At 41.1% G+C, this 70,665-nt stretch overlaps 5 protein-coding genes across 8 annotated transcripts; 2 read left to right on the forward strand and 3 right to left on the reverse strand.

The window, feature by feature from the left end:
• Positions 1 to 9,403: 9,403 nt before the first annotated feature.
• Positions 9,404 to 16,491, forward strand: LOC116252540 (auxin response factor 18-like). Its single transcript, XM_031626886.2, has 4 exons — positions 9,404 to 10,037; positions 11,005 to 12,289; positions 14,233 to 15,200; positions 16,115 to 16,491. The coding sequence occupies exons 2-4, from the start codon at positions 11,108 to 11,110 to the stop codon at positions 16,176 to 16,178; spliced, it is 2,214 nt and encodes a 737-aa protein (XP_031482746.1). The 5' UTR covers positions 9,404 to 10,037; positions 11,005 to 11,107; the 3' UTR covers positions 16,179 to 16,491.
• A 1,168-nt stretch (positions 16,492 to 17,659) lies between these two features.
• LOC116253409 (uncharacterized) lies at positions 17,660 to 42,996 on the reverse strand. The gene is made up of 13 exons (XM_031628208.2): positions 42,431 to 42,996; positions 41,383 to 41,621; positions 40,281 to 40,437; positions 39,991 to 40,068; positions 37,142 to 37,216; positions 31,723 to 31,842; positions 31,204 to 31,368; positions 26,778 to 27,300; positions 26,536 to 26,692; positions 25,555 to 25,664; positions 20,052 to 20,164; positions 18,925 to 19,285; positions 17,660 to 18,088 (listed from the first exon to the last, which is right to left on the reverse strand). The coding sequence occupies exons 1-13, from the start codon at positions 42,731 to 42,733 to the stop codon at positions 17,775 to 17,777; spliced, it is 2,715 nt and encodes a 904-aa protein (XP_031484068.1). The 5' UTR covers positions 42,734 to 42,996; the 3' UTR covers positions 17,660 to 17,774.
• Positions 42,997 to 43,796: 800 nt separating this feature from the next.
• On the forward strand, positions 43,797 to 48,665 carry LOC116253410 (CASP-like protein 5A1). Its single transcript, XM_031628210.2, has 3 exons — positions 43,797 to 44,667; positions 47,446 to 47,578; positions 48,292 to 48,665. The coding sequence occupies exons 1-3, from the start codon at positions 44,459 to 44,461 to the stop codon at positions 48,481 to 48,483; spliced, it is 534 nt and encodes a 177-aa protein (XP_031484070.1). The 5' UTR covers positions 43,797 to 44,458; the 3' UTR covers positions 48,484 to 48,665.
• Positions 48,666 to 50,484: 1,819 nt separating this feature from the next.
• On the reverse strand, positions 50,485 to 56,080 carry LOC116253512 (uncharacterized). Of its 4 annotated transcripts, none has more exons than XR_004172449.2 (5): positions 55,331 to 55,880; positions 55,015 to 55,134; positions 51,304 to 51,375; positions 51,149 to 51,238; positions 50,485 to 51,012 (listed from the first exon to the last, which is right to left on the reverse strand). XR_004172449.2 is itself a non-coding variant. In XM_031628349.2 (5 exons), exons 1-4 carry the CDS (start codon positions 56,004 to 56,006, stop codon positions 51,161 to 51,163), a joined length of 390 nt encoding a protein of 129 aa, XP_031484209.1. In that variant the 5' UTR covers positions 56,007 to 56,080; the 3' UTR covers positions 50,485 to 51,012; positions 51,149 to 51,160. The 4 variants fall into 4 exon arrangements, 2 of the variants coding, with proteins under 2 accessions (XP_031484209.1, XP_031484208.1); XR_004172448.2 differs by having other exon boundaries at positions 55,397 to 55,879; XM_031628349.2 differs by lacking the exon at positions 55,331 to 55,880 and adding an exon at positions 55,887 to 56,080.
• A 3,700-nt stretch (positions 56,081 to 59,780) lies between these two features.
• On the reverse strand, positions 59,781 to 60,874 carry LOC116252935 (uncharacterized). The gene has a single exon (XM_031627579.2). The coding sequence runs from the start codon at positions 60,681 to 60,683 to the stop codon at positions 60,168 to 60,170; it is 516 nt and encodes a 171-aa protein (XP_031483439.1). The 5' UTR covers positions 60,684 to 60,874; the 3' UTR covers positions 59,781 to 60,167.
• Positions 60,875 to 70,665: the final 9,791 nt, after the last annotated feature.

A 70,665-nucleotide genomic window follows, 5' to 3' on the forward strand; every position in this document is an offset into this window, starting at 1 on the left:
AAGCGTAGAGCATGCTGAGAACATACGTACATCTAGGCGATCGATGGATGCTTTCTGGTCCACCGTTGTTAACATGGACGTTAGTGTCAAAGCGACGCAACTAATCGGGGTTTAAAGACTTGGGGCGTTCAGCTCCATGGCTTACTGTGCATTTGGATACCTTAACGTGCCAACTGCAAACAGCTGCATACAAGTGTTTGTGGGCGAGAGGCCCGTAACGGAGTATCTGACTGGTAAAGTTTCGTGGGTTGCCTGAACACACATACACATACATATATATTGCGTCGGTCACCCTGTCCTCATTAATTAATACTTGAGTATTCAACACTGTAAAATTCTGGATCTTGTTTTCCTCTATACATGTGTGTGCGCTTGCCGACCATTTAAGATCTAACAATGACCAAATTAAAGAAGTTAGCATTTCAGAACAAGCCATGACCATAGTCCTCGCCCTGAATGTCCGGCACATCCATGGAACTTCGATATTCTGACGCCAAGATTGATACAGGTACCCTTTGATAGGGAAACAACCAGAACATAGGCTACTGATCAGGGAGGTGGCAGCTATCTAGGGCTCTTACGGATGGGTTGTAAACCGTCATGTTAATTTGGAAACTAATTCAGTCCTTCCATCGACAATTTGATGGTATTTCCACTGATCACATGGAACCTACGTGCAGTTGGAGAAGATGATATATGCACTACTACTCTGTAACCTTCAGCTTGTAGGAGTATAGTGAACCACTTAAATAAGTTCTTTCTTTGATGAAAACCAACATCAAGTGATCAGTACCCTTGCATATAAAGGGGGCGTTTGATAACCAGACAAAATATTTTACGGTGTATTGGACCTGTGAAATCACACACACCCAGACAAAACCCTAAATCAAAGAGTGTAACTGAAAATTTTCACCTTCTTGCATTTGAAAGAGCAATATTTTAGAGAAAAGGGTCAGTAAAAGCAAATTACCATTCCATTTTTTCTGATGCCATCTTACCCAATTATATATCTGGTCGAATCGAAACTCAATTTAAAAAACTCTAACCGTAACTTGAGTTCAAATCCAGATCCGATTATACCTGAACCCGGATGGTTCACAACCCTTGGTAACACCAGATTATAAAAATCCTTTTAGTTGCAACACAATAAACGATCTAATATGTTAGATGCATGGATTAATCTAAGTCCAAACCCATTTAGATTGAGAAAAAAAAAGAAGCCGTTAATCAAAAGAACATGAAAGTGTTGCAACTCTTATTCTTTGTAGGCTGAGAACAGACATGTCACTCGATACACCGAAAGTAGGTCTGGAGGCTTCCTACTTTCGGCTTGAAAGGATGAGGGAAGGGCGTCGGCTACGGCTTTGTTGTTGAGCAATTGAATGAAAAACTCTTCCCTCTCACCCAACAAATAAGTTCTCTCCTCGACAACTAATAAAATTTGCACCAACTCGTATTCAACTGCCCGTTTTTTACTGTGAACGAATGCTTGCTTTTTTTTTGGGTTAAGGTCGTGCTGTTAGGGTTCATCTGACACCATGCAGACTGTGCCACCTTTTCCAACGTCAAAACAAGTCTTAACATATGGCTCTTCTTGGCAACTCCTCTAATAATCAGCTTTTAGATTATTGAGAAAAAAACAACAATTGGCAGCATGAAAATATACACCAAAATTTGTGGAATGTGAAGAAGAGTTAGAACAGGCGGTTTGATCCTCTTATTTGTTTAGTCAAGAGATCCATGAACCAAGATCCTAATGAAGATAGATGATACAACGACAGCAAGAAATTTCAGGGCATGCAAAAAGAACAATTTTCTTTAAATGCTCTGCACACTTATTTTCGTCCTATGCTTGCAGCCACAAGGTGGACCATTGCACTATTGAGACGGAAGATCAACCCACGACAATTGGCATTAGAGCCTGCTCTTGAACTTGCTCTTGAAGCAGTAGAAAACATCATGTCACAAGGAGGGTCACCTCACAACTTGCTCTTGAACTCAAACTCGAATGTGCGGACTGCTTTAAAATAAATCTTGTTTTCATGAGATTGAAGTTCATAAATTCAATTTTTTTTTTTTTATGAATCGATAATTGTGTTGTATGTGAAGATCACATTACCAGAAGAAATGAAAATGTTAAAAATGGAAAAAAAATAAATTTCTAGTGGAACAAGTTGAGGTGGGTAGATGGAAAAAAAGGATGGTGTGGCGTGACGTGAAGAGGGGACACACCTGGCTGCTCACGCCTTGCCACTACACCGTCCAGCGCATAGCCAACTGTAATGCTGTGAATGAAGAGAAAAGAAAAGCGAGAAAGCTTGCATTATGACAAGCGTAAACCAGGACCTTGGATCTTGCAACAACCTCTGTTTGTGTTTTATAAATGAGACAAGCGGTCAAACCCAAAAGAGGAAATGGAAATTTTAATGAAACGGAATTTAAGGGTAATGTGCAGGAAGGGCTGCACCATTTTTCTTGCTCCCAGTCAAAAAAACACAGGGTAGTCAGTAGTGTGCGGCCGCAGTTTCCGACGCAACTTTTATGCCAGTGCCCCAAGCAACCCGGCGAGAACCTAGGGTACACCCTCCTACCTTCTCTCAATTTTCCTTTTCCTTTGCCTCTCCCTCTCCCTCTCCCTCTCCCCACATTAATTAATCTCTTTCCTCCTCTCCCCCCACTAATTAATCTCTTTTGACAGAAATATTGGAGAAAAATCCAGGCTCATCTAGAAGAAGTCGAAGAAGAAGGGAGTTGGTCATTCTTGAAAATTTTTTAATTTCCTGACAACCGACGGTCAGCTTTTCTAAGATGAAGAAAACATGCTTACCAAGTCCTTTCTTTTTGAGGAAAACCACAAGTTGGTTCTTTATGCACGCATACACTACAGGTTTCAGTGTGTCAAAAAAGGCCCAAGTTTTTCTGCGATTTTTTGCCCTTTACATTTATATTTTCTTATTGGGGGACTGCACTACTTAGTTTTGCAGGACAGAAGTGTGGTGTGGGGTCTTGAGGCTGAAAGAGCGACTGGTGCAAGAGAGGAGCAGAGAGGGAGAAGCCCTGACAGTTTTTTTCTTTTTTGTCTGGTTTTGGTGAATCTGCGTCATTAATTGAGGGGAGAGGGAGAAGGGGAGGGTGGTAAATGGCGCCCCCAGAAAGAAAGAGGGTAGGAACGGCGACGGTTGAGGGTCTACGTCCGTGGCCGACGGTGGTGGCGCTGAGACGGCGGGTTAGGCGGGAGGGATGAGCAGTGCTGACGTCGGGGGCTCGTGAAGGAATTGATTGTCGGTCCCTTTGCCAGGTGGGAGAATGTGTCCTCTGACTTTGGAATTTGGAATCCTCCATCCCATCCATCCATCTGCTGCTCCATCGCATCGCTTTGTTGTTAAAACGGCAGACCGACCGAGCTGCGCTTTACTTCTCTTCTTCCTCCATTAAATTCCCACGCTCCCCAATTTTTTAATTTAGTCTTTAACCATCCCCCTCTCTCTCTTCCCCGCGCTTGCGCCACAAGCATAGGGGGCGCGCGTGCGTCTGCACATAAACAAATGGCCCTGTCTGTCCTAACAGCTGTTTTGGCTCGATATTCTTACTACCATTGTCTCTGTTTCAGCGTCCCTCCATTATAAATAATATTCTGTCCAGTCACTGGCAGTTGTGTCGACTGACTTTCATGCTTCAAGGCACGAGAGAGAGCTTTTGTCAGGTTGCTTTCCTTTATTAAACAAATTAGGATGGGATGGGATGGATGGCAGAAGATCAAAAGAAAGCCGACATCCTTCAAACCCGCTACGCATCCATGATGATGCCCTTGCCTGCGTTCTTCTGCTCTGCTCTCACTCGGACCCGCTGCTGTTGCTGCTAGTGCGCGATCGGGAGGAAAGTGACTGTGGCACAGCACACACATGACACACCTCACGCGCGATCAACAACCCATATGCAATTCTGGCCCCCTCCCAGCGCTGGGAGCCTTCTCTTGCGTTTGGCCTCTCCTCTCTCCATGTATATCTGTTGTGTCCTATCGACTTTCTATGTTTTAGTCGTTTGCCCACATGATTGTCCTTAATTAAGCCGTCCGAGTTTTCCAAAGTCAGAAGCCAACATCTAATAGACAAGGTACAACAACTTGTAGCAGTAATTTTGGCCACCCTGCTAAGTAAACCCCCTAACAGGCCTGCTTATCAAAACCTAACGAACTAGTGTGTCACACTAAAAGTTGCTCATGTTAGATTAGACCAGAGAAGGATTCAAACTTTTAATTTTCTTTAAAAAAAAAAAAAAGAAAAAGAAAAGAAAGAGTGTTGGGATTCGAGACTGCTTCATTTAGAAGGAGGGTGAATTCAGTAAGAGCTGAGGTTAAAAAAGTTTCATGCGCCGAGCTTACCCAGTCGCATACTTCATCACCACCGAGAGATGTTTGGGGTTCCATAAGAATGACAAATGATTTAAGTTTTCGAACCACGGAGGGGAGGAGGTAAACGGATCTATTTTCGGTACTTTTTGGTTGACGTGCGCACGAAGTCATAACAGTAAAGTGGAAAAAAGAAAATAAATCTAAATCTAAATCTAAGGTTGGATTTGGCGTCATCTTCAAAGAAGAAAGGGGCCGTAAAACATGGGTGAGGTTTAACGAAGATGAACGTCATCTCCTCGGTACCACTGTGGAAAATAAGAGAAGAAAAGGTCAGACAGACTCTTGAGCAAATTTGACTTTTTTTTTTTTTTTCCCTCTCCACCGGATTTATGCGTAGCATCGAGGACGCCCTAAAATGACACGGAATTTGGAGGAGTTGTAAAATGAAGAGCTGTACCTGCACCAGCACGCATTACACTTGTCTTCTCAAATAGCAGGGCAGGACTTTGCTTGCCCCCCTTCTGGCTCTGACCTTGCAAAAATGGACGGCACGAGTCGAGATCGAGCTCCTCCCTCCATAAACATATTCTTAAATGTCGACGTCTGCGGGTAAAATGGGGAGCCGGTGATGTCACTCTGCGTCGTCCCCTCATCTCCCCACCACATGGATTACATCCAAACCGCCTCTTGAATCCATAGTTGATGACCTTGCCCGATTTTAAATTCTCAACCTCTGACATTTCATATAACCTTTGATTACACCTTTTCCCGAGCCTCAAGGAGTAAATTCAACATCCCATCATCCTTAGGTTTGCAAACTATAAATAATAGTATGTATGAATGTTTTACCACATCTCATCAATCGAATGGTGAATCTAATAATCCAGCGTCCCCCCAATAAGTTGAAACAAATCAATGCAAAATTTTGTATATATGGGCACCCTTCGTTTTGGTGGGATATTTTAGTGTGCATTCGTCAACAACTTAGTCTTCTATCCGTCCTCCTCCTGGTGACTACTTTCCCCCATTTGGCCTACGAGCACAGAGGCTTGGTCGACCACTCCAACCCAGTTGGCCTTTGCTTTTTTTCTTTGGTTGGCCCACGTAAATTTAGTTAAATAAATAACATCCTCTCCATATACACACTACTTGGTTAATTGCATTTTATGATTGCCTTCTTTTCCATGACGAACTAGCCCTTCTCCGGTGAGGCGTCCATGTGTCAGGCTCCATCCACTCTGCAACATTGTCCAATTAAATGATATTTTCCTTTTTTTTAATTATATATATATATATATATATATATATATATTTTTTTTGTCAAAGCTTGCCAAATGCTTAAGGGTGCATGCCAAATACTGTTTCCATAGTATCTCCCTCTACTCAAGAAGCATCCACAAGTACGAGTTTGGGGATCGATTTTTATATTGCACCCATCTGTTCTTCCATTTCTGATTATATGGACTCTCTTTTTCCAACTGGCTGAGCTGTAAAAATTATTCCCTAGAATCTGGAATGGGATGTCGTACGCTTATTCTGCCCACTACTAAACAATATTCTAAGGACTAGCGTTTTAATCCATTTTAAAAACAGCATGTTACTTACTTTATCGCTGGTGATTAATCTGACCACTTCAATGAGACAACGCATTTTAGGCAACAACATCTTGCTCTGGGTTTCCAGATCTGTCATTCGCTTTTTCACCTTTGTTTTAATGATTAAAGAATTCTTCTTCTTCTTCTTCTTCTTCTTCTTCTTCTTCTTCTTCCTCTCTCTCTCTCTCTCCCTCTCTCATAATCAAGAATCAGATCACCTAGATGTTTTCGAGAAAAAAAAGTTCCCCGTGAAGATGACAGCTAAAAACACCGTAAAACCTATGATAAATGTATATGGTCAATCTTCGAACTTGATAAAAAAAACCTTCTCGCCAACTGTCGTCAAAATTCTCCCCTTTAAACCTAAATGGAAAAGAGAAGTTATAAAAGCGATTAGGACAGCTCGAAGAAAAGAATCCATATATTAACTACCAACTTCGTATTTTTATCAACATTCAAGATAAAGTGCATGTTACGACTGACGACACAGTTGAACATCTGAGACGTAGCCGTCTTATAAAATCTGGTAATACATATTAGAATTCTCATAATTTTTTCTTTAAACATATAGTTGCACATCCATTTTTTAGTTAAATTTGTTGGAAACAATCAGAAAAATGAGGAAGATAGTTAAGAGCTCTAAGGATGGTCATATTGGGAGGAAGATTCATAGAATACATATATTTGCGTATGTAGCGCGTATCCGTTCTTGGGCGTCAAAATAAAAAAGCGATCGTTGCTAAATTGCTAGATGGCATTTAAAAGTATACAAAATATATATGAATATTGAGGGGAGAGAGAGAGAGCTAAGTTTTTCTTATAAGGCCATCATGATGGTGGTAGGACATCCGTCCATCAGCGTGGGCAGCGACACCGAGACAACAGTAACAATATATTAGTATTAGTGTTGCCGAACAGCCGTAAAGTATCATGCTCTACTAACGGCTGAGCGCGTGTTCCTGGACACTTTTTTTCCTTTTAGCTTCTTCTTATGATCAATTTATGCAACTACTACGCTTGTCGACTATACCCATCCCAAGGCACGGTGTTGCTTTTTTTTTGAAAGCATTTTGGCTGGTGTCTCCTTTGGTTTCTTCTTCTTTCCCTTCCTCGCCGTCCCACTCGTCGTATAGACGCCGAAGGAGGAGACAGAATGAGAGTCCGTGACCACGTGTTACAGAGCCCCGGAAATAAGATAAGCGCCATAGGACATAGGGACGATATGGGAGTTGACCATTTCAGCCTCCCTCTTGAGAATAAAAAGTTCTCACTGGTTTGCTTGGAAAAAAACAACAGCTTGAAAGGAGAGACTCGTTGTTTTGCTTGGATGCGAAAAACTAGGCGACCCTATTCTTTCTCCTGCCACCACCAACATGATAAAGACTTGCTTGGGGTTTATGGGTGCAGAACGATTAAGTTTAGATGGGGTTGGAAGCTTGGATCAACGGCTCAGCAGTCGTGGCTTCCACTCCTCTTTGCGTCTGCTTCTTCCTTCCTTATTCCACCCACCCAAATTCTTTCTTCCTGATTAATTATTCCATCCCACTCCAAGCAAATACGTTTTTGTTGTGAGGTCAGAGGAGAACGCGGGCGAGCGTGATGCTCGTGAAACCGAAAGGTGGGAAACCCGCCACCTCGCAGAAGACGCCTTCCCGGCCGAAGGCCGCCCCGTCCTATTAGGCGCAGGCCCTCAATCGCTCTCTAGAGACCTTGACTGAACTCCACCGGCCTCGTCCGCCATCTCTCCTTCGCCTCCGGCATTTCAAGATACCCGGGTTTCAAGATACCCGGGTTATTCTCGGAGGAAGCAGTTTCAACATTGGTAACAATCGGAGAAAGGGGACGGAGCGAGGGAAGTGACCGCCGGGCCGGGCCCCATCCGGCCGCTCTCTTACTCGGCCGGTCTGGTGGATTCCACAGAGGGAATGGGGTGGCAGGGCATTAGGGAGGTGGAGGAATGCCTGATTGCTTATTTAGCGTGGGCCCCGCAGCCTCCGGTCAACGTGCAGTCATCCGCCCCTTGTCCTTTAGCTGTCAAAAAGAATAAACCAATTTAAATGTCCCGGAGAGGAGAGGGGGAATAGTTGAAAACGGGGCGTGGTTAAATAAAACGGAAAACGGGGCATGGTTAAATAAACCGGGGCAGGGCAGGGACTTTGGCGGAGGGATGCGAGGGCAAGGATGTGACGCTTTTGTCCTTACTCAACACCTATAGTCTTTTTCTCTTGTTCTTTCTCCATACCCTCCTCTTTTCTTTTATAAAGGAAAAATGGTCTCTCCCTCTCCCGGGAGACTCCCCGGGCAAGCGAAGCTCCTCACTCTTTCAAAGAGGCAAGCGGTCTACTATATAACCTCATCTCATCTCATCTCATCTCATGTATATACCACGGGCCGCTGTTTGTTTGGATTCTCTCTCTCGAGCAGAGTTGGTGATGGCGGGTGTAGGACAAGTACCCTTTCCCACACCTCCACACTTTCTTCTCTTCTTCCTCTCCTTCCTTCCTGAATTGAATTAATAAAGAAAGGGGACAACTCAAGCGTTGAAAAGAGAGAGCTTTGCATGAGTGGGTCTTTGAATCCCGGCCTTGCCGACAGACAGCTCTACGGCTGTCTCCGCCCCCTTTCTTTTGTATCTTTTCTCGCTGCCTTGGGATGATATCGTCATTTTCAGGCAACAGCGACGGTTCAACGTATTTGCTGCATCTGCTGATCGTACATTACATACCGTCGTCGATCGACAGCCTTTCTGCTCTCTATCCATCTCCCTCTCCTTTTGGTCAAAAGACTCCAAAGCTCTTAATGCGACTCCTCCGATTTAAGTAGGCCACTACCAACGGTCTTCATAATCTGCGCTATGGATGGACAGTCCAGGTCTAACCCATGAGAGAGAGTCCTACAACATTGCTACGTCAGGGGCATCATTTGTTTGTGGGACCAAAGAAAGCTGCCTGCGTTTGAGAAAAGAAGATGATTGGAACAGAGGGGATGGGATGGCTGGAGGAGGAGCCGGAGGGCTTCTCTTCTCCTCAACCTCTCCACCACCCCAAACCAAACCAAACCAAACTGTAAACGGTAACACGGCGGTGAAAGAAAGAGGAATTGTGAAAGGAAAAGACCAAAGAAAACAAACAAACGAACCAAGAACAAGAACAGAAAAAAGGATAAATAAGCACTAGAGTCGCAAACCAACAAGATCGGAAACAGCTTTAACCACGGTTAATGAGCCCGAGCCGAGCAACTTATCGACTGTCGGCTTCTGTCTGCTCATCGACTGCTTGCTCACTACTTTTTTCCACATATTCTTTTTTTCTTCTGTCAAATTATGGATCCCTGTTGTCTCGTGCCCCTCTTTCCTCCGCTTCGTCTTGTGGGCCGTTTTCCTTTTTCTTTTCTTTTTTTTCTTGTTTTTTAATATAATAGTGACACAACGAATAAACCAAATAAAATAAACAATCGGTTTCTTCCATATACTCTTGTCGAATTAAAGTCAAGACGCTTCGCAGATCTCTCCCTCTCTCTCTTTCTCCCTGTGTGTAGAGTTTCCTTAGATTCAGCAAATGTGTGGGGCTGGGATCTGAAGTCATAATGAAGCTCGGAGTTGGTGCTGATGATGAATAGAGACCTGGAAGGATGTGATCTTGTAGTTGCTAAGTGAGAGAGAGAGGCGCAGCCCCTTCTTCCTAATTCGCTCAATTACTTCTGGCGTTCGCCTTCGCAGAAGCCTAGACAGAGGAATTTCTTCCTTTTCCGTTTCCACGGCTCCAGTAATGCGAAGAGAAGCGGAGAGGAACTTTGAAGCTCGTAACACACTGGCTCATGTTTTGGTTTTCCTCATAGACTGGCCTGCCGTTTGTTTTCCTCCCTTCCTCCGCAAGTGATATCTTGTGGAATTCCATTTGGGCCGACTGGAACTCGGCGACAGGCATGAACATGGCCGTTTCATCCTTCTTTCTTTTTCCCTTCGGCGATCTCTGATACAAGTTCTCGGATGAGTTACACGGATTGAAAGTCTTTCTTTCCTTTATAGTGAAATCTTGGAGATCGCGTTCGCTTGTGGTTGTGGAGTGGACAGAACTTGCGTGGACCTTCAGGTACTTGCTTCTTTCGGAAAGCTCTCTTGATCATTCTTTCGTTTTTCCTTTTCATCTTTTCTCTCCTGCGCGCCGGGGCCGCGGGGAGAGAGAGCGGGGTTTGGCCATTTCTGGAGTTTATTAAATCTCGCCCCGTTTTCGCCTATTCAACGTAAAAAATGCAACTCCTTTTCTCGGTGAACTTGATCAAGGCATGAAATAAGTTTTTTGGCAAATTCCTTCCGTGTTGAACACTGTTCCGCGTTGTAGACTTTACTTTTTTCCTCTGCTCAAGGAAACGAAGGAAAGAGAAAGAAACAGACGCCTTCTTCTTTTGTAGCTTCACTTCCCTCCCGTTTATTTCGCCTGATCTTCGGTCTTAGGTTTTCCTGCTCCACCACATGCATATCGAGAGAAAAAACTTCTGTCAATTTTCTTCTCATATATAACGGAAAAGCGGAGGAGTGGTTGTGGCTTTTCAGCGCAAGCTGATGATTTCTTTTCCTGGCATGCTTACAGCGGTCCACTCGGCATGTCCATCTTGTCCTGGTTCAAACACACTTGACCTTGCCAGTCTTTAGTTCACAGTGGTCCTTCAACCCTACAGTACACTACAGATGGTGTACAGAATAACCTGACTTGTACTAATTCCATTCCAAAATGGTTGTCTAAATGCTCAAAGGCCTTTCCCTCTTCCTTTCTTTCTTTTTTCTGCCCCTATATCGGATATCTCTTCCTTTTATTAGGGAAAGAAAAGGTTGGTAGTTCATTTTGTATATCTCATCTTAAATTTTCAAGCTGTTTCCCTTTTTTCACGATCTTTTTTGCCTGCGTTCCTCACAAATGACCTCCCTTCCGCCTGTCCTTTTTCTTCTCCTCCTTATCGCCCGAAAGGAGACGGAAGTCGGAGGAAGGGGCCCTGAAAAAAAAAATGCAGGGTAATCTTTTTAACTGATGTAAGAAAAGTTCTTTCCTTATTCATTTTCAGGCTTTGAATCCGCAGTATTTAGTCTAAGAAAGAAAAAGCGAATGTACAAGGGGCCCTGCTTCCGGCGCAATTTATTAATGCTTTTTCCACGGGAGTCCCATTGATGATGATTTCTGCTGCCGGGAATTGCTTGTCTACATCCAGCAAAGAAGGGAGCGGCTCTCCAGGTGGAGAAGAGAGATGCCTGGACTCGCAGCTGTGGCATGCTTGTGCGGGGGGGATGGTTCAGATGCCCCAAGTCAACTCGAGGGTCTTCTACTTCCCGCAGGGCCAGGCGGAGCACGCGCAGGGGGACGTCGACTTCGGTGCCAACTGCTGCCGCCTCCCTCCCCTCGTTCTCTGCCGAGTGGTGGCAGTCAAGTTCAAGGCCGACCCCGACACCGACGAGGTCTACGCGAGGATACGCCTGTTCCCCCTCAGGAAGGACGACCCCTCCGCCGACCCCGACGACGGTGGAGGAGAAGGCGGTGGCTGTTTTGGTGATAATGGCGGCGAGGCCTCGGAGAAACCCGCCTCGTTTGCCAAGACGCTCACACAATCGGACGCCAACAACGGGGGTGGTTTCTCCGTCCCGCGCTACTGTGCCGAGACCATCTTCCCCCGCTTGGACTACTCGGCCGACCCGCCCGTCCAAACGGTGCTCGCCAAGGACGTTCACGGGGAGGTCTGGAAGTTCCGGCACATCTATAGGGGAACACCTCGCCGGCACCTGCTGACCACCGGTTGGAGCACGTTCGTCAACCAGAAGAGGCTCGTCGCCGGCGACTCCATTGTCTTCCTCCGCACCGCAAATGGTGAGCTGTGCGTCGGCATCCGACGTGCCTCAAGGGGGGAGAGCTCCTCGCAGTCCGGCTGGAATCCGGTGGCCGGCAGCTGTGGGTACGGAGGGATGGGAATGGGAATGGGGATAGGGGCAGGAATAGGTGGCAGAGGAGGAAGTGGAGGAGGAGGCGGGGAGGGTGGAGGATTTTTGGTGGAGGAGAGGAAAAAGGGGAAGGGGAGGGGGAGGGTAAGCCCGGAGTCGGTGCTGGAGTCAGCGAGCCTGGCCGCTAAGGGGCTTGGGTTCGAGGTGGTGTACTACCCGAGGGCGAGCACGCCGGAATTCTGCGTGAGGGAGTCGGCCGTGAGGTCGGCCGTGAGGGTACAATGGACGGCGGGAATGAGGTTTAAGATGGCCTTCGAGACGGAGGATTCTTCCCGGATCAGCTGGTTCATGGGCACCATCTCTGGCGTCCAGGTGGCCGATCCCATCCGCTGGCCCAACTCTCCTTGGCGGCTGCTTCAGGTACACATGTCAAACCGAAACCTCTCCCACCTAAAACCGAACCTGTTTAATCCCGGTTCATGTCCCCTCTCCCTCCCAAGCCTTTTCCCCCCTAATCGTTCTTGCGAACTTTCGGTGGTATCGTTGCATGGATTTGCGAATTATCGAACCGTTCCTTCTTCCTCCTTATTTTCTTTTTCCTGGTTTTAGTTGAGTCTTCCTGTGTCCTGTGTTTTGTCGTATTCCATTTTGTGTTGATTCTGGAAGAAATGCAGAGAAATGGTGGTCAGAAACCACTCAGTACATCCAAGATTTGCTTTGCTGCAATGAAAAATACCAGGAGCAGAAGAGTCTACAGTGTTCATGTGTCTTTTGGACGTCTTCCAATGGCAGGCAACTTGCTTGATAGAGCAAGCGATTCCCGAAATTCTTCCGGATGGTCCTGTTTTGTTTGGTTTGGTCCTGTCACCTGTGGGTAAGAAGTGTGATCACTGGAACCAAAAACTGCCATGGATTGGAAGAAGAGGAGGCTTTGGTTTTCGCTTTTCAGATTTTAGGGGAGGTTTGACACGCTGAAAAAGTTTCAGAAACATCTTTCGATGGATGGCGAGTGAAACTTTTCATAAAAGGAAAGAGCTCCGACTTTTTCGTAACATGTAGTTGGTTCCCGTTTAATCTTTGGAAGCTCACATCATCCGTGAGATCACGGTGTGTGAGAGAGAGAGAGAGAGAGGCATGGAGTGTGATTGGGGCAGTTTATGCCGAGTGGTTTTTCTGGTGATTTTGGTGGAGTAGAAATTGGCAAATTTGGGACGTTGCTACATCATTCCCTTGCACGATAAAATGATTAAGATGGGGAGGGGCATTTGGGGCGAGGCATCTGCTTCTGTTTCAGTCGCTGTGGGCGTTCACTCTCTCCCCTGTTCTGGAAACTGTCATCTCTGAACGGTTCATGTTTTACGGGAAATCACGTGCAACGGGGAGTTGCCTGACAGTGCGGCGCTTTCTCTTTTGCTTTTCCCCCTTTCTCCCCACCCCTGCTTTTGGACAAAGGGCTTGAAAAAAACAGGAAGAAGGTAATATGGCGCGTCCCTGTTCCTTGGCAACTTTCCTCACTGCCATGGTGGACGGTGAGGTTGGGTGAGGCTCACAAGGTTGGAAACTAAGAGCGATTAAAATATGCATATCCTCCTAGAATCATGAGGTATATGTTATATGATGAAGAATATAGCTAGAGAGGATTATCTGCTGAATTAGGCTCCCAAATACCAATAGCTTGTCCTCTCTTTTCCTCCTCCGTCATGCTTGTAAAGCCCGATGGCTGTGTGCCTCCTTTTTTGTGGCGTACGCCTTAGTTGCCTCCGTCGTCCTTGCGTTGCGCTTGTATCTTTTCTATTCGATTCTACCCCCTAACCGATGAGGTGTGGAAGGACGATAGCAACTGCAATTTCATTCCACTGCTTGCAACAAAGTATTGCTGTCCATCCATGATCCAACCGAGGCGCTCTTTACCCAGCTCCCCTCCCCCTTTCCCCCGGTCTTAGCTTCTTTACATACGAACGTGACGTTTTACTGGATCACGCTTTCTTGTGTGGGTTGGGGTTTTGGTTAAACTGTCGGGAAGCATATGCTCCTAAATAGAAAACATGCCTCTTGTCGGAAGGAATGTGATCTTTGGGATATCCTGTGTGTTCTTTTCCTTCTTCTAATGTGTTGCTGATCAATGGGCGGGGTGAGGTGCAAAGTCTGTGAATCTATATTTATCCTTTTTCTCTGTTTGAGTTACAAGTTTGTGAAGCTAAATTTTATCATTTTTCTTATTTGGCGGAAGAATTCTGGCGCGTGGGTTGGGTACATTCACTGTGCATGTTGGTTGCCTGATGAATTTTCTGCTCTGTTTGAAGCGGGAGGTCCACCGTGGGTAACATTTCTTTCTTTTTCAATCAAATTTGTCTTGTTGACAGGTCACGTGGGATGAGCCAGATCTGCTGCAGAATGTGAAAAGAGTAAGTCCATGGTTGGTCGAAGTGGTGTCCAACATGCCGAGCATCCAGTTGATGCCTTTCCCTCCGCAGAAAAAGAAGCTGCGGCTGCCGCAGCACATGGACTTCCCCTTGGAAAGCCATCACCCCCACATAGCTGCATTCTCTGGTAGCACTTTCCGGTCCTCAAGCCCGCTGCAGTGTATCATGGATAACTCTCCTGCAGGCATACAGGGAGCCAGGCATGGTCAAATTGGTTTTTCTCTATCAGACCTCCATCTGAACAAACTGCAGTCAGGGTTGTTTCCGAATACCCGCCAGCATCATGGGCTCGGTGCACTGTCCACTGCCACGGTTTCCACCGAGCTCTTCATGGCGAATTCTGGCATGAAGGACAACGTTTCCTGCTCACTAGCAATCGGCGTTTCATCCCAGAGTGCGGACAAAACCGTGGAAAGAAAGCCAGCAGAGTTTCTTCTATTCGGGAAACCAATACTCAGGGTCACGGACCCGACAAAATTGGGAGTGAGTTCCGCATATAGTACTGGGGTAGATTCATCTCTGCTTAAGGATGACTGTTCAGCTGATGTCAAATCAGAGAAAGTAGAAAATTATCCCGTGGAATTCTTCGATTCCGATCATCCGAAGCCGCTGAACCTTTCACCCTGCCAGGGGCTCTCACTGTTGAAGGAGTGTAAGAATAATGAGATTAATCTGGAAAATGGGGAATACAAGAAAGCGTTCGAGGACTACGCCGGTGGCCATTGCAAGGTGTTCATGGAGTCGGAGAATGTAGGCAGAACTCTCGATCTATCGGTTATTTGTTCCTACGAAGACTTGCACAGAAGGCTTGCCGACATGTTTGGGATTGAAAGACGAGAGGTACTGAGTAACGTGCTCTACCGAGACGCAAGCGGGGTTGTTAAGCACACTGGAGAAGAACCATTCAGGTAAAAAATTTTAAATTGGTCTGATATCCATTGATTTCACATTTCATTTTCAGTGTCAGATCAGGATGAAAGCATAATCTCATGACTTCGTCTTGGTCTAGTATTCGGGAGCCTACTACACTGGCTGCTTCAGTGGCTTTCAAAAGCTAGTTTCTTTTGTTTTCTCAAAGACTGAAGGATAGACTGGTCCTGAATTTCCTGATAGCCTTTGCCCATACAGCATATTAAAACCGTGTCAACGAATTGTACTGGATAGACACCTTGATCAATCGCTCCGGAGCCGGTGGAAGCGTTCAATTGCATGGTCATTTGATACCGATCAACTGGCAAACCTTTTCCGGTGTCCATTGTCGGCTTCCAACCAGATGTTGGAATCTTCTCTCCAGTTACATCGGGGTGCATGAGCCTATTCGTAGCCCTTCGTTCTTACCCGACTCTCTCCAATTCCTTCCATTGTTGATGGATGAGACTACGGAAGTGTGCCGGGCATGGATCCCTCTTCACAAATGCCGGACAGTTGTTTCCCGCCTTTATGTTTCAGAGTAGTTTATACTAGTGATGAGGAGGGAAATTGGACCTTCCGCCTTCCTCTGGTAAAACCGTTTCCAAGCGCTTAAAAAAATCTCAGCAGTAACTACTAAGTGCCTACTCTATAGCCTGAAACAGTTGAACGCCGTGCCGCCATGCTCGACACACAGACAACTCCTTGTTTTGCAATAGGAATCTCTCGTAGTATGACTTTTGCGTCGGTTTTAGAATTTCATTGAATATCTGTCATTGTACTGATGGTTCCCGTGAGTGACAGGACATATTGGGATGTGTAGGCCGTTCTTTGTGGTTTGTTGTCCGAGCAGAGTTATTCGTAATCGATTTTCTTCGTAACTGAAATGGTTTTGCTTGTGCCTTTTTGACAGTGAATTTACAAAAACAGCACGAAGACTGACTATTTTATCAGACTCCAGCAACTTGGGAAAGTGAAGGGCAGTTAAGTAATGCGTCGGTTCCCGTCCTTTCGTTGCGTCTCCGAGATGGTCTGCCTTTTGTAGCTCTTCTGTCATTCACGGTGTTCTGTACCCTTCCTTTATAATTTCTTACTAAGTGGCAGATGAAACTCAATCAAGCTTCTTTAGTTTCTTGATTTAGTTTCATCTGCTGGCCTTCATGCTCGTCGCTTTCTATTTTTCCAGTTCAAGCCTAAAAGAATTTATGAAATCAAATAAAGAAAAGAACACCTTTGCAATGTCCCTTGTAGACAGGCATTTTTAGCAGTGAAATTTTTCTTTTCCTTTTATTTTTCCTTCAACTGGTTGTGGGCAAGGGGGATGGGATGCGAAATGGACGACACTGAAGACCGGATGGTGAAAAGTTTTCCTTGTTGGCAACGCACTCTTCCCCCTTGTCAAATTAGCAGCACTGGGATCTGAGGTCATATCTTGTTTCGAGTTCCAAACATGCCAACACATGGCGTGTTCTATGGTGGACGTACATCTGTGAAGCGTGTCACATGGTGGGGGTTGTACAAGCAACAAGGAGGTTCAGTGCAGTCTTGACGTGTTATTTGATCCTCGACAACCACCGTGGGATATTTCTCGCAGTATTTCTGCCACGACCATATAAAACTTTTCCGTGGTTCATCTTTGTGACGTTATATCGTAAAAGGATTTAGACAATGAGATATGAAATGTTGAAGCAAGTACACGCTGAGAAGGATTAACCTGTCAAGTTTTTCTGTTGGTACGTTGCTAATGGCAAAACGCCCACAAATTATTAATACGCAGAAAGTCAAATTTACATGATATTATGTCTTTACGTTACAATATTTAGACCGTGTTGGTATCTCATTTTGGTATTTTTTGTTTTATCTCAAATGTCAGACCTTTTCTTTATCTCAAGCTTCTATTTCAAAGTTAAGGGGAGGCATTAACGCTTAGCTGATTCTTTTGAAATACCCTTAACGCATATGGAAACCCTTTTCTACCATCCACCGATGCGATGGTGAAAAACAGGAATCATGTGCTTTAGATACGAGTAGTCCCCCCTGCTTGCAATAAACCCGTTTAGTCCATGGTTGTTTCAATAACCTCATGCGGATGGGGTTCACCATATTTACGATAACTCAGCTTGGGATGTGGACTTTAGTATCTCAAAATGGGGAAGTTAGAAATGCATGTGTACTTGTTCGTCGACCGATCATGAACGGTTGTCTTGGACCGGTCGAGCACCCGAGGCAAAAGGTTGATGCGCCGAAGGAAATAAACTGCCCTTCGTAATTCGGGAGAGAGACTCTTCCACACTGCTCTCTCTCTCTCTCTCTCTCTCTCTGATCTTTTGCTCCTTAATAGAACACGGTGGTCTACCCTAGCTCTGCACTAGCTATTGCTCTAAACTTTGTTTCGTTCTGTTGGTGTCTGGAAGCGACCGACCGATCCTGTTACGTCAGCCAACCAAACTCAAATCAGTGGGCAAAGGAGAAACAGAAATCGGCAACAATATGTAACCGCTGTGGAGAAACAAAAGGAAAATAAACAGAAAAGCATTCGGTAATACAAGCTTGGGTTGTCTTCTTCCAACGCTCTACAAATCGACCTCAAGGGTATTTAGGAAAGACAACGTGAAGGGTGAGGTAGATTTTCCAAATATGGAGCACCAAGAGGGAAGCTTCTCAATAGCTCGTGCTACTTTAGGTGTAACCCTGTTCACGTCCGTCCTTAGCTTTAAGAGAGGAGAATGGGGCTCCCCAGCCTCCTGAGAAGAATATGTACCGTTTCGGAACCAGAAGAGGGTTAAGCTGAACACTGTTGGCGAATCCTTCCCGCCCGAGTACTGTATGATGTGCCATCCATCCACATCGCTTTTGTCACTTCGTGGGACCAACTCTCGGGAGGCTCCTGCAACATCAAATGCGCTATATAGATGCATGCATCACTGATTACATTGAAGAAATGAAGAATCGAGCGGGAAGCAAATCATAAGCAATATGAAATAGAAAAAAAAAACATAATAAAATGTTTTAACATTTAGCAAGGCAAGAATGTGAACAGGAAGATGCTTCGGATAGTAACTCAAATAAATGATGCTACCGATGCCAAGAAATTAATCCATTCCCTGTTACGGTCAGTCGGTCACCGATACATATATTACCACAAAGACTTCGCATCCATTTCTAATAAAAAAAAAAAATCTTTACTGTGATTAAGAGAAAGACACCTTAATCAATTCTTTTTTAGACGTATAATCTTCACGATGGTGGTAATGCAAGTAATTGAACTCTTTATGGTAGTGATCATTAGGTCACTGATATCATATTGCCACAAGAATTATGAGTTCATTTCCCAACAAAGATCAGTAGCTTATTATGAATAATACCAGAAAATAGTGTAAACTAATGTAGTATCCAAAAGCAAGTGTAAGAGTGCACATTTGGCCTTCTCGACTGATATGCATCATATTGGCCCTCAAGGGTATCTAAAAGACAAACAAGGGACAGATATTTTTGAGGCACTAACCACATAAACAGGCACAGCAAAAAAAAAATTCAAATACATGCATTATTGGTTGAAGTATCAATTCACCTCCAGCTTGCTAATATGACTTTGAGAGGTGATTTAAACAACAGGTGAAATCAAATTTACGATGCAAACTATGATCATAGTTAGGACTGTCACAGTCAGCTCCTTGCATGCAAATAGATGACAAAAAACAGACTCAGAAAGGTATGACAAACCTTCAAGCTTAAAGTTTTGAATTTCCTTTGTATTGATTGCAAGAAACCAGCGGGTTGATATTCTAGCGTCAATTGATACTACTGTGACCCTGTCATTCCCCTTGGTATCACTTTCAACACGCATTGTAGGGATCTCAGACTCGCTCCATCCAGCTTCAGAGTTGTCAAAACTCGTGCAACCATAATGGATAGTAAACGTCACTAGATCAACAATCCTTCCTTCTCCACAGATAAAACCTTCACCATGCAAATTCTTGACTTCTTTTGTCAATTTTCCAGGTGTCAGGGAAGACAAGGACACATACGATACTGGATTTTGCAACCCACCATGTTTATTTGTTACTTCCACAACATGTAAAACCTACGGCAATGGACAAAGAAGCATTTGAGAAAAAGATTAAGGAAAAGTTGCATAACCACATATAGAGACATGAGCGCAAGCTAAAATTACATGGGGAAGTACTCATATAGCTTTTCCTTAGGAGTCGGTTTCTTGGTTTAAATATCACGAGAATTTCAAGTAGGTGTCCAATTTCATACGAACAGGGAATTCACAAAATCACGAAATAGATAGAAATAACTGGAAAGAAAAAGGCTGACGATTGTGTAATAGTATGAAGCAATTCTACAGAAAAGCGCCAGCAATACGACTTGAAACTAATCAAATTACCTGGGAAACTAGTGTGAGCAAAAGCAGCAACAAAAACACAGCGATTACTTTTCAAACATTAGCTAGCATAGACAGTGAAAATGGAAGATGAGATCATAAGCACATAATGAACCTTAGGTCCAACAAAAGGCTGGCTTGGAAACTTCTACTGTCCAATCCTTCACATAATTTTATTACCGCAGTCTCCCAAAATTAAATCTCCACAAGGCTAGAAACTTGGGAAAAACAGACAACTTAAATGGAAAGTTGGCACATTCTTTTCAAAAATGCTGTTGGAGACGCTAAACAGTTAAACCTCATTAAACAACAATGCACTTAATAAAACCAGCAGTAAGTTCCAACGGAAAGAACCTTTTCTACCAAAGCTCCCATTGGCAAGAAATGTCATGCACAAAGGAAAGAAACAGGAGGAATCGCTTGAACAGCATATAACTGCCATTAAAATGGCAAGACTTACATTCATAGCTCTTGCAATATCATCATTAAATGGCGGTAAAAGATTGGTTGTTACTGATGCAAGTGCAAGGACAAACAACGCTAAATTCACCATAATGATAGACTTCTTCCCACCTGTATAGTTAACCAACAAAATCAACTCTTTATTTGAAAGTGAAGATGAAACAAACAATACAAACTAGAAAAACAAGACTAGACCAATAACAGAAGTAAGACAGGTGAAATGCATTACAACAGAATAGTCAACTAAGAAACAAGCTAGGTTTTGGTATTTGTCCAACAATCCTTTCTCAAACCTAAGGCCTTGTTTGATGGACAGGAAAAATCCTGTGCATCGGGTGAAAATGGTAGGGGCGGGTGAAGTTTAACTTGGTGAGTGTAAGACGCTTCAAACGTCGTGGAATTTCACCCGAAAAAATCGTACGAACGGGTGAACTTTAACGTGGAAAAAGTATGACCTGTGCAAGTCGGACTTTTTCGCGCAGATTTTTTTGAGAGCCGTTAGGGCTCTCTCGTTCTCTCATTTTTTCCCCTCTTTTCCCTCGTCGACGCCCTTCTTCCCCTATCCTCTCTCACTGCCTCACCTCGCTCGCTCTCTCGTTCCTCTCCTCTCTCGCTGCATCACCTCTCTCGCTCTCTCGTTCCTCTCCTCTCTCGCTGTTCTTTCTTCTCCCGCTCTCTCATTCCTCTCCTCTCTCGCTCTCTCGTTCCTCCCCTCTTTTCCCAACGTCGCCAGCTTGCAGCCCCAGGTGAGCCCTATGCGCCTCTTTGTCGCTCTCTCACACGCTTGTTTGGTGAAAACCCATCTCTTTTTATTGTTTTTCATACGCAGGCCTTCATCTGCAACAGGAGATTTGGGTTTATCCCCCTTGGCTGCTCCTTTACTCAGGTATGCCTCTCACAACAGGAAATTAGCTCTGCTCTTGCTTTTACTTTTTGTTTCCTTTCCCGTATGATGGTTTTTTATGGTTTTCCCCTATCTGGCTTCAAGTTACTGTGTTTTTTTCGACTTGCTTGTCTCTGTAGGCTCTCAATTTTTTACCTTGTGCAAAATCGCCACTTGTTTGGTGAAACTACTTGTTTTGGTTCTCTAAAAGAGTTTTTGGTTCACTGTTCTCAGAGCAGACGTCCTTTCCTATTATGGCATGGCATGCTGTCTGGCACATTCCTGTTGCCTCGAAAGTGATTATCAGAGCTTCTTAAACCAGCAAATGAGCTGGTTTCTGAGCTGCATAACTATTCTTTTCTGAATTATCTATATGACAGTATAATTTTGACCATAAAGAAACTTTCATTGGCCAGACATATTTCCACACAACAAATGTTTAATGTGCTTTGACAAGCAAAGATGACAAGAATTACACACGATTGCAGCTTCTAGTTTTGAAAGTTTAACTGAGTTTAATTCTTATGTTTGTAAGATTCTGTAATCAATTTTATAAAGGTTTTGTGCTGGATTTTGGTCAGTGATTGGTATTCATACAAATCCAACTACTTAATGATGCTTTTTAATTCATGATTAGTATGCTCGTAGAACTGATATCTTTGGTCTTTATCAGCCAAGGCTTTCAATGAATTTGGGGAAGTTTTGTTGGAATGCCGTTAATCTCAAGTGTTTCTGATATCTTCTTCCTTTTTGCCTTCTTCCTTTTGCTTTATTTGATATCTTGTTTACGGTTGATGATGCATGTTCCATGGTTCGAATTAGTGTTTAAAAACATTTTTTTCTTTTTGTGAACGTATTAGCATGTCTGTTGTTTCGATTTTTCCAAAATTCAGTGCTCATTTGCTTTTTGTCTTTCTAATATGGTTTCTTTTCCCTGCTATCGTCTATCAACTTTCTTCATGCAAGATTTTTCATACTGAAAACTGTAGTTGTGAAGAAATATTGTAAAAAACATTACATGGAAGACAGCGGTACATCAAGGGAAAATCTTACGTGGACTGAACCACAAATGGACTACTTAGTCCAGCTTCTTGTGGAGCAATCACGCATGCCTGGTATGAAATCTTGTGGAGGTTTGAAGTCTAAAGCGTATACAGCAATTGAAAAAAGCATGATAGACAGATTCGGTCCAGAATTCAGTAAAGACAAAATAAAAAACAAATTGAAGTATTCCAAACCCAACTTGACAGTCATGAAAAAATTTTTGAATACAAGTGGGTTTGGCTATGACCCAATTAACAAATGTATTGATGTCGACCCCCAAGTATGGAGTGACTACATTGAGATATGTTGTTACGTTATGTCTAACATGGCTTTACTTGTGCCACTGCAATTTGTTGTTTTGGAAGATCATCTTCCAATTTGTACCCACGTGCCCACGTGAAATTGGAGGAGAACAAAAAAAAAACAACTACTAACGGTTACGAAAAAAGTCTCTCATGCATTTTACCTTGTGCACCAAACACAGTTAATTTTACCCTGCAAAAAACTACCATGTCATCAAACAGGGCCTCAGATTAGAGGGAAAATTTTCATCCTGTATTTTTTCCTAGTTTTTTTTCCCATGGTAAATTTACCACGTTAAATTCTTCTCCGTCATCAAACGAGGCCTAATGTAAGAAAACTGCATATAAAATTGACATCCGTCCAACATATAAAATTTTATATACAGTTTTCATTAGGTATGAACCTAATGTAAGAAAACTGCACATGAAATTCATAAACTGTTTGTGAGTTACGCCCCTTGTATCATTGTCTTGTCCATATATGTACTATTTCTACGTAAAGGAGCAGTCTACACCAGGTCATGCATCAAGCCAATGCAAAGTGTGAACTCTTGTTGTTGTTGGATGCTTCCTACAGGTGTTCCAAATCCAGAAGGATGAGTTCCAACATTTCGATTCCTAGTATTGTGAGTCTCTGCCTCTTCCTCTTACGTTTCTCCCTTATGTGTGTGTTCAGATGGCGCATACCAGAGGAGGGAACACAAGAGAAAGAGGCAGAGGCCCTCACAATACCAAGAATCAAAATGTTGGGATTCATCCTTCTAGAGGAACACCAATAGGAACCATCTAACAACAACAAGAGTTCATTATGAACACTTTGTATATGATCACTGGCTTAATGCACGACCTGATGCAGACTGCTCTTTCAAGTGGAAATAGTACAGATACAGATAAGACAAGGAACCATGGTACAAGGGGCGTAACTCACAAACAGTTTATGAATTTGCATTCACCAAAGTTTTATGAAGAAAGGCAAAATTGATGATACAGAGGAATGGATAAAAGAGACCGAAAAAAAAATTACTACTTTGGATGTGCCTGCGGACAAAAAGGATCAGTTTGGAACCTTTATGCTGAAAAGAGATCTTGAATTATGGTAGCAGACACAACACGTGGTAAGGTTTGCTGATCACGAAGCAACTTAAGAGGAATTCAAAGAGGCGTTCACACATGATTTCATACTAGCATTCAATCGAAAAAAACATATGCAAGAATTTTGGAACTTCAATAGAGAAATATGAGCCTGCACGAGTACGTGGTCAAATTCAGGCACTTGGAGAAGTATTGTCTACATGTTTATACTACAGACCAAACCCAAGAGATTTGAATGATGCAATTGATAAGGACACGCTCTGAAGAAGGCCAGGAACCAGGACAACCAACCATTTTAACAATCTCCTTCATAAGTCCTTGAAAATCTCACAATCTTCAATACGGGACTAAACTTTTGGGGTGCTATAGCATTCAAATCCAATATACTTTTAACCATTCGAATTTGGATCAAATACGAACAAAGAAAAGTCATATTTGAATTTGAATCCGAATCCAAAATCCAATTTCACAATTCGAATCTGATCTAAATCCATTTTTTATATTCATCTCTGAATCTGAATCCAAATTTTGAACCGAATTGAGCCAATTTTCAACCAATCATTGCAAGGAAACGATATTACAAGGCTGATTCCAATCAATCTTGCATATGGCAGATTCATGCTGTATCAAAACAAACTGTAGTGTTGCATTTTCTTGGCTTTCATTGGCATAAGAGGAAGCATTCTTAATTGGTCTAAAAGTGCATAAGATAAAATAATAGTATTACACTGAAGCATGGATAGCTACAAGGCTTCAAGCTCAAAAATCAAGGAATTTGCCTAGGGTTAATGGGGTCCATTAGCCAATTCAAACTAGGGAATAGCCAATAGGAAGTTCTATTTGTGGACAATCATAGCTACAATTTTAGCCATGTAACTTTATCATAAGAATGGTGTATCTTGAAAATCTCCAATATTAGTTGGAAGCATACAATTGACAGTTGATATATTTGCTTTAGTGCTCAGCATGCAAAAGGGCTTCAATGATATAACAAAAGGGTAGAGTCATTATTTCATTTCCTTGCACATTTCATTCAGATTCCTCTTATAAGAATAAACCACACTATGAAAATGAATGAAAATTACTTTCCTCATAAACATTTTCTAAAATTCTTATCATAATAAGCATAATTATTTATGCAATTATTCATCTCGCCTAAACCATGTTATCAATGTTGCTTCATATCCAAGCCAATAAGATGCATGGCCGATATCGGGTTTTTATTTTTTTCATTTTGAAATCAATTTAAAATATTTTATCTTTCAAGTTCGTGAAATCGAAAAATAGGGAATTACAGGCCAATATATAACAATATCGATCAGCCAATATGCCATATCAGCTAAGTCACACAGGTACGTGTGATTTTCCCAAGTACCCATGTTGGTACACGGGTATGTGGGTATGGCTGCATTTAAACTTAATTTTTTCTTTAATTTTGATTTTTTTTCCTTCTTTTTTATTTCCCTTCCACCAAAATTTTATATTTCCTCTTATTTTTCCTTAATTTTGACAATTTTTGTGGACTACTAGATATATATATATATATATATATATATATATATATATATATATATATATATATATATATATATATATATGCATGTATGTATGTATGTAATTAATGTATATTGTCTACATATACACATTGTCGTACTCCGGTACCCAAGTTTTCTAAATTCGCCGCCCACTTTGCCATAACCATACCCATGTGACTTAGCATCTCAGCAAGCCAACTCATATAGCACCATTTTACGACAAAGGGTGTCACCCATTCTCTAAAGCTTGTCCATGAAGTCTATCTTCTTTCCAAAACCAAACACAAAAAAAAAGAAAAAAGTTTTCATGATGGTAAACATCAATCTAGCAATTGGATAAAGTAGCTTTCACAAAGCAAGGCAATCACATCTATCCAGGAAATGAAAATATGTGACTTACGCTGGCTTTTAGCTACACAATCCTTAAAAAGGGCAAAAATTCAGCATCTGTAAATATTATAAATATGCAAGAGCAGCGATGCCCAAAAGGATGATGTAGATGTAATGTACAAGGATAAAATGATCGATTGATACAAATTACAAAGACAGAAGCAAAAAATAAAGGCCGCCAAGTCCTTAATACTTCTAGAAAGGTACAAACAACAGGGAAAAATTAGGAAGTAGTCACAGTGATAAAGTAAGAACCTGAAGGGTGTATGTAAGGTAGCAGATACACAAACCCGAGGCAAACAACTGCTGCAACACATGAACCAACAACAGCATTCCCCAGCCACTCAGGTGTACCACCTGGATTCCTAGTTTGCATTTCAAACAAAATCAAGAACATGAATTGCATGACATGATGACAAGGGATAATCAGTTATTTCACAAACAAAAAACCACATTTTAGCAGTATTTTCGAAAAAAAAAAGGTGATACTAACCTCTATACAATGTCCCATAGGAAATTCGTCCAAAACACTGGTGGATCATTGTTTGTTATAAAAGCCAGACAAGTCAAACACCCATACAGAAGTTCACTTAATTTCTTTCTACTTTTTTGCTTTATATTAGTTGTATGTTTTTGTAAGTACATAAATCTTCAATTTGACTGCCAAGGTTAACTCATTGTGATATTTTTCACAACTCCATGATGTTTTGCCTTTCTACTGATAACTGTGACACTGGGTTAACCCCATCAGCTGGTCATGTTGGGTATTTGCATTTTAGTAGTAGAAAGAATATAAAGCAGATTAATGATACACACCCACTTTTGAAGTGCATACGTATGCAGATGCATGTGGATACAAGATAATGACTGAATGTCATCTTTGCTTAGATGCCAAATGTTTGGCATATCTGTTACAGAATATCAGAAGTGTTTAACAGAAAAACTAACTTCTAATTGTCATGGTCTAATTCCTAACCATGAATGCAAAAATCATCTAAAATGTGATTCTCTGACACATTTAGATGTCATGGTAACCATAAAATGCCCAAAGGTATATATATCCCATGGTTTTGTCATCACCAAAACAAATAAAATCAGAGTTTTTTCAGTGACAATTTTTCAAGCAAGGTAACTTGTAAAACATGTCTCCATAATTGATTTGCTGCTCTACAAGTATAGAGAAAAGAAGGGTACTAGCCAAAAGTAAAATAAACAAATACAAGGAAGAATATTTACCTGTCAAAACGAACCATAATGGCAATCAACGTTCCCAACAATCTAATTACAGAACCAGCAGAAATCAAGACTGGTAGAACCATGCCCAAGACCAAAGTGACAACCTTTAGCTGCTTCGGTAATCTCATAGGTGATAATGTTGCTTCTATTAGACCATCTAGACATGCAAATGACAAAGAAAAACTCAAAAAACATTTGCAAGAACATTGTGACTAATATAGACACTTAGGCAGAAGACTCACATGCAAAAGCGGGTGAAACTAGCCAAATAAGTGCCAAGTATGAAGATCCAACTTTAAAGTAATTGCCCAATATCAGAATTACGAACCACTGACATAAGCCTGCCTTGAATAGCCATCTTTGGGCCTCCCACTTGACTAGTTCGATTTCACCAGGAGAAGGGTGAGAAAATCTCGCAAAGTAAACATTGTACCAGTACTTTTGCAGCACTTGATAGCCAAGATGTTGTCCACTTAGTGCCCCAATTAGGGCAGGAGCACCAAACAAGCCAACAACTAACCATGGATGTGCAATATATGGCACTGGAGAAGAACACATAAGTGGCAGCAGAAATGCCACAAGAATGGACAAGCTAAGGGAAAAAAACCACATGAAAAGAGTGCCTAGACAAGACAGGCACAATGATTTTGCAGCAGATGAACCACCCATAATTAGTGAAGCTATCCATAAGAGAAGGGTTTGCATTATCACAGAATTATAAAGCATAGTTGCAAAGTTTTGTCTATACACAACCATGTAAGATCCCTGAAATATAACATGATCAGCAGGAGGCAAAATGTCACTAGAAGCAATTGAAATGGATTTACAATCTAAAATCCATTATTTAGGAACAAAACAAAACCCTCAAGCAGAAAAAGAAGGCATCGGCTACATATTATATTTGGCAAGAATGTGGCAGACCAACTAAAAAAAAGCAACCATTTAACTTAAACCAATATGTTGCAAAGTTGACGTAGATCAGAATAAGATTCCAAGGGCATTTAGAATGTTTAGTTTAAATCCCACAACAAAAATGCCCGCAGACTCTGGCATCATGCATTCCTAAACTGGCCGCTATGTGAGGCCTTATATAAGATATACATATAACTATGTCACACGGGTACTCCTCCTAAGGAGGAGTACCCGCATGGTACCAGTACGGGTACGGGTACGGCTATCGGTGTGCCACTAATTCGGTCAACGCGGTACCGGGTACGGTCAACTTACCGGGGTTCAAATTGGTCCACTTTCGGACTCGGTCAACCTTGGCCGAGTCCAAAGATGTCCAATTTTGAAATTAACGATTTTAAGTTTTTAACTTTTAAAACTAATCTAACGTTAAATTGATCGAATGAAGCCCTAAACCCTCGACATCTTCTTCCTCCTACCCATTTCACGAACGCTGCATTTGGGGCGACCGGCGACTTGGGTGGACAAACGGCGGCGACCAGCGACGACCGGTGGACGAACGGCAGCGACTATGGACGGTATTAGCTTCGGTTTTGCCGATTTCTTCTATTTCCTGTCCTCCTCCGTACCTCCTCTTCGTTCCTTCCCTCTCGATGGTTATGACTTGTCTCCTCCTCATCGTTGATTATATGTTGTGCGCCTCTTCATTTCTTAGATCTCGTAGTTACGTTTTTCACAATTTTTTCATCGTTGATCGTGTGTTGTGCGCCTCATCAGTTTTTCATCATTTGTTCTCATATGCATCAGTTTTTCACATCATTTGTTCTTCTGTGTGTGTTATTTACAACATGTTCAATAGAAATTTTGTTTTTTTTTGTGCGTTATTTACAGCGTGTTCGATTTTGGGGAAGTCTTTGCCAAAGTTATTATGTAAAATCGTGACTGTTTGGGGAAGTTTAGTGACTGATTCTGTAAAAATCTTGACAGTTTGGGGAAGTTTAGTGACTGATGGTCATCGTGTTCTTTTTTGCGTGCGTCTTTGCAGCTCTTGTTAGGTGCTTTTCATATAAGTTGTAATGGCTGATAAGGAAAAAGAAACGATGCCTACGAGTGGAAGTGGAAATATGGCAAGCAGCAGTAGTAGTGTTAATACCACAGCATTAGAGTTGGATAATCCATCTCAGCCTCTTTGGCGGTATGTTGAAAAACTTGGAAAAGCACCAGGTGGCGGTGCGAATATAATATTTTCTTGCAATTTCTGTAATAAGACGTTCACTGGCTCTTATACACGTTGCAAGGCACATTTATTGCATATTCCATGTTTTAGAATTCGACCATGTGAAAAAGTTAGCAAAGAATCGATGAAGCAGATCAAAAAAGAACACGATGCAGCTGAGATGAACAAATCTTCAGCCAAGTCAAGTGAACTATATGTTCCTCTTTATGCTATTGAAGAAGGTGAAGATGCTTCAAAGAAAAGAAAAATGAACATGGCAAGCAGGGCTACCAAAAAATTAGAACAAGTATTCAAAACTATGGGAAGGGCATAGATGGATAGAAGAATCGGAAGGTTTTTTTTTGCAAGTTCACTTCCTTTTAATATAGCCAGAAGTCCTTATTGGAAAGATGTTGTTACAGGTTTAGCTAATTGCAGTTTGAGTGGTTATGTACCCCCGAGTTCAGAAAAGTTGAGAACAGTAATTCTTGTTGAAGAGAAGGCAAACATCGAAAAATTATTAGAGAAGAAGAAATTTTCATAGAGACAATATGGAGTATCCATTGTTTCTGATGGGTGGACTGATATACAAAGACGGCCACTGATCAATTTTATTGCTTATTCGCTTGATGGACCAATCTTCTTGAAATGTGTTGATGCATCTGGGGAGTATAAAGATGCTGAGTATTTAAAAGGGTTATTTATAGAAGTCATCAAAGAAGTGGGTGAAGATAATGTTGTGCAAATTATTACTAATAATGCTCCAGTTTGCCAACGAGTAGGGATGAATTTGGCAAGTGATCCCAAGTATAGTCACATATTCTGGACTCCTTGTGTGGCACACAGTATAAATCTAGCACTTAAAAGTATTTGCAACCCATCAAAAGATGATACAAATGCTGGTATATTATGTTCTTGGATTGGGGAGCTTGAGCATGATGTCAGAAACATCAGAAATTTTGTTGTAAACCACAACAATGCTCTTGCTATATTTAATAGGCATTCTGATTTGAAATTGTTGAAGGTAGCATGGGAGTTTTATCGGAGTGATGACATTATGAAGGCTCAACAAATTAAAAAATGTATTTTAGAAGATGAATGGTGGGATAAGATTTCATATTTTCTGCAGTTTACAGAGCCTATTTGGCAGATGTTGACAGAAGTTGACAAAGGGCCCATGCTTCATAGAGTTTATGATATGTAGGATAACATGATTGAAAAAATTCAAAACATCATTTTTAGACAGGAGAAGAAGAATGTTGCACTTGATGATTCTGAGTTTTTCGATCATGTGCATAAAATTTTAGTAAGAAGATGGAATAGAAGCAATAACCTTTGCATTGTATGGCACACTCCTTAAATCCCAAATATTATGGACAAACATGGTTGGCAGGAGGCAGTGGTCGTGTTCCTCCTAATCGAGATCCAGAAATATCAAAAAATAGGGAGATATGTTTGGGAAGACTATATTCTAATTCTCATCAGTTGAAGATAATAAATAGTGAGTTTGCAAGCTTCTCTGGTGGAAGAAGTGATTCAGTACAAGCTGCAATGGCAACAGATGAAGAAGATCCTGTTAATTGGTGGTTATGTTTTGGAGCAGCAACACCAAATCTCCAGCAACTTGCGTTGAAGTTATTATCTCAACCTGCAACCTCTTCATGTTGTGAAAGAAATTGGAGCACTTATTCTCAAATTCACAATATCAAGAAAAATAAGCTAACCAGTAAGCGAGCAGAAGATTTAGTTTATGTCCACTCCAACATACGCTTACTTTCACGTACTTCAGATGCTTACAGGTATTTCTTTCTTTTTGTATCTTTGGTATGTATACATAATTACATTTTTATATTATGTTGATTGTTTAAAGTTAATATTAACTTAAAAGTTAAATCATATTTTGATTTTGTTGCAACTTGCAGTTCAGGATCATCCAAGTATTAGGATGTTAATCCAGAGGACATTGACGTGGACCTTGAAGGGGAACATGATTTGCATGCTCTTAATATGGACCTTACAGAACCTGTTGCTCCTTCTAATCTTGATGATGTGACTGAGGAGAATGAGATTCAAGAAAGCTGATGTATTTTGTATGTTAATTATGCGACTGAAGAAAATGAGAATCAAGAAAGTTGATGTATTAGAGAATCAAGACTGATAAATTTTGGATCATGATTTATAAATATGTTATTCTGTTTGTGATTTTTTGATATATATATGTGTGAATGTGTTATTCTGTTAGAAATTTTTTGATATATATATATGTGTGTGTGTGTGTGTGTGTGTGTGCATGTGTGTGTACGGCCGTACCCCCGCACCCAAGTTTTTTTAAAATGGTCCGTACCCGTACCTATGTGACATGATATACATGTGTGAAGAAACTCACGTATATCTAAGCTCCCTTAGCAAGCAATCTATATGCATTAGACAAAAGAACAAGATGAAAAGTTACCCAAACGTATGCCTCAAAGAGGCTACTCAAGTGATAAGCATGATAACCACATCAAAAGAATTGTGAACCTAATAGTCAGTGTTTATATTACCAAAATATCAAAGAAAATGGATTGGTTTTTGCTCATTTCTCCTACAGCTTTCCCGCCTCTTAATTCTGGAAGATAAAGAGAAGTTGCTCCCTTTAATAGAAAGGCAAGCATATTTTCCCCAAGATGCTGAAGAGATCCTGCCTTCAAAAGCTTCATCTTATCATTCTGCATTAGAAAGAGAGAGAAATAGATGCAAAGGATCAAGGCAATGGATCAAATAATCATAACAGTAAAAGAATTTGGACCAGGTGGTTCATCCGTGTCCAACAGAAGTTTGAGCATATCCATGAAATGACATAGATATGCATCTATATCAGTATCATGCCAAAATCGGACATGAAATTACAGATAAATAAAGCCTTAGATGAGACACTGACTGCAGAAGTGTCCAAAGAATAGCACAGGCGCAACTGCTTGAGCTCAGATATAAAATATAGCACAACCCCTCCCTGATTGGTGTTTTCACTGAATGAGCAAGAAAGTTACTAAATCTCAAATTAGAAAATCAGGTAATCAAACCTTTGTATGATAAACAGCGCTATAATCTCCATATGCAAAATCAAGACCAGAGAGGCCAGCAACTTCCTCATAAACTTGAAAATCTGTTGCAGATTTTAACATCCCAGAACGAAATATGTCCTACAAGATAGGTCACATTAAGTAACTTACTCTCCACAAAAAAGGGAATACATATGAAAATAACCAATAACACATGAACTATCAAAATAAAATCACAAAAGTAGAAACCACACTGGAATTAAATTAATTTTCACAGTATTGCTAACAAAAATTCTTTTATATTTCAATGATGAAAACAAGCTTCAAGACAAACCCATCCAACTTAAAACTCAATCTTTTAGGATTCACAGTTGAATTTTGTTTTGTTATCTGGCAAAAAAATGGAGCAAATATTGAATCCAAAGAGACTTTCTAAAATATGTTTTCAACTGATCCAAAACTGATGTCTGCAAGAACCGAAGCTTCTTCGACTCAGTGCAGACTATAGAGCTTCATGTTGAAATTAGAAAGCTTAGGTTTAAGTTTGGTAGTTTTCTGATTATTTAAAAGTTAGAGTCTTCTTAGTCATTTACAGCTTTATGTGTAACTCTCATGTAACGACTCCAGCCGACCCCTATTCTCTCTTTAAATAAGAGATTAGGGTTAGCAATAATATTACGATAGCTCTCTCTCTCTCTCTCTCTCTCTTTCATTCCATCTCTTTTCTCCATCGTCTGCAACATGGTATCAGAGCAGTGAACGGTTGGGGACCTACACAATCTAATTGGGACTTCCTTTCTATACTCTCTCAAGTCTGTTTTTCTAGGGCAGATTTCTGGGAGCAAGTCTACTCACGACTTGGACAAATCCTTTAGCCCAATCTAGGGTTTCTCCTAGATTGATAATGGTTTTTTGAAGTTGTGTGGAGGCAGCCAATGTCGTGCAAGCACTGTGGATGCAGCCAATGTTGTGCAGAAAAAAATCTGAGGGCAGCCAATGACGTGCAGGCAAGTATGATAATTTTTCTTTGTCAATGAAGTCGTGCAATGAAGTGCAGCACGTGTGACGTCTGATTTCACGCTGGAAGTTCTGAAGTTACCTGCATATAGGTATTTTTTTTTGTGTTGTCATTAAAACTATGCACAGCTTTTGGTATTCCTGCTTACGTCTGACTGTGAAAAAAATATATATGCACGCTTAGACGATGTTGGAATAATAATTGCTGTGAAATTGGTGAAGTATAGCAGTGGTTCTGCGTGTGTTGTGTCAGTAGTGATGTGTGGCAGTGGTGTTGCGTGGGATACAATGAAGCAGCGTTGAAGTATGCTGACTTTGTCTGAAAATTAGTTGACCGTTGTTAAAACTGTGCATGTTTGCTGCCTGCTATCTACGTCTGAAAATAGTTGGCTAGTTTTTTTTTTGTGTTCAACCTACTCCACGATCTTTTTTTTTTTTGTTGTGGTCTTCCTATTCTATTACACTATTTCCTGCTATGGCTGAGATTAACAAACCAGAGAGTGGCAATGATCATAAAGGAATTGGAAATCCCTTCTCCTATGGATCTCCTGTCAAGTTAGATGGACACAACTATGAATTGTGGTCTAGGTCTTTTATGTTGTCAGTAAAAGGACATAGAAAGAGGCACATAATTGAAGAGGATGAACCTACTGACAAGTTAGGGAAGTACATGACCTGGGAAGAGGACGACAACATGGTTATGGCTTGGATTATGAATAGCGTTCAACCACAGATTGCTTCTCCTATTACTTGCTATACTACTATTAAGGAGATGTAGGAATTCCTTAGGCAGACATATTCACAAGACAAAAATGTAAGTAAAATTCTTCAAGTTGAAGAGGAGTTGCACAATCTTCGACAGGAAAATCAAGATCTATCACTGTATTTTGCATCTGTTAAAGCGACCTATGAGAGATTGAAATTCCTGTGCCCTCCATGCAAATCGTGTTATAAGTCACACTTTGAACCTACCATGGTTGCAAAGTTTCTCGCTGGCCTGTCTCCTGAGTATGCAGCTACCAAGAATCAGATGCTCACGGGGAGTGAAGTTCTTGATCTCTCTGATGCTTACAATAGACTTAGTCGTCATGCTATTAGCTTGTCCCAACCAGCTGGTGTGACTCCAGCTTCTGCTCTTGCTGTAGGGGGTGGTCGTGGTCAGGGCACCTCCTACAGTGCCAAAAGAAGAGGTATAGGTCGTGGAACTGGCAGTCGTGGTAGGTTCCAATGCACCTATTGTGGGAAGATGGGACATTTGGAGGATCGTTGTTGGGATAAACATGGTCGTCCATCTACTATATCACAGGTAGGGGTATAGTCACCAAACAGGGCAAGAGTCTTGCTCATCCTCCTATGGGCTCTGCACAGGTAGCCACTCCTACTTTGGACGACTCTTCGTCTAGCACAGTACTAGAGACAGTTACAGTTAGTATTGACAGATCTGAGTCTGAGCAGTTTTTGGCACACAAAGCCTCACAGGCTTCAGCTTCCACAGCTTTGGTTGATCGAGCCTTCTCAGCGGGTACATCCACGTCTGGTTCAGGTATCTCTTGGATTATTGACTCAGGAGCATCAAGACATTTCTGCAGTAGACTTGATTCCTTCATTACTTTACATAGATTCTCTCAGCCACGTCATGTCAAAATTGCAGATAGTAGAATGTCACCCATATTGGGTTATGGAGATGTGAAGCTTTCTCAATCCATGACCATTCCACATGTTCTATATGCTCCTGAATTTTCATCTCATTTGCTCTCTATCAAACAATTGACTATTGATTTACACTTCGCATTATTTTTGACCCTGGTTCATGCTCATTTCAAGACTTACAATCTGGGAAGACGATTGGTGGCGGCTAGGAAAAAAGGGTCATCGAAGCTTGTTTTCCATTGCACCAAAAATTTTTGGTTGTACCTATTTTGTTCATATCCTTGGGCCTAAACGTGATAAACTTGCTGCTCAAGCCATTAAGTGTGTGTTCATTGGCTACCCTCGAAACCAAAAAGGGTACAAGTGCTTTGATCCGGTAACTCACAAAGAGTATATCAGTGCGGATGTTACTTTCTTTGAGTCTCGGTCTTACTTTAATCCTACCTCTGCATCATCTGAAATGCCATGTCCTATCCCTTTACCTATCCATCCTATCCCGTTGCAATCCTTTCCATCTCCTACTCTGACTATGAATAGGTTTCAAGATCCTCCATTGGTCTACACTCGGCGACAGGATCCCTCTCATGGTCGACCATCAGACTCTTCTCAAGATGTGAGCTCCACTGAAGTAAGTATGCCTGATGTTGTTCCTTCAGATGACTTGCCTATAGCTCTGCGCAAAGGCAAGAGACAGTGTACCATGCATCATATCTCTCACTTTGTTTCCACTGCCCATCTTGATGATAACTTACAACAGTTTCTTAAGGCTATGGCAGTTCATACTGTCCCAACTTGTCATCAACAGGCCTTCCTAGATTGTAAATGGCGAACAGCTATGCAAGATGAGATGGATGCTCTCGTACAACGTGATACCTGGGAGTTGGTCGATCCACCTGAAGATTGTGACATTGTTGGCTCCAAATGGGTATTTACAGTCAAATATCATTCAGATGGGTCATTAGAGCGATACAAGGCTCGATTAGTGGCTAAAGGTTACACTCAGACATACAGGGTTGACTTCTTTGAGACGTTCTATCCAGTGGCAAGGTTGGGCACTATTCGTCTTATTATTTCAGTTGCGGTACACTCTGATTGGCCTACTTCTGTATGGTGATCTTGAGGAGACCATATATATGCAGCAACCTTCAGGGTTCGAGAAACAGGGGGACTGTAGTAAAGTGTGTCGGTTGAAGAAGGCTATCTATGGACTTAAACAAAGTCCCAGGGCATGGTTCCACAAATTATCAGAGGTAGTTTCACAATGTGGATTTGAATGATCTCCTTTGGATCATTCTCTATTCATCAAGAAGACCTCCACAGGTATAGTTGTCATGATAGTATATGTTGATGACATTTTTCTGACAGGTGATTGTGGTCAAGAAATATCTGCTACAAAGGTTCCTTCAAAAGCATTTTGTCACGAAGGATCTTGGTCACTTGAGATATTTTCTTGGGATTGAAGTTGTGGAGAACAAAGAAGATGTAGCATTGTCTCAAAGGAAGTATGTCCTTGATCTTCTGCAGGACACAGGGATGCTAGGGACCAAGCCGGCTAATCTCCCGATGAATTCTCGTATTCATCTTCATGATGATCAATCAGAACTAGTAGATTCCCGATCTTACAGGTCTCTTATTGGAAAACTGCTTTATGTTACTGTAACAAGACCAGACATTAGCTTTGCTGTTGGAAAATTAAGTCAATTTATGGAAAAACCTAGAAAAGTTCACTGGGATGCGGCGTTGATGGTGTTGAAATATCTAAAATCATCCCCAGGCAGAGGTCTCTTCTTTAAGAAAGGTGAATCTCTAGATGTTGTTGCTTACAGTGATGCTGCTATGCAGGGTCTGTTGATGATAGAAGGTCTACAACTGGCTTCTGTGTCTTTGTTGGGGGTAATCTCATATCATGGAGAAGCAAGAAACAAAATGTGGTCTCTAGATCAAGTGCAGAATCTGAATATAGAGCAATGGCTCAAACAGCGACTGAGATGACGTGGGTTAAATCTATACTAACAAATATGAGTATTCATGTTCCTCTTCCTATGAGAATGTACTGTGATAACAAGGCTGCTACTTATATTGCAAACAATCCAATATTTCATGAAAGAACTAAGCACATTGAGGTGGATTGTCATTATATTCGTGATCTTATAAAAGAAGGTGTGGTGTCTACAGTTCATGTACCTTCTGAAGACCAAGCAGCAGATATGTTTACGAAAGCTCTTCCTATTGGTGATTTCTCTAGATGTTGTAACAAGCTGAGCATGGTTGATATATATGCTCCAGCTTGAGGGGGAGTGTTGAAAGTAGAAAGTTTTGCTTTAAGTGTGGTAGTTATTTGAATATTTAAAAGTTAGGGTTCTCTTTTGTTCTTTTAATAATTTAGTTGTCCTTCTTTTGTAAATGATACAGCCGTGCCCTAATCTCTCTTTTAGTAGAGATTAGAGCATGATAAGGGATGAATCTTTCACCGCCTCTCTCTCTCTCTCTCTTTCTCTCTCTCTCGTTCTCCCCTTCCTCATTACGCAACAATTATCTTAACCATAAAAAATGACCTACTAATACATTTACAATAAAAAAAAAAGGTCAACAGAAGTCACCTCCTATGAGTAAAATCCAGAAGTCAAAACCGTAACCAAGTTACCGCAGAAAAGCATAAATAAAGCATATTAATTAAGGTTGCAAGAACAAATGAGAAACACTGCACCAAATACAAAAAGGCACCTGCCATTATAATGCAAAAAACTTGAATGAGAAGAATACAGAGATAAACCTGTGCAATTATCTGGCCAGATGGATATTTGGCAACAGCTGCAAAATTGTCAATTCCCCAAGGATCTGGCCCACTCTGTCTCACACAATGAAGATTTGTTTGTTATAAAGTCAAATTTAATAACAACTTGAATTTTAGAGCATTTCCCCACAAGATATGGCAAAATATGTAACATAATCATGAATATGAAGGTTGTAAGGAATGCCACTTTTAGTTTGAAATACTTTTTGAATCAAATAAAACGAAATGTTCCATACAAATACAAACACAATGAAGGCAAGGGAATCAAGATCCATAATCATGGATTACAATATATAACTCGCAAGATAGTTTGTGGCAGAATGTGTAGTAAGAACAAATGTTGCCCATTGTTTATACTGCTAGAACAATCCCCTTTTTCTTCTACATCTCCTAAGAATCTTATGTTTCTAACAGGAATTCTTGTTGGATCAAATTGAAACCTCGAAATAAAGGTGTTTGAAAAGGAAAGAATAAGGATAATAAGATTATTGTACATATATTTCCAGAGATGAATAAGTGCATTAATTTCTATGTAGTTTATATCTACAATCTTCTCACCCATATTCTAAAAGTTAGAACATTATATTAATATAAATTATAATAAATATTTTATAACAAGGAAAAGCATCAATAAGATATACCAAGACAGCGATTCTATGACAGAACTCAACTTATCCACCATTTTTGTGACTTTAGTAGGCCTATTGTTTCCAGTGATTGCAATGGCCTCTTAGTTTCTCCCTGTTAAGAAAAAAATCTTATCTAGATATGGTAAGACCCAACCTCATCAATTTTGTTCCACCCTCTTTGTTTCTCCATGATTGCTGGGTACAATCTTAAAATAAACAGAAGATAGAGCTTTCTGCTAAAGAGACCAAAGTTTTGTGGTTTACCAAAGATAAGCTAGGAACTTTCATGTTATAGTACAATTTTATATACTTTAACAATTTGTAGATACCATATTTTTCCAATATAACATCCAAAAATTTACAACATTATGATTTTCATATGCTTAACATTGTTATGTTTTTATTTACTAAAATATTTCAGTTATCATACTTCCAAAAGTTTCTTCTGAAAACTTTTAAAAAAACCATGGATTAGCAAAGATTCCTTTTAAATAATGTTTACAATATAAATTTTCTATTGTTATTTTTTCTAACATAAAAGTGATAATCAATAACTTTGATCACAATGAACTATAAAACATAAATTTTTTTTATTTTTTTCTTTTCATATAAGTCAAACAATAAGCAAGAGATGTCACGACCATTGCTAGTTCTGGTTTTTCCAAGTGACGTCAGTTATAATGGCATCAAGTGCTAGAATGACCAAGCTTAGGTATCTTATTGGTTAAGTTTTTATAAGAAGATGGAGCATGTTCCAAATGAAGGTTAGGAATGCATTTCTAAATGAAAATTTAAATGAAGAAGTTTATACTGATCACTCTGTAAGTATGAAAACCCCTAAGCACAAAGTTATTCAACTTCATAAAGCTCATTATGGTTTGAAATGAACTAACAAAGCTTGGCATAATAATGTGGTTCTAGATCTTGTTTTATTGATATTGCTTCATTTGTAGAAAATTAAATGCAAGAATTGTTATCTTGTTATTATATGCTGATAATATTTTTATCATTGAAGACGATATTCAAGGATAGAGAACATTACGTCCATCCTAAGAGAGAAATTTGAGAACCCAAACCTTGTTTTTTCTAGCAGAGCTTTTAAAAGATGAAGCATAGCCATGGTAAAATCTTTTGTCTAAAACTAAGCTTACCATATAAGTAACTCACAATCAGGTACAATTGATCATAAGCATTGTGAGACTCCTTTAAGTTGTAGAAATCAAAATGAAGATTCAAATGAAGTTCCTTTAAATGACCCTATCCCCAAGGAGCAACTGGTTAGATCATTGAGGCATTTAAGCGGAGGCAGAGCAAGGTGACGAAGACAAGGGTCATGGCCCCCTCAAATTAAGAAAAACCAAAATTAGTAGTTCAAATTTTGAAACATTTGCATTTGCCCTTATGAAATTTTGAAAAAACATAATTCACCCCTGTAAGAATTTTAAAAAATATAAGTCAACCCCCAAAGCAAAATTTGTAGCTCTGTCACTGCATTTAAGTATCACTAGACAAGACATTGCACATGCAATACATCTTCCTAGTCAGTTTCCACATGCTCCTAGTGTAATCCACATGACTGTTGCTCTTTGTTTTATAAGATATACAAAATGAGCAATTAGTAAGGGGGCTAGGGTCTGCCAAACTAGGAGTCTGAGCTCAGTCTGAAAGTGAACCAGATTATTACCATTGGTATCAAAACCAATTTCAACGTTCAGACATGGGGTCCTACAAGCAAACACAAAGGGGGGTTGGATTGTAACACCCTAACATAAGAAAATTTAGTCCCATATTAAAGAGTGTTGAAAATCTTCAAAAGATTATAAGGCGCTGATTAAATTATTAGTTATCATGGTTCTTAGCCTTTTTCAATAGGGATCGGAGATGGTAGGAGGTGTGTTGGGATTCACTAACCTAAGAAGTAAGAACCTAATTTCGAAGCGAAAGTAAGCTGGGTTGTTACAAACTACAAAGGGATCCTAACCTAGTTCTTCTTCCTAATATTAACTTCAGCCTTCAGGATCCAACATTAGGAAAATGTGCTCTGCATGAGTATTGAATTCTCTATCAATTGAAAATAGAGATTAAATATGAAAAGTAGACGTTTGAGCTCCAAAATTTCATATAGGCTGCTTTCGAAGATATGCATGCAGGTCTAGAAATTCAGGTGAGTAAAAAAATAATGGCAGAAGAAAAGAAAACCTGGAAAATACTTGACTTCCCGCCTACACCCATAGCCTCCAAATCAACAATAAAACGCACGGTATCCTTCCATTTATGCTGCATACACAGTTTTCCAGACGAAAAAAAACTGGAATCAATCTTTCATTTGAATAGGAAATGAGATCTTACCAAAACCATGAACAATGAAGATGCAAATAGAGACTGAACCCTTGACTACATGAACCTGGCTAAAGTATTGATACATGCATAACAAATTAAACCAGTTACAAGAAAAATGACAAGGTAAAAGCAGTTTGCATCCTGAAAACCTGTGTTATAAAGCTGTGAGCACCAGTAAGACCCTCCTCCTCACCCGTGTTGAACAAAAAAATGATGGAATGCTTAAATCCATGAGCCCACTGAGAAACCCCTCTGGCAAGCTCTAGCATGACAGCAACGCAAGAACTACAATCACCAGCACCTTCACTGAAACAGTAAAAGAAGTAACTGTAAACACAGAATGCTTTAAAGAGTTTGTTGGACAGTTGTAAAAGATACAACATTTTGTTTTAGTTCAATCACAGAAAACCATCAATTGACTGAAATAGAATGTCTATTTGACACAATTAATGCAAATGAATGAATCTTCCTACCGACAGAAGTGGCTACTATATAGTTTGATACTTTAATTCAAAACAATGTAAAAATATAACATAGAACAAGATCCTTAATGTCAACCATTTTCTGTCAGCATCTTAATGGCAGAAACAGACTTCTATTTTGAGAGAGAGAGAGAGAGAGAGATAGCAATTAAAAGGTTGATGCGTTATTTTAAATGTCACTAGCAAGGGAATTGGAATTTTCTTTCCCCCTATAAAATTGTGTGTTTAAACAGAAACATTGCTAGTGTAAAACATCCAAGAACAAATGTTTTTTACATCAATTTTATTTCAACATATATTATATGTGCATGTGGGTTTGTTGCACTTAGAGGATATGAAAGGAAAATTCAAATATGCCTATTCCATTACCAGTGAAAGTAGTGGAAACCTATGATTATGTCACATGGGTGTGGGATACGGTGAACACACATTTGGCTCTGAATGGACAGGTGCCCAACTGACCAAAAAGATCCAATATGCACTTTTGAGTTCAAGGTGAGCAGTGCCAACCTAGAACCTCAATTACAGTACTTAAGTGCCATAACGCCACTGCAAAATGGAGCTCTCTCCATAATAGCCTCTCTCAAACAAGGGAAAAGGTATTTTTGAGAAATTATGGAGAAAGTGCTTAAAACTTGATCATTGTGTTTGAAAGAGTCCTAGTAGGAGCAGATCACTCTCCATGTAAATAACCGAATTTAAGTAGCTGCATACACGAGCATGTTAACCAAAGTATGAGAGAAAGAAGATTCAGCACGAGTAATCATACGTTGAGAAAACGGTGTCAACATGGGAAGAAACCAAAATTGCATTTTCGTCTGCTTCCGGGAGATATTTTGGTGATATTCTCAACACTACATGTTGCAGAGTTGAATATACCAATGTTCTCCCCTTGAAGAGTCCTCCAATAAGTCGGCTAAAACCAGGCTTGGCCAAGAAGTGGTCGACTTGAACATCAACCTCCCAGTGGGCAGATTCCTTTATCCTTTTCGCAGATGCCAATACATACTAAAATCAAAATTTAAAAAAGAAAAAGCAATTAAGTGAACAAGTAGCTAAGGAAGGGATAATAAAAAAGAATAAAATAACAAAACATGCACCAGCAAGAAAATCAGGCCAAGAAGTCATGAAGTAAATCGGTTATAGTGTCATACACATAACTATGGCCTCCGGAATCGTGTCCTATCGCATAGATTATGAAAGTGGAGCTACATCCATCACTCTTGCTTAATAAAAGAATGTTCCAATAGTGTCTGGGTCCCATGTTTGAGCCAAGTACATATCAAATTTAGGGCTTGACCTTTGCCATACGAAGCTATGTAGTAGTTCTCTGTCATGCAGGGAGAAACATCTATTCTTCGATAACTTATGTTTCACCCATGACCTCGACATATATCCGCTGATGCATCAAGGGCAGTTGGTTTGGCTCATTCTTATACGAGCTTCATCCCGTTCAAATGGATAAACAACTCAATTTCGAGTTTATCACGATGACTTTGATGGCACCCTTCAATTCTTCTGACGGCCACGGAAGAAGTCGGAACAGAAAGCATTCTCACGGCCGTGGCTTGGCGTCAACTGTTACGCAATGCCAGCATTGGTGAACACAAACACACACACACCAATGAAACTCGAAGGACTTTCTTTGTTTCCTTTTTCTTAGGAATGGGGGTGGGCGGGTGGGTGGTGCAGCTACTGCCTACTGGCTATGGACTAACTGTATAGATCTCTCACTAAGTAAATGCGCAACCAAAGGAGGAAGCGAAAAGAAAGCAATTCGAGAAGGGAAGTCAGGAGAGGGAAAGGACAGCAGAAACCTGCACAGCACGATCGAGCGCATCCGACCCGAGGGGATGCGGACCCAAATCCGTTAAGGCCCGAGCGTGCTCGAGGGCCGACAACTCGGAGAAGCCGCGCTTGCCCGCCTGGTCAGCGTCGAGGGGGGGAGGGAGACTGTCGTACTGAACACGGTGGACGAGCCATGAGGCATGGACCAGGACGAGGAGCAAGCCCAGCCACAGGGACGGTGAACCCCTGGACCTCACTCCACCCGCGCGCAACGGCGGGGAGGCTGCATCCCCGGCCGCAGCCGACGAAGAAACGGGAACTGCGCGCCTCATCCCGCGCGTCGGTTAGATTTGAGCTTACGCTGCAAAGGGAGCTTGCGCACGCCCCGATCAGCGTGAATCGAAGAGGAAGGAGTGCAAGCGCTCCCTTTATTTCCCCAGTCGGATGGCGTGCGAAGCACCTTGCTGGAATTACCCTGGAGGAGGGTGGATGATTTCCATTGACTGGCCAACGCAAAACGTAAGTGTCACAAAGCGACTGTTCTCGCAGCCCGCGCGGCAATTTGAAGGGGCTAGTAGTAACAAACACAGGCACAAGGAAACGGGAGGTGGATTTTAATTTGCTGGCCTGCTTTTTTGCCACAATTTTTTGCAGATTTTGTTTTTTCTAACACAAGCCCTTGCTCTTGCTAGTAATTGGGTTTTGTAAGTGAAAGAAAAGCGGAGGTAACATATAGATCCACCACGGAAAGGTTTTCTATAGTTACGTTTAATCCATAACACATGGTCCATTCGCTTGTTAGGGGCCTCAACGTATGAGCTACCATAATCATAATCAAGTGAAATAAGAAGATGGAAAATTAAAATGGGAGAAAAAGTTGGCGCCTCTGTTAGAAAATTTAGAAGTGCACGGGCCCGTTTTTTAAGCCATATCCTCAAAGAAAAAGAATGTTGAACATAAAAATACCGCGGGGAAGGATGTGCTGCTCGTTTTCAATCACAAGAATCGCGTGGGGAGAGCAGCACTTTCCGTCTCACTCTCACTCAACTCAGGGGGAGGAGAGTGGAGAGGAAGCGACAAAGATGGATGCAATAGATTAGATTAAAATGAAGCAGTAGAGGAGGGACCCCCTCTGCCTCTGGGTCTCTGCCCGTGAGTTGCTAAAACCCCACACCACCATCGGCATGAACGAAGGTAATGGTGCGTTGCGCTCCGAACAGAATAAATTTAATTTATGCAACGTTTTTTATTTATTGTATATAAAAAGGAGAGAGGTCGGAGGAAGGGAACGTGGGATCCACATAAGCGGGCGCACAAACTTGTCACGAAAACAAAGAAGGAAAAATACAGAAAAATAAAAAGGAAAAGGAAAAAAACTGGCCTTGCCTTTTCTCATGGGGCGACGCATCGGCGGCCACGCTCCTCGTCTGCTTGACTCTCCCCGCGAGAAAGAGAGCGTGCCATCACGTTCTTTCCAGATCTCAATAATGTCAGACCGGGCGAACTTGATGGGAAGGAAAGGAGGGACGGGTTTGAAACCCTGCCCTGTCCTGCAAACTACTAAACCCACAACAATACGCTAATTTACCGGCGGCTACCTTTTTCAATTCCTACTCAAAACTCGCTAATCTGAATTCTCCCTCGGCTGCCGACTTCCCTCCCCCTTCGGTGGTAGTCTTGGCCGTTGGCTGGCGGGCTGACCGTCTCCCTCGCCTCTCCCCCTTGCCAACTCTCCATCTGTTCACTTTTTCCTTTTCGCCTCTTTTCCCTTTCTCCAAGATTCCCTCTCCCGTCTGTGGACGTAGTCGCAGTGCCCTAGCTCCCTCCCTTTCTCTGGTTCGCCTGCCCTTCATCTTCACCGAGGGCTCCTCATCCCGTTCTTTTCGTTTCTCCTCCTGCAATTGTCTCGCTTCATCTCGTCCCTGCCTCTGCCTTTCTCCTGGACGATGCGACATTGGGACGAGGGTTTCTAGGGACGCAGATTCATGAAACTGAGGGCATCCTGACCATCTTCTTAGCCCTGCCGTCTTCTAACCTCTTATCGCTCGTGGGGCGCTATGAGCGCGAGCCACCCGGCGGTGCATCCCGTGGAGGCTCCGCCTGCAACCGACGCCAACGATGTCCCCAGGGTCAGAATGAAGGACACCCAGGGGATGCCCGGCACCGTCGGCGGTCTGGCGCTGCGCCTCCTTCAATTCGCTTTCGCCGTCAGTGCTCTCTGCGTAATGGTCTCCACCAGCGATTTCTCCTCCGTCACAGCATTCCGGTATGCTGCTTTCTTTCCCAGTTCAACACTTTTCTTTTATTTTCCCTTCTTCTCTACTTTTGGTTTCTCTGCTCCTGCGATCCGATGCGTTCTGCTAGTGCCGCGACCATCTCGTTCGCGTTCCTGGAAATTGGTCACAGGAGCTTTATGGCGATTTTTTTCGGCACCATCTCTCTTGGAAATTGCGACCAGAGCAAACGGATGAAGAGGTTGAAACAAGAGGTCTAGTGAAACCGTTGTTCTGTTTTCTACCTGATGAAACAAATCGGCTACAAAAGTGCAGCAATATTTAATACTTGTAATCATCATGTTTGGTACGACGGCCTTCCTAATAACCATTCCTGATGCTTCTCGAGTAACGATTAGAATCTTTGGAGTTTTGATGCAGTGAGATCGTTGAAGGGAACGAGAAAATGGCGCGAAAATAAAACTAGAATAAGGGGAAACAGTCGGAAATGTCAGCACAAGGTTTGCTTTACACCTAGAACCAAATTTTCACTAGGAAACTCGCATATGTAACTCACCCTTGCTGGAACTTGATTCATAAAACGTCCTATCTGAACCAAGTCGTCATCTGAAAGCATTTCCTCCTGTTCACACTTTTGCCGAGATTGGATTAAGAAATAGACTGTTACATCTACCCGAGATTCCTCGTAAGCCCTATGTCGCCTTCTTTAACAGACAAAACTACTTCCAACCCCATGGTTGTAAGCAACTCATCTAAAGCTCAAAAAAAAAAAAAAAAGACACGTCTATTTTCTGATTGGGTTGTCTGTGCACCTAGGTTTTGAATAAGTGACCTTCATTGCAGTGCTTTGATAAGTCTTTCATGTTCAAAAAAAGAGACCATTAGGCATTTTAATTTACTTCATAATTCACAGTGTGTTTGTGTGCTCACTCATGTGTGCGCCTTCATTGAATGCTTTGATGAGTCTTTGATGTTCAGAGAACGAGGCCATAGCGAGCTTCAATTTAGCTGTCACTATTCGGAATTTTTTTGTGCATGCACGAGCTGTCTGGTCTCCGGACTGAGGGCCGTGCCACTATCTTATGCCTCTCTCAAATGTTGAAAATGTCTTACCTGGTATATAAACTTTATCCTCTAATTTTCCTGATAAAATATTATTTTTTTAACTAGTATTATTCATCAAATACGTCGGTCTCAGCTATATCCCACCAAATGAAAACATCAAATATTAATTTTTTAACTAGTATTATTCATAAAATATTTAGTGAAAAATTGGGACCAAAAAGCTTGTTAAAACGTGGAAAGATAGGAAAGCAAAGAAGAACTATTTATTAAGAAAATAAATGAATGAAATTATCTAATGTGAGGATACATAGTAACATTATTGGAATATATTTTTTCCCTAATTTGTGTATTTTTTTTCTATAGTGTCATTATCTTGTAAAACTGCCTTTTAAGTTGTCTTCCCAAATAACTGGTGTTAAAATCAGTAGGCTTTGAAAACCATGCTTTGGTCCATGTATGCCATTACATGAGCATTGAAACGTGCCAACCTTTTGTTGATATCAGGAAACGGTTGGTTTTTGTCTTGTTGTATGGACTATCATTGCCAACCTTTATCAGTTAACCTTCTTTAGCATCCTGATGAAATTTGAGCTTTTTTAAATTTATTAGTTGGTAAAAATTCACATTAATTTCACCTAGAGCTTGTCAGTTTAAGGGCATTGCCTTTGAAACAACACCATGTGTTACGAGACATGCTGCTTCAGGGGAGTACAAATAGATTTTTTGCAAGAAACTGGGTGGGTTTCATATAGGGAACAATGCTCATTTTGTGGATGTGCTTTGATGGAAGGTGTCAGCTATGTATTGTTTCAAATATTTTTTGTGGACACGTGAATTCTGTGCTGCATCTTGTCAAGAGGCTAGAGAGCTTTAGCCAATGTTTATTACACTGATGGTTGCATCTTTGCATACGCATGTGCTGATTCTGTTTGCTTGCTTGATTTTGGTGTTTATTGAGACGGGAAAGAATCTTGAAAGTCTCTCCTTGTGATTCTTGCCCATGCTAATTCTACCTCCATAGAGGTCTTGACTTTTCATTCTTCGTAAAGTATCAACATATTCATGCCTCTTCTCTAGTCTTGATGTCCTTATAATTTTAGGATGTGTTTGAATGGGGGAAAAAGGAGTCTTAGGACGGTGCCATTGACTCTGACGCTTTCAAAAATGCCCCCCACTTTTCCCTTTCTCTTATTGCGACCCCAGTGGTGTGGCAGAAAGTGGGTGTTGCTAAATTCCCTCATCCCATAATCAGATATGCCTATAGTTTCTTTCATAATTCAAGTATATTCTGCATGATCTAAAGATGTGAAACTTTGCTCTACTCACGTGGTAGTTTTGTAACTTCTAGCTATTGCAAAATGTTGAATATGGATTCCTTTTCTTAACATTCAATCCTGCTTCCTTTTTTTATTGTGTAAAGATCTTTCGTTTTGGCTTTTTTTTTGAGTTTTGGTGAGACCTTTATGGATCCAGCCTGTGACTGTATAAAATTAGACTAGATGAAGCTAAGTTTGTGCAAGTTCTTCTCAGTATGCACACATTGAATCGTTGCAGGGATCCAAGTCTGTGAATCTCCAAAACTTGACACACTAGATTGCATGACTTATTATTCTGCTACTGCTTAGTGCTTACAATGTTACACAAACGTGTTTGTGATCAGTCTGATGAAAATTATAGGATGGGCCTTACAGAATGCACCTACTATAAGGTTTTAATTCTTTCTTCCCATGTTTCATGTTTTCCAGCTATCTAGTAGCAGCTACTGCCTTGCAAGGTTTGTGGAGCCTGGTTTTGGCTGTGATGGATACATATGCTCTGCTTGTTAAGCGTTGCCTGCGGAATTCACGTGTGATCACCCTGTTTTCCATTGGCGATGGGGTAAGAAAGTTCTAAATGTTTAATTCCTGCTGTGAGAAGAGCTGTAATGATTAAACAAACCATTAGATAAACACAATGATGTAAATCTATTACAAGGTCCTCGAGGATACTAATTTTTTGTGGTTTTCCTTAATGGAAGGAAAATGGAAAAGTTTAGAAAAAATTTGTGAAATTATAATGCTGTAAAAATGTTTTTGGCTATCAAACTACTACATACATATCCAGGAACCATGCCGCATAAAGCATCGAATACACAATGAAAAATGTATGCCACGAATGACAAGCATATTTAAATGGAAATAATCGAAATGAATGTTAAGATTTAACAACTTAAAACTAGTCTGTAATTCGTGCACAAACAAAAGTTTTAGCGTGTAAGTTTTACTCTTCAAACGACTCAAGAGTCATTGAAAAGCTTTGAAGATACTTTTTACCTTCGAGGGTGGAAACAAGCTTCCAGGGCAAAGAACTAGGAACTTCCCCAAATTGCTTTCTTCCTGTTGAAGTTTGCAATGTTACCCTTCATAACACAATTAAGATTGTAAAAGAGTCGGCCCTAAGGATTACTTTTCGGTTTCCTTGGAGGTTTATCCCATGGCACTCATAATTTCACTTTCTTTATATTCGAAATTGATTACTCTAGTTTGCTTCTCTTTTGATGAGACGTATGTTGCCCAAGTTTATTGTTGTCCATGTTTTTCGCTCTGTGGCAGGTCACTTCTACACTCACATTTGCATCTGCTTGTGCCTCTGCTGGTATTACAGTCCTTATTGGGAATGACCTTGGATTGTGCGGTCAAAACCACTGCTCAAGATTTGAGACAGCAACAGCGTTAGCCTTCATTAGCTGGTTTACGGTATCTCCATCTTTCCTTCTGAATTTTTGGTCGCTGGCTTCTAGATAGAACCGACCGATGCTCCTAAACTGGATCTAAGCTCTCTCTTGCATCTCCGAAGGACTCTGTGTCTATTGTTCTAGTGTACAGGTTTTTGATGAGCCTTTTTTCCCCTTGTCTAATTCATTCTTGAAGAAGTTGTATCTTTTGGATAGCTTACATAAGAAGGTGTCCGTGGATTGAAATGTCTACTGTTTCCTTCTCTTACCGGCAAATTGAGATTACTGATCAACTCGACAACTGTGGGGCCTCCCTTAACAAGTGGGTGGCACATACCATCGGGGTGAAAATGAGAGGCAGGCCAAGTTCTTTGTTTTTCATCTGACGCACAGGGCTCAGCCTGCATCACCACATTGGATGGCCCAAGTCGTTACAGTTGCACCAAACCAACGGCTCCTCTCAACTCCCTGAAAAGCCAACGCCTCGTGCTTGAAAACGACCCCAACTATGCAGAATTCAAACTGCAAGGATGCTTGGGTTTCATCATCGTTGGATATGCTGACCGACGTTATTTAAATCGGTTTTCTAATTGTCTCATTTTTTAAAATGATTTATAAAAGAATCTATTCGGATCATATTAAGATTGAAATTGTGTTTTCTGAAATTTAAAATTTGGAAACACAAAATAAGAAAATATGAAATGTCAGGGGAAAAGCTGATGAGATCATCAAAACATGACGTCTGCAAACCGATCTGGATTCTGCACTAGGAGTCTAGGGCGAAGGAGATTCGGTGGACCGAGAAATAATAGATGGGCAACTCGTCAGGCTAAGTAGGCTGCTAATGGATCAGATAAGGGCAGCAAACGCCTAAAAGGTTGGAGTAGAATTGCACCGGTTGCACTTAAAATGGACAAACTCTAGATGCAGGCCACTTGTAATCCTTGAGAGGAAAAAAACAGTTTTCGAGTGAAAACGGGTCATAATGAAATTCCTGACAAAAATAAATTGTTAAGAAAGCTGAAAATAGAAGAAATTTGGCTCCACGAAACACAAAAGAGGAAACATGGGGAACTGGGACCCTGAATCAGCGGGTATGCACTTTAACACCCATTTTGGAAAACAATAGAAACGCCACCGACCAGTTGAACTCTAAACTTAAAGAAGCCAATCCAACTTGAAATTGGGATCTGGGACTGTGATGTTTTCTGTTCTTGAGGTCTGCTACATTTAGTCCGTCGGATGAAATTGACCTGCAACTAATATAAGTTTTTGGTGAGCAAAGATCGTGCATCTTTGTCAAGCAATTTTTTGTTGGAATTCACATGTATCCCTCTCTCTCTCTCTCTCTCTCTCTCTCTCTATATATATATATATATATATATATATATATATATATATATATATTCGTGACACTAACTATCCATTTCTCACACACCTTACTTATAAACCATATATATATATATATATATATTCGTGACACTAACTATCCATTTCTCACACACCTTACTTATAAACCATTTAATCCAACACGGTGCCTGATTGACAAAAAAAAAATAAGATAGATGGTTGAGAGAAAATGAGGAGAAAAAGATGACAGGTCTATACTTTTTCTTTAATTCTAAATTAATTTTAAATATTTCAAATTATTTCTACATTAAAACAAAAGCAACACGCTCCGATATGTATCGATTATCAAACTAATACCTTACAGGATGGGGGTAAACAATGATAACTAATTGCTCTTCCAGTTCTTTTATTTTTGTTTTTATACTTTTTTTTTTGTTTGTGTTCATCCTCATTATGGCTATTAGCATATTCAGCCCCCAACTTAAGGATTTAACTAAAAAAAAAAAGATAAGACCGTTTCATGGCTTTTTACCTCGGCATTTCAAATTAATTGGTGACGTCCATAAGCATTTCACAAAGAACACATGAAAAAACAGCCAAATATAAGGAAACGAATCGGGGAAGAGGGACTAAAAAGTTCACAAAAGGAAACAACGAGGGTGACGGAAAAGCAACATGAAAAAAGTGCCGTCTTAAATAGACAAAAACCACGGCTTCATGGTAACATGATGAAATGGTAATAATAAATATAGGGGGGAAATAATTGTTACTACAGAAACAGGACATGGACCGGCCCTGGTCCAGACCATCAAAGGTTTCTTCGTGAATTAGAAGCTGTTCTTTACGTTTCTTCTAACCTAGCTCAACAGCACTGAACCTTAGATGAAAGATGAGGCACCATGTTACAACCTGACATGAATTGAACTTTCCATGTCGGGGTAATCATCGCATCAATCGGATAAGGCACAAAAATTAGGACTGCCAACAGCAGACATGTATGGACAAGAAAAAGTTTCGAGATGACATGCATCAACGAAAAAGATTTCAAGCTGCCATATCTAGACAACCAAAGACACCTCATCCCATGCTGACAGATAGTATGTAACATCTATCATCCCACCGCCAACATAGAAAACGAACCCCCTGCACATTGCACCTACAGGTATGGAATAGAGCCACTTGCAAGTTGCTCCTGGATTGCTCCATGTTGTCCTTTATCGTTACAGAATCCCAAGCTGCACGACCATCTCTACAGAGCAGCAAAAAACAAAGTACACCATGCAAATAGAAATGAATCACTCATATCAAAAAAGTAGAATTTCTCAATCAGGTAAACTGATTTTCTAAATGACAGAAAGAAGAGAGGGACGGATGTCCATTCTTACATCTAAGGTCTCTCATATATGGCATTTCATCTTCACAGATTGAAGCTCATGCAACAAAGACTCCGTCCTTTTATGCAGGCTCTGCTTTTCCTGTTTCACCAATTGAAAAGCTTCAAATATTTGAAAAGGAAAATAAAGGCGGCCTGATAATACACCTTTTGCAGAACGGCTAGGTCACTTTTTGATTTCTCAGTTTCCTCTATCTTCTTCTCAAGTTCTTCTCTCACCTGCACGAGGGAAGCCAGTGACTTCATAAAACTACACGGAGCAGACTCTACCACGATAAGGTCTAAAGCATTTCATCTCACGAAAAAAGGGCAAAACGTGTTCTGAGCAACTAACAGCATGACTGCATAGGATCATGACTAGGCAGCTGGAGAAACTCTTGCAGCAGAAGAAAAACAGGTGCTAAACTAATTTAAGATTTGAAACTCATGAGCCTTGGCAAACCCAAGCCCCAGATTATTGCCTTTTTACTTTTTAGGGCTGATGAAGACAAAAATTATGATCTCTGAAGCTCTTGCTTTGTAGAGCTTCACCACAATACCAGTACCTGCCTACCGGGTGCTCATATCATGTCCAAGAAACTCATATACCAGGATATTCCAGTATTAACACAATGGTTATACCAGCTTTCTCAGATGGTCAGCTCGAATAATGTCCAGGCAACTCATAGACCAGGGTATCTCTTTATAAATCCACTACTTACTTATATACTAGCCTTCTCAAATGGTTGTTTGAGGTTCAGAAATCAATAAAATGTTGACCCTGTTACATTACGAAGAGGAAACACCAGTTCAGGGGACAGGACCCAGGACAGACTGACCCCATCATAGGCAGATCACAGGTTAGTTAAACCTCTGGGTAATCTGCTAGATCAGCTTTCTAGTTAGGGACATGCACCCTGGATACCACCAAACCCTTGAGTATGAGTTCCAACTCACGGACTTCATCTACATGAAAACGAAAATCAGCTAACCCGACATACCATAACATTATGAGCTAAATCTTGCCCGATAGAACCAATTGGAAGGTTTTAACATAAGAAAGCTCTGAACTCTAGCATAAGAGAGCTCTGAATCCTTTTTCCTTTTGTGGAAGGAAACTTTGTCAAGGTTACAAAGCATTAGCGCTTTGCCTGCATCTGAAGCAAGCACCGCATGAAAAGGTAAAATTTTAGCAGATACATTTAGATGCTGGGAGGCAAATATTTGCAGCCAGGACAGCTCCCTTGACTTGATAAGCCAGAAATAGAGCCTTCAACACAGTCTTATCTAACAGACTGAGCAAAAAATGAAGGACATTGGTTGGAGAGGTTAGAAACTAAAATTGCCTCGTATATTGAGCTTCTGCAACTAGCACAAAGCGGTCTTATTCATTTATAAACTGCAAACTAATTCCAACAACCTTTGCCCAGAACACAAAAGATCATCTTCCACCAGCACATGTTCCTCCTTGGGAACCACTCATGAGACATAATGGAACAAAGATGACTTCAAACTTTTCTATGACAAAAAACTATATGCAAGAGGATGGATTCACGGATCTCTCTCACTGTCACCCCATCTTCCTAATGGACATGAGCATCACATTTAAGCTCATTAGTCATTACCTAGGTTATTAGTGAGTACGTGAAGGAAAACATGCCTGATCTCACTTCCTTTATCCAAAATGCTTTCTTTGAAAGCCTGCTACATTCACAATTGTCTGTTCTGGGGAAGAAGGTCCATCCACTTGACTATCTTCATTAAGACACCTGTCATCATTTATAAAGTTGATTTTGTTAAAGCTGCAGATACTTGGAGTTATTGCCCTATGTAATGGAACTTGGGGATAATACCCATTGCTAGGTAGCTTGCACATTCAAGAATGAAGACCTCACAACTTCCTAACACAACACCTTGTTAGGAAAATGTTTCTACCCTTTCTAACAACTGTGCCAGCTGGGGTACCTTCGTTCATGCCAAACATAAACCTACTGGTTCCAGTTTTTAGCAGTCCAAATTACAGATGCTGCTCCAGGTCTCTGCAAAAGCTAAGGAGTTCGCTTACTTAACTTTCTTCATCATTTGTTGAGTGTCTTGGCTTGCTCCACTTTTAGACAAAAAAACTAGTAAATATGACTTTCACAGCGTCTTCTGTTTTCACTTTTCGCAAAAGGACACCATGGGTGGGCCATGTTAGAACTATAAGCTCTCTAAATGATAACTCAGATATTAGGAACAGGCCTTCTTCACACTCTCCTAAGTCGTAACATTCATTTTATGTGGTATATGTGTGGTACCATCCATCAGAGGGTGGCAACACCTTGCCCCCATCATCTGACATTTTATTTGTCATTGGGACTTGCTATATGATTTCTTCTATCATACAGTGGACGTCCTTCTGTAGGGGTGCATGTGGGCCTTGGATGGACCTCCAAATGTAAAAACTTCTTGTGTGTGGAAGCCTGGAAGGCCATTTTTGTCGGGTCTACACCCTTCAGCTCCTTCAATGAGCAGGTTCTCACTTCTCTGATGAGGTCAAAGCCTGCCATGTATTTGTCAAACTGAAGATACCAATCCATACACTATTGTGTCTTGCATCTTCTTCCTTCATCCACTACACAAGTGTGAAACAAACTGAAAGCCCTGTTTAAACTTGAAACAATAACATATGATTCTCCTGCCTGATTGCTATACAGATCCAAGGAAAGAAGGTAACATCTTGCAAGACCTAGGAGAACGTTTCTTATTCTGGGTATCGTTGTATCATCCGTCCCATGTTCCTGGCACACATCTATGATATACTTGTTCCTTTCTCCAGCCTAGCAACTTTTTGTTACACTTGTCTTTTGGTTCCAATTTCTTGCTTCCCACGTTCTCTTCTCTTGCAACTTCACTTGTCATCTTTAATCATATATATCATGAGTGAATGACGACTTTGGCTATTCAGCATCACCCAATTATCTAACCAGGGTCGAGAGAAAAAACAAAGTGAAAAAGGTGTAAATTAATATTAGATTACAAAAATGTTCATCACTTTTTTCTCCTTGTTTGTCTCTTAACTGTCAATAACTTGAATGACCCCAATTAAATGGCTGGGTGATTCTAAAAAGCTAGTCACCATTCAATTTTCCTATAGATATATACAGGGGGCCTTGAATTGCCACAGCCAAGCATTTCTACGGCCCTCAATATCGTGAGGATTCAGTCCACACACACACATATATATAGGGAAAAAAAATAAAAGTGACAATCCAAGAGAATGAAAGATGTAGCAATGAAAGATGTAGCAAGAGGCAGGAATTTGATGTTTATGGTACAAGACCAAAGAGCGTGTCATCCGCTCGGAAAATAAATCAGGAATGGGCTAGCCAATGTAGAAAATTTGTTCAAAAACAGTTCATGACTTAAAGATGGCCACTTCATAAAAATATTACGTCCATAAATTACACAACTCTAGCTTTGAAACAGTAGTTCTTTATCTATGGTGTCAAATTACAAGTTATGCGCGCGGTCAATCGATAGTTTGGAGTTGTAGAAGTTGTGACTAAAGCTCAATGTTGATATCGTTCACGTAGCGAGTCAGTGTTAGAACACTTTCCTAAGTGAAACTCCTTTAGTAATCTTCTTTTGAGAGACTAAATTTCACGAAACTTGATTACCAACTCTTGATACAGACGGAGAACGTAGCGAAGTTAGCATCTTATAGAAACCGTAGAACGTCTGTATCTCTTGGTTCAACGTGTCAACGTTGATAACTAATCACACTTACATTGACAGTATAAGAGAGAAGAAACACGAAAGGACGCAAAGGCAAAGACAAGTATGCAGAAAAGGAAAGCAAAATTGTAAAAATTGTAATAACCGTTGATCGGGTCATACTCGAACCAATTCCTGCAGGTACTTGCCAGATCTCTGCACTTCTTCGTCATATTTCATCCTCCACTCGGCCGATTCGTCCAAAGCTTCATTTTGGGCGCGCTCGAATTGCGATCTGCGAGTCTTAACGGCCGAAACAAAAGTAAGCCGACAGTGGAAAACACAGAATAGTGAAAGATTCCCTTGAAAGAAAAGAAAGGGATACCACCGAAACACCAACAAACAAGAGGCAGAGTAAAACTCTTATTATCTTAATGCGATTCCGCTCATTTTACTGGGGCAAGAAATAATCCAGAAAAGCGGTAACATTGGCCATTACCCTAATCAAGCATCCAGGATTCTGTTTATTCATGAGACAGAGTGGGGGGGGAGAGAGAGAGATGACCTCATGATTTCTGCATCTCGCAAGGAGATGTAAGAACTGACACTCCAGAGCTTCAAGTAGACTGTACAACCAATGACCATCATGATAACTAGGCCTACGAAGGTGAACCCCCTCGTCGGAGCGTTACCCCTCATAACCCTATTCTGACGGGAAAGTCGCCTCTCTCCCCTTTCGTCTTCTTATTCTTCTTCCACTAGGAAGAAGAGCAGAGGCAGATCAAAGGGGAAGTCGAAAAGGGGAGAGCCAGGGTCTATGGTTTCATGCATTCACTATCACGATGGCTCCACTTCTCTCCCGCCCGTCCGAGTCGCACGGAGACGAAGTCGGGGCGGAGCTCTCAGTCGCAGCCCGAGCTAGGCACGGTTGCTTATCAAAGCCGACGTTTGACCTGGCTTTTGCTTCCTCGATCAACTAAGCAAGTCTACCAGAAGGCCAAACCAGTCGTCAGAGAGTCGCATGGAGTTCAAATTCATGAACCCCCCTTACTTACTTGGGAAGGAACCCCCGGCTTGCTTTTCATCGAAGTCATCGCCAGAGTCACAAGTGCAACAGTAGTACAGGGAGAGGAAAGGGAGGATGGAGAGAGAGCGTGGGTTCTAGTCGGCGGCATGCACACGCCAAGGCTCCTTGGCTGACAGCAGATCAGGTTAGCAAATGAAGGGAATAGATTTGCTAATGAAAGCAGAAAAGTTACAACTAAGGGGAATGTAGCTGTTCATGATGGCCTCTTCCCATCTTTGCCTTTTCCTCTTCCTCAAGTTGATAAGCAGGCTGGGCCCCAATGGAAGCTTGAATTACGGGTAGCCTGAAACTAGGAACAACGTAATCGTACTAAATACGTTGTGGGTTTGGACATATATTGCGTACCTTGCATTTTATTAAAATTTTTAGATTTAAATGAATAACTAAAAACTAAGGTTGTGTTTGCATGGCATCATGAAGAATGGCGTTTTCGGAAAACCAGATTTCGTAAAGACCAAGTTGTTTTAACATGTTTGAAAAATCTGACTTGTATGTTTAGGTGACAAGATGTTTAGTTTTTTAAACCTGGTTTTTGTTTCGATAAAAAAAAAATGAATTTGTGTTGTAAATACGGTGATATAGCAAAATATTTGAGAGGGCAGAACCCAATTTTGTATGAAAAACTTAATGGAAACTAGTTTTATCAAGCCCCAATTTTGGTTACGTGATAAACACAATTTTGCCGTTACCCAAATATCCTAAAATGGCCAACTAGTGTTTCGCCTCCAAAATGCCATTTTAGTTTTGACATCCAAATAGCCCATAGCTTTCCAAAAAATTAATAAAATGATGTTTTCCTTGTGAACTGGACACGACCTAAATTATTTAAATTAAATAATATGAGTACTATATAAAGTTTGTGTGACATGCAGTCAATCTTAGGCATACCCCAACCCTTTTGTTACTAGGCTAGGCTAGGAGAAAGAAGAGGTAGGGATGTCAATGTACATTTTACAATATCTGCTTTTTTGGAAATCTATGTATCATTTTCTAATATAAATTCAAATTTGGACAAAAAAATTATATATCATATCTTAATCCAAAGTCCGAATTCATAATTTGAATCTAATTTTTAGAATAACATCCAAATATGAATCCGACTTTCAAACTGAATTCAAACCACATTATAATGAGTGTAGGATATTTATTGAAAATATGTATGATTCAATCTGGATTCGAGTCTGGTCAGTATTACTTAAATCCGATTTTTTTATATGAATCCGGTTGGATGTCATTAATCCAATTCAAATTTGTAATAAGGTATCAAATTTTGGACTTCCTTTTATGCGGTTTAGTCGACTATTAAATCAGATCTACTGACATCCTTAGGAAGGAAGAGGACTTTAAGTGAGTTCACCAAAGAGTGGTGAGCCACAGAGAGTGTGTAGGAGGTGGGTGAGAACTATCTCGCTGCTACAAAGGAAGGGCAGAATCAAACAAGAGACACTCCTCACCTCACCTAATCAATCGATTAGGTAGGATACACCCATTGAGGGCGAGGAAGAGAGAGAGATTATAATTGCTGCACGAAGGAAAGTTAATTGGAGATGGCTGGCTGGATGCCCTTTTTTTCCTTCAAAAAAGTCCAATATTCTAATGAATCAAAGTTAATTGCGTATGAAGGAATGCATCTGAAACACAATCGTTGGTTATTTTCAGGAAAAATAGAGAAGCGAGGAGCCAGCCCTCCATACGTCCAGGGACATGGTTGGGATTCGTGCCAAGGCAACGCTGGCCCTCCCCTTCCCTACATGTCACGCACGAGCCATATGTTGATCATCATACGACCTGCGTGCGTCGGTTCTAGTGTATCTTTGTTACCGTTTTACGGTTTACTATCTTGACCCATAGTTGTCCCCTTTTTCACCGCCTTCTTTTTGGACAGATACCAAGCAGGACGCTCATCTGCCTTGGTAGCCTAAGTTCTTCTTTCTTGCTGGTAGCTGGTCCGACATTGTCTTGATTGCAAGTCCTTTTTTTTACTTTCACCTTCAGTCAGCATGGTTGGTAATTTACCTGACAGTCTTGGTTGGTTCATTTGTTGATGGTGACTCGCTGCCTTGGTTGGATGCATTGTGACATATTATTTATGTTCTTCATGTTATCTTTTATTTTTTTTGTTTTCTTTGTTAATTTTTCTCTTATGTTACTTTTATCTTCTTCTCTTGTCTATATGGATTGGAGACACCTTATCACCACATTTTGTTTTTGAGGAATTTTTATTTTGTCATCTCCTTTTCTCTTCTCTTTTTCATAAGTGTTCGTATGTCTATTGACATGTAGCTGCGTCACGCTCAGTCGGACATGAATGGCTTCTGAAGTTTCAAAAGTGCAAGAAGAAAGCTCTTCCACTCTCTTCATGATCGTTGTCTTCCCTTTTTAGTATGTCTACCCATGTGATGTGCATGGTGATAGGCGATGACGGTGCACTTCACTTGAGTTTGTTTAGGCGGCCTTTATTTGTCGGAGCAAATAAAGATCCATGAATTTCTGTCCATGGATAAGCGCTTATTCATGGATAAGGTTTTTTTAGCCGTGTGTGAATTGGGCAGACGTTTGTCCATGGTAATGTTTTTATCCGTTTGAATGCAACATAGACGTCACAAAAATAGTGCAGTTATGAAAAAAAATGACCGTTGTGAGCTTCATTGCTTACAATAATAGTTCCTATTTGTTGCAAAGACATGAATTCACAATGTGCAATAAAGGAATCCACTGCATTTGGATTGCAAATTGCAATACCCTATAAACACATGCAACCGGTAATTATGGTGCTCCAAGTGATGACATCTCTCTCAAGCATTTGATCGAACAAATTAATTGCATCTCCGATACCGCTACATTTTGCATACAAGTTCAATAATGAACTCTTCATGGACAAAGCAGATGAGTGCCCATTGCGGATGGACAAACCTAAGCTCGAAAAAAATGAACAAATGTGGAGATATGGCTCCATCCGTTTCAGTCTACTGCCGTGTGTTAGTCCTACACCGAATTAGCCAGTTCCGTCGCACGCGCGCGGATATCAGGGACTGGGAGGCCCGATGAGATGAGATGAGATGACCCAAAATCAGGGACATTTAAGTCATTTCCTTCACACACAAGAAAGGAAAAGCAAATCATCATAGTGGGGACGCAGCGCAGAAAGAAGGCCGGGCCGGGCCGGCCACTAATTTCCTTTTCGTGGGGAGGCACTGACTGCAGCAGGTAGGTAGGAGGAGACGAGGCCACTAGTTTTCGCGGATACGCGTCCACGCATGCAACTCATTCTGTCCGCACCTCTATCTATCTATCTCCCATACAGAAATGCGTTATGCTTTGATTCTTTATCTCCCATACAGAAATGTATTTTGTTTATTTATATTTGCACGCATACATCTCATCTGTAAACAAAGTTGCCATCCATCCACCCCAGAAATGAAGGGGCGATGGAGCTATTTCTGATTGCCTATTTGCCTCCCAGGCTTCTCCTTTGTCTGAGGCTTAGGAGTCGATTATCGTGTTCATTCTTTCTTTTTTTTTTTCCTATGCGAAGTAATATATATATATATATATTTTTCTCATGGATAACATTTCTTGTTTGTTTTCCCTTTCCCGTTTGGCTGCAAATGAGTGCAATGTAGTCAAGAAGCAAACTTTCGGACACGAAGCTGACAGGCAATATATGGACTATGGGGTCAATCACGGCATTTTTTACGCAACCAGGCAGCTTATTTGAACTTTCGCCTCCACCGACCACAACGATGAAGAAGAAGAGAAGAAACCGATGAAGACGGCATGCAACAAGCGTTCTGAAGGATGAGCACCAACATATTCCTCAACTGAAATTTGTTGTACGACATTCCCAGAACACAAAAGCAAAGAAACGAGAATCTAACTGTAACATTACTATCCGAAAAAACGAACAAAAAGAAGTTATTTTCTCCGGTTTCATTATTTATTCTAACAACTACAAAGATATCATCCTATACGAACAACCATCAAACGCGAGAAGAGAGAGAGAGAGAGAGAAAAAAAAAGGGGGTCTTTCGCTGCTACAGCAGTGTAGAAAGAAGAAAGGACAAAAACGGAGGAGAAAATGAAGGTCAACACAAAAGAAAATTGAAAGACGATGATTACAAAACGGTCAGCAGATTGAGAAGAAGAGAAGGCGATCCCTCCCTTTCTTCTCAGACAGACGGCCTTCAACAAAATTTCTCGGAAATAGGTGCCCTGAAAATTGTGGAGTTGACGAAGAGGAGAAGTTACTTTAGTCCTGAAAGCCGGTCTGCTTCCAAATGGCATTGCGGACTCTGCTGAGATCTCTGCCTTTGAGCGTCCGCCCCACGCCCTGATGCACCGAGAAGGAGGCCATCCGAACCCTCGCCACCAACTCGTGGGGTGGGATCATGCTGCTGCCGCCGCCGCCGTCACCGCCGGCGTCCTCCTCCTCCTCGTACTCGACTCCCCCGCCTCTGCTCCTGCTGAAATCCTCTCTCAAGATCTTGGACCAGTCAGGGATGTTCACGGGCGCCGAAGAAGAGGAGTTTACCTTGTTGCCGGAAACAGGGGAGGGCTTGGCGGCGGGAATCATCCGAGACGTCGCCCCGGCCCGCTTGATGTTACTGGACGGCTTGATCGGGCTCTTGTACACCGTCTCATGCTTGCCGTCAATCTCCGAGGACACGGAGTGCAGGTTCCACACGTCCTCTTCGTCAAACTCGCAGAGCATCTCTGTGTTGTTCGGAAATCCAGTGGTTCTCGCAGACAAGAGCCTTGCCGCCATTCGTGTGTCCTTTTTTCCCCCCTCTTGTTTCTCCAATTTGGTTTTTCCCCTTTCCTTCCTTCCTCCCGTGGTGGTGGTGGCGGCAAGGATCGGTAGTCAGAAGAATACTTAGGAACACAACACCTGCTTCCTCTCGCCGACACCCCCTTCGATTAATCCCCTTTCCCTCTTTCCCCTTTGCCGCGACAGCTTCCCATGCTATGCATATATTCACACGGAAAACACAGCAGAGAGAGGGGGCCCACCAATAACTGGATAAGATCGCTTGCCGTCTACAATCAAATGACGAAAACATCCTTACCAGTTCTGGACCACCGACGCAACGGGACGGATGATTTGATTTCCCCCGTCGCCTCGGCCGAAGAAATAAAAGAGCTACCCATGGTTGGTATAAAGTTGTTCATACTTCTTACTTACTGGCCATCCCGCCCCTCGACTGGGAAACGTTTTAAGGTAGTGTTTGCTCCCCTGAAGTATGGGACGAAGTGTTTCCGTAAAAGCTTAATTTTGGAATCTGTTGGAACAGGAAAATTCCAACTTCCAGCAGTGTTTGATGAGTAATGCCTAGGGCGATGCTTGAGGTTCTGGTGGAATGCTCCTTCCTGCAGTTTTCAGCTCAAGATGCAACGGCACGGCACGGCACCGACCCTATTTCCAACCATAGTGCATTGTTACTCCATATGCGAGAAAGCACACTGCAGTTGTGGGGAAAGATGATTTTTAAATTCTTTAATTGTTGAGTAACAAGGCCAGAGCGCGAAGATGTTGAGAGACCAATTTCACAGGCTGCCCAATGCTCACCCTAGCAAGAAAGTCTCTCGTGGTCGAACCAACATGACATGGGAACATAAATAAGCGCGTCCAATCCCTTATTAAGCAGGAATTAGGCACAAACACAATATATATGTAGATAACAGAGGTAAATTTGACACACCCTTCTTGAATCAGAATTACGATGTAAGCAGAAATCCCGAGTGGATTGACTCAAAGAGGGGGACCGGAATACGGCTTTCTTCCAATCTTATGCAAAATTGGAGAGGCCAAGAGAAGAATCCAAACTTTGGAGATTAATGGCGTCATGCTTGAGCACCAAAGAAGTATCCTTGAAGGGTGCACTAATTTCTTTTGCCAAAATTTTCAGCAACAACGACTACGCAGAAAAGTTCATCTGGTGGATGGGACTAAAGTTAATTATTAAAAAAAAAAAAGGGAAAAAAAAAACCGTCTTATAAGACTACCGGAAGATGAAGGAACCAAGAAGGCCTTGTTCAGCACGAAGAGGGGCAAAGCCCCATGCCATGATGGCTTTAATCTCTTGTCACTTTTGGCGTAGAGTTGGTTGGGACATCTGCTGCTTTGTCAGGAATTTCTTCCTTTCTGGTAATTGGTAACATCGTTCAATGGAAACCCAAATAGAACTAATTCCAAAGTTCCACGGTGCCCGTGACATTAAGGGCCTCCGGCCCATTTCTTTGTGCAATATCATATATAGAGTAATTACGAATCTCATGGCAGAAAGGCATTTTATCTAGAATCATCCGAGACCAGGGAGCCTTTCTCCCTAATCGAAATATTTATAATCAATATCCTCTTGTATTTGAAGTCATAAATAGTTTACAGAGAGGTAAAAGTATAGTAACTCCTATTGAAGATGAACCTCTAAGGTTTATGACAATCTGAGATGGGGTCTTCTTTAACATGCCCTACTATTATTGGGTTTTTGTGGTGACTGGGCACAGAGAGTAATAATGTGTGTTTCCACTGCTTCCTTTCCTGTAGTCTTGAATGGAAGGAAAGGGAAGAATTTCCCAAGCCAGATAGAGATTAGGCAAACAGATCCACTCTCGCCTCTTCTTTTCACGGTGGTGGTCGAAAACCTTTCAACAAAGCTAAAAAGGAGACATGGAAAGGCAAAATTAAGATACCAACATGCCCAACACGGACTAATCTAGGGCGGGGTGTATTCTTTATTGAAGACTTCATGACATTCACTATGTCTAATCTCAATTCTCTTTCTTCCATAAAACAGGTAATGGACGACTACGATCACAAATCTGGTATGGTGATAAACCCAGAAAATCAAATCTTGTTCCTTTTAATTTGCAAGATGAAGATATTCATATACTTTCTATTTTCTGAAACAATAACACCGTATTCGAGTGTAGCACTGTGTAGTGAGACAAAGGCATGTTTTCAAAGATCGCGTGATTATTGAAAACCAAAAAATAATAATTGTATAGGTTGGTTATTTGCAACTGTCTTTCTCTCATCCCCCAGTTGGCCATCAAACACCTTAAAAATTTCTCCACTCAAATTTTTTCGAGTTCATCAAGCACACCTTATTTTAAGATGCAGTGAAATTCCTTCTCTTCCACCCTTTACCAAGGGAACCATAGGTAGCATTTGATTGTTTCCTGTGATTTGAGGGGTAACTTTACTAGGAGAAAGTTCTCTTTGTAAAGGTGGAAGAATATAAATTTCACTTCATCTTAAAATGAAGCGTGTTTGATTAACTAAAAGAGGTTTGTTTGAAGAAATTGATTAGTGTTTAATAGCTAAGTGAGGGAAGGGGATGGAAATAATTATAAATAACTAACCATTACAAATGTTTTATATATGTATATATAGTACTCTGTGAACCTGGATATATCGTCTTAGATTTAGCGAACAAGTCTATGGAAAAAAAAAAACAGTGTGCACTGCTCTTTTGAAAAACATAAATTGTCACGACCCAATTTTTGACACCAAAAATTTTCTTTCATTTCTATAATAGCGGAAGCAATATTGAGTCATGACCAGAACATAAAGAAATCAGACATTGTTTTTTTTTAAATAATAAAATACTTGGACCCAAACAAAAATAAACACAAGTCCCCAAAACCGACGCAGTGTCCAGAATGCCAATGTCCATCCATCACAAGACTGAGGTCGTCGCTCCAAAGCCAAAATCTATCAAAGACTACCTTTAGAGATAGAAAGAAGGGCCAGAATTCCTCTGAGTATGAGAAAATTCAGCTATGAATGGAACATGGCCCAGAATATTATTTAGTTTCGTAAAACGATTCCAAAAAAAGCTTTATGAACTACAACCATAAGTTTTCCAAAACTTAACACATATCCACATCGTCAAAGACAGAACGAGGTGTGCACAACCTCCAAAATTTCGTAGGCTTCCAACCGTGGTTCTATGACAATGTCATGGTCATCGTGCCGAGCAACAGAAATCCCCGTGGGCACTCACGGGCATAACAGAACATATCTTCACCAGGCGATCCAACGGATCGAGGGTACCTGAAGTGAAGCCTCCTGAGATATCCCAGATCGCCGTTGCAGCAACATGGCCCCCCTAGGAACCCGGTTTGAGGGACCAGGAGATGTCTCTCTCCCAACACAGCAGCAGTACCCCGGGCCCTTGTGTCGCTCAATACCTATGGGCCCTCCAGTACAGCCAGAGGTGTGTGCGTCAACAGTGAGCCACGCGCACCACTACCTCTCGGGACGAAACCAAACACTGGGCAGAACAGAAAGCTCGCACTCGCATAAACCATCGCACAAAGTCCACGTTTCGCCTTCGAATTTCAAAAGTGAGAGTTTGCCAATGCTAGACATCGTCTAGTACCTCTCACAGAAACCGCTTTTAGGCTTGGTTTCCCAGACCACAAAAATAAGCCACTTCATAACTTGATTTAATGACAACAGAACAAAGTCGCATAAATCGCATAAACATGCAACAATACAAAGTATATCACATCCAAAAATTAACACAATAATCACTATTTCAAAACGAGAGAGTTCAACACCCTTTTCCTGAAATTTAAATAACACAAAAGGTACCACAGAGCAATAATGCATAACATTACGTTTTTCCTTCGAAATTACAAACAAATATAAGAAAACCCCCTTTTGACAATTTAAGAAACTGAGAGGGTACCAAAGCGTAATTTCATATTAAATACCCGGTTTTTACTGAAAATTTGCTTTCGCAAGCCTCTTTTTGAAGAGGTTTTCAGCAAAAACGTTGCGGCATTGTTTTCTAAAAACTATAACAGCGTATCCGTAAATTTTTCTAATTACGTGGACCCGATTTGAAATTTTCCAACTTGATATAAAAATGGCCGAGCGCTCGTTTTTCTCATTTCTATGCCTGATTTTCTCTCTCCTCACGAGCTGCTCCGTCCTCTTCTTTTCTCGAGCGACTGACGGTGGAGCTTCCACCGACTCTTCAATCAACCAAAACCAGAGGAAATCGGGAGCATGGGGAGGGATCTGTCCTCCTCCCACGAGCTCCAACGCTCGGGTTTCACGTCACCGCCCACCGTCCGAGCGACGCCTCCAGCCGCAGCCAATCGTCCGACCAATGCCTTCGCTCCCTTCTCTCCTCTCGTCCTTCATCTCTGCCTCACGACGAAGAGGAACCGGCAGGGAACGGGGGACGATGGAAGGATGATGTCGTGATCCTCTTTTTCCCCAACTAGCCTCTGCTACCACCACAAAAGAGGCGACTCTCCCCCTTTTTCTTTTTCTCTCTCTCTTTTTTTTTGTTTAGTATCATGACGGTTCGGGAAGGCCACCGAGTCTTCCCCTCTTCAAATTGGTGTTGGATGTTCTGTACCCAGACCTTCCGTGAAGGATTCTGGTATTAAAAGTTTCCTTCTGCCATTTGTTTGAAGCCTCTAACAAAGCCCTAACTTAGTACATGCTCTGTTTTAGGGGTGATTCTAGTTTCGGTGTCTCATAATGAAAGAACAAAGAGAAACAATTTAATCTAGACATCTAGAGAGTTTCCCAATCTCCAGTTATGATTAACACGCTTTACACTTCAAACCAGTATTCAGCAACATGCTTTATTCTTAGAAAATCAGAGATAATTGAACTGAGTGCATGAAATATCATTCCAACATACAATAACTCAAGCACAGGTTTATATTTTGGCATATGCAAACATAGATGTATGTACGTGTATACGTATCTCTACAAAGTAAAAAATACATGGCTTCATGCTACAATCATCGCTGGATATCCCCATACCTGTTAATCGAGATGAGTTTCCAGCACCAACTCCTTTCCTTGATCTCTTCTTCACTTCCTCCTTCTTTCTCTCAACTCTCTGTCGTTGAGTCTCCTCCTCTAAGAATGCAATAAAGAATGGTCATTTTCTGAAAAATGGGGTTAAATAACTCTCTACGAGCCTTCCTAGTTGTCACACGTTTTCTTCTTTTCAGTTTCTCACAAGAAAGGAAACAGCCTCTTGATTTCCTTTCTCATTTCTTTAATTCTTTTCAGTTAGGAAATCCTCTATTTCTTTCCATAATTGTTCTCTTGACATTTTCAGCTGTTCCTATTAATCATTTAATCTACTATCTATGATTCTTCTCCAAAATAACGTTTCAATTATTTAAGGAAACAAAAGAAAAATCATGGGTCTTACATCCTCCCCCCCTAAAAAGAAATTTCGTCCTCGAAATTTGAGCGTACCTTATTGAAACAACTGGGGATAACTCTTTCTCATGTCTTGTTCTAGCTCCCATGATGTTGTCATTCCACTTGAACTAGTGGGATAGTCTTCTTTCGCAACACATGCTCCTTTCGGTGTATAATCTGAAGCGGCTTTTCTTCTATTGTCATGTGCTCTTGCACATCAACTTCTTCGTAGTCTATCACATGCGAAGGGTCAAGAACATACTTCCTTAGCATCGACACGTGAAACAATGGATGAACATGACTATACTGTGGTGGAAGTGCAATTTGATATGCAACCTCTCCAACTTTTTTCAGAATCTCGAATGGACTAATGTATCTTGGGCTCAAGTTTCCCTTCTTTCCAAATCGAAAAACACTCTTGGTGGGTGATATCTTGACAAATACATTATCTCCTGCTTCCAAAGCTAGCTCTCTTCTTCGTTGGTCTGCATAACTCTTTTGTTGACTCTGAGCAGCCAAAAGTTTCTTTCTAATCATGTTGACCTGATCCGTGTAATGTTGGATCACCAGAGGATCCTCAATCTTGTTGTCTCCTATCTCTGTCCAACATGATGGTGATCTACAAGGTCGGCCATAAAGAGCTTCAAACGGAGTCATTCCAATGCTAGAGTGATAGCTGTTGTTGTAGGCAAATTCAGCCAACTTCACATGTTTATCTCATTCACCATTCCATTGCAAAACACAAGCTCTTAACATATCTTCAAGAGTCTGGATGGTTCGCTCAGACTGTCCATCTGTCTGCGGATGAAATGTTGTACTCAGTTTCAATTTTGTTCCCAACGCTTCCTATAACCTTCCCCAAAACTTGGATGTAAATCTTGAATCTCTGTCAGAGATTATTGATTTAGGGATTCCATGAAGTCTTACAATTTCATCAACATACAAATCTGCCAGACTTTCTAGTGATTGTGAAATCTTGATCGGAAGAAAATGTACAAATTTAGTTAGGCGGTCTACCACTACCCAAACAACATCGGTTGTCGTCGAGTATGTGGTAACCCCACTACGAAGTCCATGGTGATGTCTTCCAATTTTCATTGAGGAATTTCTATCTGCTGCATCAAACCACCTGGTTTCTGACGTTCCACTTTAACTTGTTGACACACTAAGCATCGTGAGACGAACTCAGCAATCTCTTTCTTCATTCCTGGCCACCAAAAGTTTATCCTTAAATTTTGATACATCATTGTGCTTCCTGGATGTATGGTGTATCTTGTTTTGTGTGCCTCATCAAGCAGCTTGTTTTTCACCTCTAGATCATTCAGAACCCACAATCTACCGTTGAACCACACAGATCCATCGTCATCATCAGAATAAAGAGTTTCTTCCTTCTTGTGACACTCAAGTTTCAACTTCACATATTCAGAGCACTGTTTTTGTTTCTCAATAATTTCATCAAGGAAACTAGCTCGAATTATTTATGCACACTTCACCTTTCCATTATCATCTCGCAATGGATGCCATTTTTCAAAGTCTTCCACCAAATTTCATGTCTGCATTAATAGTCCACTAGCTTTAGCAGTCATCTTTCTGCTGAGTGCATCAGCTACCACATTGGTCTTTCCTGGATGATACTTTATTTCAAAGTCGTAATCTTTGAGATATTCCAGTCATCTTCTTTGTCTTAGGTTTAATTCCTTCTGCGAGAACAAATATTTGAGGGATTTGTGGTCAGAAAACACTTCAAATTCCACACCATAGAGATAATGTCTCCATATTTTTAGTGCAAATACCACAGGTCTTAATTCCAAATCATGTGTTGGATAGTTTTTCTCGTGTTGTTTTAGTTGTCTAGAGGCATATGCTCTGACGTTCTCTTCTTGCATAAGCACTGCTCCATAACCTGTTCCTGACGTATCTCTATATACCACAAATCCTTTCTTCCCTTTTTGCCGTGCTAGAATTGGGGCACTTATGAAACTATCTTTCAACATCTGTAAACTCTTTTGATAGTCATTTGTCCACATAAATTTCACTCCCTTTCGTAGTAGTTTAGTCATTGGGGTTGCAATTCTCGAAAAATCCTTATTGAACTTCTTGTAATAACCTGTCAAACCAAGAAAATTTCTGATTTGGGTGACCTTGGTTGGCACACTTCATTGTTCTACAGCTTCCACCTTTGCCAGATCAACTGCTATTCCATCCTTCGAGATTACATGTCCCAAGAAATTCACTTTGTCCAACCAAAACTCACACTTGGAATATTTGGCATACAGTTGATTTTGTCTCAATATCTTCATCACTATCTCGAGATGTGCCGCATGCATTGCTTCACACTCTTAGTACACTAGCACATCGTTAATGAACACTATAACGAATCAGTCTAAGTACTCGTGAAATATCCGATTCATGAGATCCATAAAAGCTACAGTAAAAACACAACCATTTTGGACTAATATAAAACGTCAAAACTCAATATTTACAACAAATCAAAAACACCCTTCTTTAACTTGCTCGGATGACACTTCCTCTGCTTGTGATCGACATTGGCATTGGACATTGACTCTAGACACCGTGCTCTGATACCAAAGTTGTCACGACCCAATTTTTGACACCAAAAATTTTCTTTCATTTCTATAATAGCGGAAGCAATATTGAGTCATGACCAAAACATAAAGAAATCAGACATTGTTTTATTTCAATAATAAAATACTTGGACCCAAACAAAAATAAACACAAGTCCCCAAAACCGACGCAGTGTCCAGAATGCCAATGCCCGTCCATCACAAGACTGAGGTCGTCGCTCCAAAGCCAAAATCTATCAAGGACTACCTTTAGAGATAGAAAGAAGGGCCAGAATTCCTCTGAGTATGAGAAAATTCAGCCATGAATGGAACATGGCCCAGAATATTATTTAGTTTCGTAAAACGATTCCAAAAAAAGCTTTATGAACTACAACCATAAGTTTTCCAAAACTTAACACATATCCACATCGTCAAAGACAGAACGAGGTGTGCACAACCTCCAAAATTTCGTAGGCTTCCAACCGTGGTTCTATGACAATGTCATGGTCATCGTGCCGAGCAACAGAAATCCCTGTGGGCACTCACGGGCATAACAGAACATATCTTCACCAGGCGATCCAACGGATCGAGGGTACCTGAAGTGAAGCCTCCTGAGATATCCCAGATCGCCGTTGCAGCAGCATGGCTCCCCTAGGAACCCGGTTTGAGGGACCAGGAGATGTCTCTCTCCCAACACAGCAGCAGTACCCCGGGCCCTTGTGCCGCTCAATACCCTGTGGGCCCTCCAGTACAGCCAGAGGAGTGTGCGTCAACAGTGAGCCACGCGCACCACTACTTCTCAGGACGAAACCAAACACTGGGCAGAACAGAAAGCTCGCACTCGCATAAACCATCGCACAAAGTCCACGTTTCGCCTTCGAATTTCAAAAGTGAGAGTTTGCCAATGCTAGACATCGTCTAGTACCTCTCACAGAAACCGCCTTTAGGCTCGGTTTCCCAAACCACAAAAATAAGCCACTTCATAACTTGATTTAATGGCAACAGAACAAAGTCGCATAAATCACATAAACATGCAACAATACAAAGTATATCACATCCAAAAATTAACACAATAATCACTATTTCAAAACGAGAGAGTTCAACACCCTTTTCTTGAAATTTAAATAACACAAAAGGTACCACAGAGCAATAATGCATAACATTACGTTTTTCCTTCGAAATTACAAACAAATATAAGAAAACCCCCTTTTGACAATTTAAGAAACTGAGAGGGTACCAAAGCGTGATTTCATCTTAAATTCCCGGTTTTTACTGAAAATTTGCTTTCGCAAGCCTCTTTTTGAAGAGGTTTTCAGCAAAAACGTTGCAGCATTGTTTTCCAACTTGATATAAAAATGGCCGAGCGCTCGTTTTTCTCATTTCTACGCCTGATTTTCTCTCTCCTCACGAGCTGCTCCGTCCTCTTCTCGTCTAGTACCTCTCACAGAAACCGCCTTTAGGCTCGGTTTCCCAAACCACAAAAATAAGCCACTTCATAACTTGATTTAATGGCAACAGAACAAAGTCGCATAAATCACATAAACATGCAACAATACAAAGTATATCACATCCAAAAATTAACACAATAATCACTATTTCAAAACGAGAGAGTTCAACACCCTTTTCTTGAAATTTAAATAACACAAAAGGTACCACAGAGCAATAATGCATAACATTACGTTTTTCCTTCGAAATTACAAACAAATATAAGAAAACCCCCTTTTGACAATTTAAGAAACTGAGAGGGTACCAAAGCGTGATTTCATATTAAATTCCCGGTTTTTACTGAAAATTTGCTTTCGCAAGCCTCTTTTTGAAGAGGTTTTCAGCAAAAACGTTGCAGCATTGTTTTCCAACTTGATATAAAAATGGCCGAGCGCTCGTTTTTCTCATTTCTACGCCTGATTTTCTCTCTCCTCACGAGCTGCTCCGTCCTCTTCTTTTCTTGAGCGACTGACGGTGGAGCTTCCACCGACTCTTCAATCAACCAAAACCAG

This window comes from Nymphaea colorata, chromosome 4 (assembly GCF_008831285.2).
Source record: "Nymphaea colorata isolate Beijing-Zhang1983 chromosome 4, ASM883128v2, whole genome shotgun sequence".
In the NCBI taxonomy this organism is placed as follows: domain Eukaryota; kingdom Viridiplantae; phylum Streptophyta; class Magnoliopsida; order Nymphaeales; family Nymphaeaceae; genus Nymphaea; species Nymphaea colorata.

What these genes read in the sequence shown, in the direction of transcription:
- LOC116252540 (XM_031626886.2), top strand. Translation starts at nt 11,108, where the DNA reads ATGATGATTTCTGCTGCCGGGAATTGCTTGTCTACATCCAGCAAAGAA. An exon ending in CTCCTTGGCGGCTGCTTCAG is followed by an intron (nt 12,290 to 14,232) that starts GTACACATGTCA and finishes TCTTGTTGACAG; the next exon opens with GTCACGTGGGATGAGCCAGA. An exon ending in ACTGGAGAAGAACCATTCAG is followed by an intron (nt 15,201 to 16,114) that starts GTAAAAAATTTT and finishes CCTTTTTGACAG; the next exon opens with TGAATTTACAAAAACAGCAC.
- LOC116253409 (XM_031628208.2), bottom strand. Translation starts at nt 42,733, where the DNA reads ATGAGGCGCGCAGTTCCCGTTTCTTCGTCGGCTGCGGCCGGGGATGCA. An exon ending in GTTGACACCGTTTTCTCAAC is followed by an intron (nt 40,438 to 41,382) that starts GTATGATTACTC and finishes TTACTGTTTCAG; the next exon opens with TGAAGGTGCTGGTGATTGTA. An exon ending in GGAAGTCAAGTATTTTCCAG is followed by an intron (nt 37,217 to 39,990) that starts GTTTTCTTTTCT and finishes TGTGTGAGACAG; the next exon opens with AGTGGGCCAGATCCTTGGGG.
- LOC116253410 (XM_031628210.2), top strand. Translation starts at nt 44,459, where the DNA reads ATGAGCGCGAGCCACCCGGCGGTGCATCCCGTGGAGGCTCCGCCTGCA. An exon ending in TCCTCCGTCACAGCATTCCG is followed by an intron (nt 44,668 to 47,445) that starts GTATGCTGCTTT and finishes CATGTTTTCCAG; the next exon opens with CTATCTAGTAGCAGCTACTG. An exon ending in TGTTTTCCATTGGCGATGGG is followed by an intron (nt 47,579 to 48,291) that starts GTAAGAAAGTTC and finishes GCTCTGTGGCAG; the next exon opens with GTCACTTCTACACTCACATT.
- LOC116253512 (XM_031628348.2), bottom strand. Translation starts at nt 55,530, where the DNA reads ATGAGGGGTAACGCTCCGACGAGGGGGTTCACCTTCGTAGGCCTAGTT. An exon ending in CGAGATGCAGAAATCATGAG is followed by an intron (nt 55,127 to 55,396) that starts GTCATCTCTCTC and finishes TAAGACTCGCAG; the next exon opens with ATCGCAATTCGAGCGCGCCC. An exon ending in ACCTGCAGGAATTGGTTCGA is followed by an intron (nt 51,376 to 55,014) that starts GTATGACCCGAT and finishes TCCCTCGTGCAG; the next exon opens with GTGAGAGAAGAACTTGAGAA.
- LOC116252935 (XM_031627579.2), bottom strand. Translation starts at nt 60,683, where the DNA reads ATGGCGGCAAGGCTCTTGTCTGCGAGAACCACTGGATTTCCGAACAAC.